We start from the raw sequence: 72,089 nt of genomic DNA on the forward strand, positions 1-72,089 counted from the left end.
TGACAGTTTTTTCTACTTAACTAACTGATTTTGCATGTCTAGAATGAATAATTGACCGGCTTCAATAGGCACAGGATGCTTGCTCATTTAAAGGCACAGTGCGAGGAGATATGAAATAATAATGACTTCCAAACTTACCGGCGGCATCTAATTTCTGTAATTGTGTGCTGGCTGAATCGGGTTTATTCCTTTTTAGTGAACCATATGAGGTTGTTTTTATAGTAAAAGCATTATCGAGAGCATCTTCATACTGTATAACCATGTGCAACCCTGATTTATGTCTCTTTGCCTGTCTGTACTGCTATACTAATATTTATAGCTGCATATATGCATGCATCATTATAGATACAGGGGCTGATAAATTAGTTTTCTGATGACTGTTTTATATCACAAATCATCAGAACATTACAGCCTGCTAATGCAAATCCTCTCTCTCGCTCTCTCTCACCAGCGGTGTGCCGGAGCAGGACCACAGCATTTTAATAATGGTCATTTGTGCGATTATTCCGAAGCATCCGCTGCACGGAGGAAAGGGGATTTCTCATCGCCTCCTGCCCGCTCATCTGTGGCATTACTCAGTGTGAGCTATTGCAGGAGAGCTCATTGCTCTCAAAAATCAAAGTTAAATGGGTCATCTATCATCTGAATTTGTGTCTGGCTGACTTGTCTGAACATCACAGTGATTTATGGCTTGAATTGGAGAAGTCAACCATGCATGTTTCTTAGTTTATCGTTTTATGCTGCCTTCAATTAAACCTCTATAAACAGGATGATGGCTTTACAACGCTGTCCGGCAATAAGGGCGATGAAGGTTTTGCATAAGGGCATGTAGCTTTCAGCCTTCTAATATCCCGTTGAATTTTCCGGTTGGGTATGGAATGAATTTTTATTAACTAAATCCTTTAATTTTATTATTTTGTGATTCTTATGACACTTGAATGTCATTAAAGTATGATCTTGATTATTCCCTGCTTGCATCAACAAGCAAATGCCACCTTAATGATCTGCTGTTTGCTTATTGTATTCTGCTTATTATTTCCCATTTCTCATTATTGCCGTCATTTTTCTAGATAAAAGTGCATGCAGAAATTAAATTTTCTGAGCCTGGAATCCAGGGGCGATAACATGTTTGCTGATTAGAACCTGAATATATGGAATTTAGCATGGCCGTTGAAGAGAACAGTAAATGGTGTTTGTGCGAGTTTTTGTGTGTGTATCTCACTCTACCAGCACAGTCGCCTGCTTATGTTTCTCCAGGGAATCATCACAGTTCTGGTGCTCATTTTGTTGCCTATACATATCTAGACTTGTCCTAAAAATGCAGCAATATTGACACTGTATTCTTTGTGCTTCTCTTTAATACAGGCGGTTTGTAAGAGCTTTATTTATATCTTTATCATTCACAGCGATGGTGTAACTGGCATGTTCATTGATGAAGGTATACCCAGGGAGATACCATATTGAAAGGCCAATTACCTGTGTTCATCATTACAGGTTTCAGGCTGTGGAAAACAAGCTTTGATTCTTTGTTTAGAATGTATTATTTCTGACAAGACAGTTGGAAAATATGTTTAAATAAATTCCTCTCTTTGTTGTTTCGGTGTAGTTAACCTTAAAAACAAGTTTACTAACCAATATAGGCCACGAATAGCATTTTATGTAGGGGTTTTTTTTATCTGAGAACTTAAGAAGGATTTTTGCTCTTTGGGACCACGTCACATAGGAAAAAAATGGCACATGGTTATTGAAAAATGTAAAGGAGGAACTGATTTAATTTTCACCCTTAGCACAATTAACGAGGGAAAGTATAAGGACCTTGGCATTGGCTGAAATTAATCAGCATGCTATCTCTAGTGAGCGGCAGTTAATCACAGGCCTCAGCATTTTATTAACAAAATGATATATTTGCTTCAAATGTCCATATCAGGAAAACTTCCTCCCCCACCCCATGCATCTCACAGTTTGTCACTTGAAATGGAAACTTGATTAACAACATTTTTAGTCAGCGTTGTGTGTGAGTGAGAGAGAAAGTGTGATGCAAATGAAAGGGAAAATAATAATAAATATTACACATATTGTGTCTGGGCCTATTGTTATGCCTCCAGATATAAAAATTGTATTTGTCCTATCAAGCAGCACTACTGTGAAACCAAAAAGGGTCCACTGGTCGAAGGGGCGGAGTGTGCACCGGGAATTTAGATTTTTGTTAACACTACCAAACAGCTGAATGCCACAATTGGTATATTACATTACAACTTTTTATAAAAATAAACATATTCAGGTAATCCAAGAACAAACTGGATAAGCATTTGGAAAAAAAATAACTTATTGTCAGTAAAGACAGAGTTTGCTGTCATTAACGCTTTTTTGAGAATTGTTTGGAATAAACTGAACATTATTTAAATCTCTTAATTACTTCTTAAAAGATCAACAAAGATTCATATTTAATCTCTTAATAATAAAATATAAATTTATTAATATTAGTCTAGTGACGGGCCAGACTAAGAACAGTTCACAAACCCATTATGTTAACATACACATCAAGGACCGAGACGTGGCACAGCATGGCATGGCCAGGGCCCCACCCTGGAGCCAGGCCCGAGGTTGGGGCTCATATGCAAGCGCCTGGTGGCCGGGCCTTCCCCCACGGGGTCCGGCCGGGCTCAGCCTGAAGGATTGACGTGGGGCCGCACTCCTGTAGGCTAACCACCTGCAGGAGGGAGCGTAAGGGGCCGGTGCATAGTTGATCGGGCGACAGTCGAAGGCGAGACCCCGACGACCCGATATCTGGACAAGGAATATGGCTTAAGGGACATGGAATGTCACCTTGTTGGCAGGGAAGGAGCCTGAGCTTGTGCGGGAGGTCGAGAGGTACCGACTAGAGATAGTCGGGTTCACCTCCATGCACAGCTTGGGCTCTGGAACCACACTTCTTGAGAGAGGCTGGACTCTCTACCACTCTGGAGTTGCCCATGGTGAGAGGAGGAGGGCTGGAGTGCGTTTGCTTATAGCCCCCCCAGCTCAGCTGCCATGTGCTGGAGTTCACCCCGGTGAACGAGAGGGTCGCTTCCCTGTGCCTTCGAGTTGGGGATAGGTCTCTCACTGTCGTTTGTGCCTATGGGCCGAATGGCAGTGCGGACTACCCGGCCCTCTTGGAGTCTCTGGGAGGGGTGCTGGAAAGTGCTCCAACTGGAGACTCCGTCGTTCTACTGGGGGACTTCAACGCTCACATGGGCGTGATTGGGAGGAACGGCCCCCCTGACCTGAACCCGAGTGGTGTTCTGTTATTGGATTTCTGTGCTAACCACGGCTTGTCCATAATGAACACCATGTTCAAGCATACGGGTGTTCATCAGTGCACGTGGCACCAGGACACCCTAGGCCGGAGGTCGATGATTGACTTTGTGGTCGTGTCATCAGACCTTCAGCCATATGTCTTGGACACTTGGGTGAAGAGAGGGGCGGAGCTGTCAACTGATCACCACCTGGTGGTAAGTTGGATCCGATGGCGGGGGAGGAAGCTGGACAGACTCGGCAGACCCAAACGTACTGTGAGGGTCTGTTGGGAACGTTTGGCCGAGCCCACTGTCAGAGAGTTCTTTAACTCCCACCTCCGGCAGAGCTTCGACCGGATCCCGAGGGAGTCCGAGGGAGATATTGAGTCCAAGTGGACAGTGTTCTCCACCTCCATTGTCGCTGCGGCTGCCCGGAGCTGTGGCCATAAAGTCTCCGGTGCCTGTCGAGGTGGCAATCCCTGAACCCAGTGGTGGACACCGGAAGTAAGGGATGCCGTCAAGCTGAAGAAGGAGTCCTATCGGGCCTGGATGGCTTGTGGGACTCCAGAGGCAGCTGACAGGTACCGGCAGGCCAAGCTGACTGCAGCCCGGGTAGTCATGGAGGCAATGAAGGTGAGGACATGGAGAAAGACTATCGGTTGGCCTTGAAGAGATTCTGACAGGTACCGGCAGGCCAAGCTGACTGCAGCCCGGGTAGTCATGGAGGCAATGAAGGTGAGGCCATGGAGAAAGACTATCGGTTGGCCTTGAAGAGATTCTGACAAATTGTTCGACGCCTCAGGAGGGGGAAGCAGTGCCCTACCAACACTGTTTACAGTGGAGATGGGCACCTGTTGACCTCAACTGGGGATATCGACGGGCGGTGGAAGGAATACTTTGTGGATCTCCTCAATCCTACCGACTTGTGTTCCGTTGAGGAAGCAGTGGCTGGGGACTCGGAGGAGGACTTGTCCATCCCCTGGGCTGAAGTGGAACCTCGGATTCAGGAGGAACAGTGTGGTTTTCGTCCCGGTCGTGGAACACTGGACCAGCTCTATACCCTTTACAGGGTGCTGGAGGGTTCATGGGAGTTTGCCCAACCAGTCCACATGTGTTTTGTGGATTTGAAGAAGGCATTCAACCATGTTCCTCGCGACATCCTGTGGATGGTGCTCTGGGAGTATGGGGTCGGCAGCCCCCTGCTTAGGGCTGTTCGGTCCCTGTACGACCGGAGCAAGAGCTTGGTTCACATTGCCGGCAGTAAGACAGACCTATTCCTGGTGCATGTTGGACTCTGGCAGGGCTGCCCTTTTTCACCGGTTCTGTTCATAATTTTATGGACAGAATTTCTAGGCGCAGCCAAGGGCCGGAGAGTGTCCGGTTTGGGGACTTTTTGTGGATGATGTTGTCGTGTTGGCCTCCTCAGACCAGGACCTTCAGTGTGCACTGGGACGCTTTGCAGCCGAGTGTGAAGCGGCTGGGATGAGAATCAGCACCTCCAAGTCCGAGGCCATGGTTCTCAGTAGGAAAAGGGTGGATTGCCCACTTCAGGTTGGTGGAGAGTTCCTGACTCAAGTGGAGGAGTTCATATGTCTTGGGGTCTTGTTCACGAGTGAGGGAAGGATGGAACGTGAGATTGACAGACGGATCGGTGCAGCTTCTTCAGTAATGTGGTCGCTGTAGCGGTCTGTCGTGATGAAGAATGAGCTGAGCTGTAAGGCAAAGCTCTCGACTTACTGGTCAATCTACGTCCCCATACCCTAGTAATATGGTGAGAAGCTCGGTCACTCGAGAAGAGCTCAGAGTAAAGCCGTTGCTCCTCCACATTGAGAGGAGCCAGTTGATCTATTTTGGATGCCTCCTGGACGCCTTCCCAGGGAAGTGTTCCAGGCACATCTCGCCGGGAGGAGGCCCCGGGGAGGACCTAGGACACATTGGAGGGACTATGTCTCCCGGCTGGCCTGGGAATGCCTCGGAGTCCCTCCAGAAGAGCTGGAATAAGTGTCTAGGGAGAGGGAAGTCTGGGTGTCTCTGCTTAGACTGTTGCGACCTGGCCCCGGATAAGTGGAAGATGATGGATGGATGGATGGATGGATGGATAATAAAATAGTGACTAATATTTAATACTTTAATAGAACAATAGCAACTGTAATGTTGTGGTATGCAAGAAAAATAAATAAGTGTTTACAGTAAGCCTAATCCCAGCTACACTGAGGGAAAAGCTTTTCTTTTTGTCTTAACGGTCACTCAAGGTGGTTATTTAGTGTTCAAAAGTGTGCATTTTTTCATCCATTCCCTTTCAGCGATTGGTTTCCATTCACATGCAAACACATAAAAGATGAACCCATTCTCCGTCCGTGAAAGTGATGTAATATACCGCTTATTTTTAACTTAGATTTACTAGCTGCATCACTGCCAAGAGACAGACCCCCTCCGTTTGCCCCAATACACTCATCCTGCTCATTTTCACCACATTTAGCCCAACTGTTCCCGCACTCAGGACCCTGCCATGCCTCGGAGTATGCTGGGATGGAGGTCATGAAGAAAAGGGGTGTTTGAAGATCCTTTGCATGATACATTTTTTTTTGACCAGAAAAGGCAGATTCCAGTGAATGTGTTTGTAGTTGGAAGAAGTGAGCTGTGGCCGTAAGTCCAGATGTGCGTTCATTCTCATGGGGAGGCAGCAGGAAAGAGAATCTGAAGAATCATCAGCCCTTAAATTTCATGCATCATAATTCATGTGTCTGTGAACATTGTATGTGATACTGAGCTGGCCATTACTAGATAAATAAATCGCAGATGGTGTACAGATCATAGGGAATGGTTGTTGTATGGGTATTATGCTTCCATTTCCCATCCCGCCTCCTGCCTCTATAAACTTTCAGTATTGTTTTTTTTTTTCATCCTCTACAGTTATAGCATATATTTGACATTTCCACCCAGGGTTGGTGCAAGAATGTAATGATTCTAGAGTTGCAGCTACTGTTTTACTGCATCTTATTGTTTGTAAGACATAACACACTACTTGGGTGGTTTTAACTGGCTGTTGAGCTAAACACCAGCTTTCCAAAGCAAGAAGACCATCTTAAACTAGGTAAAACCAGAAAATCAGTAGACCATTTTTCAGCATGGTGTGCCCTATTCATACAGTAGGACCCAAAAGTACACTACATTGAAAATCATTGAGAGTTTATTTAAACATGGAATCTGGGGATACATCTAATGATTATTTTCATAGTAGAATAATCAGATGAAAAAAAAATATTCATAAAACAATATGTATACTGTATATTAAAATTATTCTTATTCCTATTCTTTTCAATTTAAAATTATGATTTAAAACATCTTATGGCCTCCACTGTATGCATGCCTCTATACATTTATCATTTAGATCTCAGACATCAGACATCTGTGTTTGTTTGACATCCAAGCACTCTAAGAAGCCAGATTAGAATGAAAGGGAGCACAAACTGTTTTAAATGGAGTGGATCCTGCAGACACACATGTGGTAGACTCATCCCATACTTTCTCTAAAGGAGGCAAATGCCTCTCCTCCTCGTGCACAGGACCTTTGATCAGTGCCTGATTTTGCCAGCGTCGGTAGTACCAGCCAGAAATGAGAGCAGCACTAGTTCGTTATAATAGGGTCATGGATGCCATGCTTGTATCACACCCCTTACTGACGTCATCCAGTAATGTGTGATTTATTTTATTTGCTCAATTTCTGTAGTTGCATGTGGAGGTTGTACTTTCAAGGCAAGAAAGGCCTTTGAGGAAGCTTTTCACCTCAAATGTCACAGTGCTCCCCATGCACAAGTGCTTATTGCACATGCACTCAGATGCATGCTCGATTTACATATGAGTGGGGTTTTTGGTGGCATGCCAGGGCTTCACTGAAAAAGACATCAGACATGAAACCAAGTGTTTTTTTTCCCACCTGGAGCTAGCACTGATTAGCCCCAGAGCAGAGAGGGGAGGAGGCCGACATGAGCAGCTGTGAAATTACAACTTGCTTAATTTAATTACCCGTGCTAATTAATTCATATCTACAGCCAAAGGAAAAGGACTTGAGTAAAGAAGTCATTAGCCTAATTACTTAATTAATTGTCTGTGAGCTGCGTCTTCATTATCTGATGTTTGGCCTTGGCACCAGTTTAGTATGTTTGATGAAATCTGGTCCCAGTGATAATTTCTCCCTGTCACGCTCCCGTAATGAGAGGTGTGGAGGCTCCATATGGCAGTGTTTGTGCTCGAATACCCGTTGAGAATGTCACTTGCTGATACTAAATCACCCAGCTTGAGAGTGTTTGTGAGTGTTGCGAGAGGGATCCTGAGTTTAATTTTTATTTCTATTATACGTGTGTGTGTGTGTGTGTGTTTGCTAGATCTGCTCCAGTGATGTGATGTTTCTTTTTGGTGTATGTAATGCCAAAAATACACATGTGTGTGTATGTTGGCATTAGCATCCATCAATGAGCCTTTCTCTCTCCATTTTTTTATTTTTAATTTTTTCTATTTCTTTTCATATTCAATCTTGGCTCGTTAGAAATATGTACCTCTACCTACATTCCACAAATATATAATTGTATGCATAAAAATTTGCACAGCTTTAGTACTAAATGTACAGTACTAAAGTACTGGGAAGATTTTGCGCAAACTATTTCCCAGTACCATTTAAAGGGTTGCATTCGCACCAGCTGTGTGTACTAGGACGAGGCGTAATCTGTTGTGTTTTTGTTATGTCTTGCAGGTTTCACAATAATGGACATGAATGGTCGACATATGCATAAAGCGATTGAAAGGACGTAAATTTCTCAAATGACAACTGGCAGTGCAAAATTTGCTACAAGTGCCTGCACTTCATTGCTGTATATTTATCGCTGTTCATCATACTTGCGAAATAAGTTGACACAATGTTTACAGTAAGTTACACCGTGTTTTAAATCATGGCGGATGAGGGCGTTTTTGAACACGTCTAGCCAGTCAGTGTCTACTTGCATCACTGTTAGTACGAGTTGTGCTGGTTAGACCCTGCTCCAGAGTAGTAACTAATTTGGTTCTCATAAAAGGCAGTCCAGTACTAAAATTGCACCCAGTTCTTGCGACGTGAAAATGCCCTAAAGTGGGTAGTTCCACAATTAGTTCTGGTACTATGAAAAGGTTCCTGTGGTGCAAAAGGGCCTTATGTACAACAACCAACATAATAAAACTTTGCAGCTAGATTCGTGTTCATCTGTTTTGGATAAAACAGAACATGCTTTTAGCATAACTTGCCAAACATTTCACTTTGAAAGTGTCGTAAAACATGTGAAAAGCAACAGAATATCATTCTTCAGAAATGTCATCACAGGCACGATTTTCCAATGAGTCTGTTTTTTTTTTTTTTTTTCTATCTTAAATCAATCACCCTTCATCTGTCCCACAGTCAACTTTCTTTCTCTCCCAATAGTTCATCAGGCCATGCCACTTTGGCATCTCTCTGCCATGTCCTGCCTGCTGCCAGCTTGCCAAGACATCGACCTTAATGACCTGTGACTATTCAAATGCCATTTCTTTTACAGTCACAAAGCTGTTATTAATTCCTGGGTGTGTGATTTGACATTGGTTATTTGATGATAGACCCACCCAATTGGTTGAGTCAATGCCTTCTGCTTGAAATTGTTCAACCGACAATTACAGATATAGTAGCTTTCCCAAGATACTGTATCAGTATGAATGTACTGGTGCTATATTGGGTAAAGTAAAAAAAAAAAAAAAAGATATATATATATATAGCATGGATGAATGTGTCAATAAATTCTAATAAAATAAACATGCATTTAGAAAATACATTTCAGATAATTTCTTCCCAACTTTAACAGCTGATATTTAATTTAATTGTTGTAAACATCCAGCCTTCCTTGTTTTTCTTAATGTTTAAATCGTGACAGTGGGATGATATGTTTCCATTTAGCCATATCCTACATGGCAAGAAAATAGCATAATGTCACTTTATACATGGGGAAGATATGCCTATATCTTATGCATTTAATCTATTTGCAGTGTTCTCCAGGAATAATTTTCCCCCGTGCCTCTGCAGAGAATAACCCCACCGCACTCTCATTTAGGACGTTAGCATACAATATTGAATTGGGTATATTATTATCCCGAGAACATTTGGCTAACGGCACTTTTACGACCCCTGTGTTGGGTTCTCGAATGAAAACGGGAGTGGCGAGGGATGTTTTACGCTGCTGTGGTGACTTAAGCAATTGGATAGAAATTGATTGAGAGCATTTGTCCGTAGAAGGCCTGGTTCGGGAAAAGCTAGATATAGGGCTTAATAACAGAGGCTTTGGTTCCAGTGTCAGCTCAGATTATATTATATATTCAAGTGATACCTAGTGTTTGTGCTGAAAGCTAAAAAGCTTTCCCCCCTGTTCTAACACCATTGGCTATGGTTTCTGGGAAAGCATTATGTTCGTCATTTATAGACTCCACAGATGTGACTTGAATAATCCTCATTTTATCCTCCCGCACGTATGGAGCTAATGGATCGTCAATGTGATAAACTGAAATATGTCTATTGATAGACAGACCCATATGTGTGAAAAAAAAACACTCTCAAATTAGATGCACATCAGGATCTCTTTATCACTCTCTGAGGAATTTTAAGAAAGAAATGTATAAATTGAATGCATGTTGTGTATAAAACTTCCCTTTCCTGTCTTTTTTCCATCATACACAATAAATCATGATAGTGTGTCCATGGAGTCCATTTCATAATATGAGACAAATCACGTGCTTTCCACATACACATGGCTCACCTGAGCTAGCATGAGGGGAGATTGATTACTCTCCCTTGATGGAATCATGCAATAAATCCACTTCATTCACAACTATGAAACTTTTCTAAGAATTCTGAGGGATTCAGGAGAGGCGCTGTTTTTCATAATAGGCTTGTGTGTTGGTTTTTCATTTTGCAAGAGCTCTGTGTGTTTCTTTAGCAGTTTCTGTATGTGAAATGGAATTTTGACCTTGATGACCTCTTGGCCTCCGTAAGCCCAGGTGCATGATGGGCTTTATAGAAGCTGCTATTGTCACCTTACTATTTACTCAAAGGGCTGTGAAGAGGATAAACATAGACACATCAATGATTTAATTATTTTGAAGGCTGAAGCTTTATGCTATCGTGAATCAGGAAGGTTATTATTAATAATAAGCCGTGACAAAGATGAATTGTATTTACCTCTATACTGAATCTTTACATTGTGCCAGACACTACATTGGACAGGCCATGCAGACAATAAACTGCAAAGGTTGTTCCTCCAAAAGTCTCTCTTTTCAAGTTTTTAATCTGTTACAGAGATTCAAAATCACACACCTTTTTCTGTCATTTTAAACTCTCAGCTTGCCGTTGAAATGCCTTTGGTAAATCGTTTTATTTCATAAAGCCCAGATGGTTTTGAACAAAGTATAACTAGCACATTGTCCATTTTCTATCTCGTTAAAATCTGGAGTGTAGGAAGAGCTTTGGCCAATCAGGGATTAATGCGGGCGGGTTTCGCAGTCAGGAGATTCAATACTGGACTGAATGGGACATACAGGCCCAGCAAAAATCTCCTGGGGGACTTTGATTGGCAAAATAATTAGCTTATTACGTCCTTTCCAGATAGGTGCTTTACTCTAGCCAAAGCCCTCTGAAATAATATTTAGGTTTAAGCCCTCATTTCACATTTAGCAATTTGATATTCTATTTGGAGCGCTTCCGTTCAGCGGGGGTCAATTGAGACCTCAAAAATTATAAAATGAAGTTTTCATCATCTGAAGACTACGGTTCTCGCAGTCATGCATTGTGCAGAATTAGGGTCCTAAATTTAAAAGTGGTTATCAAAAGCATGACATTTACTGTTCATTCCATTAGATGATTTTAACAGACTTTTCTTCTGTCTTAGAGATTTTAATTATTTATTTAATATTATTAGAATATTATTTTCAGTATTGACAGTACAGTGTGGTACCTGTTATATTATACAAAAATTGTTTTACTATTTTAATGTATTTTATTAAATGTGTTTTTTACTATATATTTAGTAAATAGATATTAAATAGATTACTTGTTTGCAGAAAGTGATACTGTATGGAAGACTGAGAGATTCGCTGGCCTAGGCAGTAGGCAGGTGGACAATAGATGATTACAAGCCTCCAAGCCAAAACCATCAGCTTACAATGTGAACAAAACATTTTAACCGCTGAGGTTTGTTTCTCCACATCTTCCCTTCTGTTCTCCCCGGCAACACTCCCACACTCTTTTTACTGCATCTCTTTCTGACCCCCATTCACCGGCACACTCAACTTTACACAATGCACTGTGACCTTCCTCTACACAAATAAGACTCACAGAGAACAAACTCTGCAGCCTCAGAGCTCAGCTATGAGAGAATGAGCTGAGCGGAGAACAGGCCATGCAGAAAGCAGTGTTGAACCCCTCAAATCTGTCACAGAAACACATAGTGTCTACTACTCCCAGAATTAGGAGTTTCAGAAAAAAGACTCCAGTGGAGGGTGTTGGGGTAGAGGAAGCAATCTCAAAAGTGACATTAGCACTTTTTTATCCATCCAGTCACAAGACTTGTTTATGAAACGGGGAAAAAAGGGGCTTTTTCATTTGAAGCTCTTTCAAGGATGGCCCTAATTGCCTGGAATGAGATGTCTAATTGGCGTATGCTTGTGTTTTAGCTTGAAATACTTTTTTGTTTTTGTACTTTTAAATGTGTACAGTATGTAACACATAGGGTGACTTCAAAAATCCATAATTTACATGATATAGATATATCATATATCATATTAGAATGCTATATTCTATTCCAGAGCCTTTAATATTTCATATTCATTTTGTCATCCTTTTTTTTGTATTGAATCAAAGGTTGCACTTTATTTTACAGTACGTGTACTATCATGTACTTATAGTGCACTTACAGTGTATTTATCTAAGAAAGTTCTGGTTATACAAGGTAACTACATGGGGTAGGGTTAGGTTTAGGGGTAGGTTCAGGGTTAGTACCTAGTTATTAAATAGTTATTGTAATTACTATAATAAGTACATAGTATGTACATGAGGAACAGGACTGTAAAATAAAGTGCTACCGAATCAAATCTGTATTTTTTATTTGCCATAAAACTATCCTAAAACAAGATAAACCGACATACATTTACATGAGAGCTATATATATATATATATATATATATATATATATATATATATATGTGTGTGTGTGTGTGTGTGTGTGTGCATATATATATATATATATATATATATATATATATATATATATACAAACATAAATCAAACGAAATGTAGTTACACTGTAGGCTAAAAAAAATAGTGATGTTCAAAAATTTACCATAAAGTGAATGTTCCTTCCTTGATTAAATAAACAAGACATTTTTGAAGGGATTTTTTTTTTTTCTTACAGTGTGGCCATCGGCTGTCATTTGTGTCTCTGTGAGGGGATTTTCCCTGCCTCAACTGTCCTCTATTCTCACAGCGCTAGTGAACCCGGCATACCCTTCCATCTGCACTGACTAGACCCATTCAGCATTTATGTCTGTGTGTGTGTGCGTGTTATAAGCGAACATTAAAAACTCCCTCACACATCCCACAATGCCCCAGAATGTTCTCTGGAGTCCCCGCAGTCACGGAGTAACTGTGGAACCTCCTGAGGCCATGAACGCTCTAGTCACCGCGCACATCTGCTTTGTCTGACAAATCTTCCTTTCCTCTCTGTTGTGGGTGCATTTGCACAAAACTCTTTTGCCTGTGACATGACAGGGCAAAATGACACCGTTTTAATGCACCCTCGACTGAAACACAAAGATGTGAAGGAGATTTGTTTGCCAAGATTTCATCATTTTGTGGATCAACAACACTCTGAACTGTAATATTTAGCAAAACTGGGTCATTCCTACGTTGTCATCTTGATATATTGGGTAAAATGCTTAACTCATCTTTAAAGATTGAAATCATATTAGTTTTCATTTGTTACAAATGAACAATTAGATGACTCATTTTAGTTTGAGTGCTGCATTTGTTTTTGTACAGCTTGTATTCAGAGCTGCTTCTTATTCTACTATAGTACTTCTACTTCTTTTAATTTTTCTTTTTTCTTTTGGGAGTATTGTTTTAATGGGGAAATGGGAATGTACAGTATTCACACACACACATATTTATGTATGTGCATATATATTTTTATGTATTTTATTATTATTATTATTATTGTAAAAATGAAAAGGTATGCTAACAGGAATGACCCAGGTTTGTTCATGTCATTTGATATTTATGTAATGTTCTCTAAAGATGCACAAACAGAAACACACACACATTATAAAGAGTGTACGAAGGGCCTGGTTTCTCTTTGATAACCATCACATTCAATCTCCTCTCTTCAGCATAATGAAACGGCAGCCATCTTGCCCTCTCTCTGTTGTGACGGAGTGATGGCTGTATGCTTTTTGACAGCGTTTTAAAAGGCAGCTTTTGTTGCAAATACAAATCCTGAACCATGTATTAGTAATAGAGTTTTTTCTAACACGTTCCCACAAGTGTTGTTTCTAATGGACAGAGTGAGCCGCGAAGCTTTAATCTCACATTCAACACAGATGCGGTTGTCATTGTAGCAGACTCAAGCGAGCACTCACCAACTTAAAAGAGCCAGGTGTTCAAAATCATTCATTGTTGTCAAAGACGGTTTGGGGCTTTAGCTATCGGAAGAAGCCGTTCTCTGAGTTGAAGGCATTTGAAAGCTGGAATTTCTCTGTAAACTCTCTTTCCCCCAGAATTCCCAGTCTGCGTGCTATCTTTAAAAAACATTCTGCCTTTGTGTTTTCTCGGTGCGGCTACAGACCTGACAGTGATGTGGAGTTTACTCGTGGGTGATTTGTCAATATGTTCTACATGTGTAAACTAGAAGGAGGTTTCCTTAATCTGAGTCATAAAGCTTCTCAAAACTTTGTCCCTGTCTGTTCTGGAAATGGTTTACTACATTACATTTTCATATTTATTACATTTTCTGACAAACTTCCTCTTATATCTGTCTGAAATGTTGAAGAATGGCATTTTTCATTCTCAAATTTTAACCCTAACTAATTCTAGCACTGGTCTAATATGTAACAGTTAGATTAAGATTCTACTAATTGCTTTATAAAATAGGAACTCTAACAAAACTATCTGAGATGCATTTATTTGTACAGTAAATCTGAAAAGAACAGTGACCAATGTCATTTTAAAGAAAAAAAAAAGAAAAGAAAAAAGTTTCACATTTATCCATTGTAAAAAAATATGATTATTTTTGTAATAAAACAAGTTATTTTGGATGCAACCAAATGAAATAATAATAATAATAATAATAATAACAAAAAAATAAAAGTTCCACCAAGGTATTTTGTTTTCACATTCATCAGAAAAAAAAATAAAAAAAAAAAATAAAAAAAATAAAAATATATATATATATATATATATATATATATATATATATATATATAATTATTTTTGTAATAAAGCAAGTTATTTTGGATGCAACCAAATAAAATATTAATAATAATAATAATAAATAAAAATAAAAGTTCCACCAAGGTATTTTGTTTTCACATTCATCAGAAGAAGAAAAAAAAGGAAAAAATAATAGCTTGACATTTTTGCTTTTTAATATTTCATCCCACTGGTTTCCATTGGAAAGATATTACTATAAATTTGCCTTCCCCCCCCCCCCTCCTTTTTTTTTTTTTTGGACTGTAAAATGCCCATACGTCTTTTTTTTTATACCTTAAAGATCTACTTCTATCTGATTTCACTCTCGTTGGATTCATTTTAGTCCAAATTAACCCAGTGAATTAGATTTAGATGAGTTTGCATTGATTGCAGGATACTCATTAAATAATTACAGGATTGATCAAACATGATTACAGATTTAGCATTTCTGGGTGACCTATTCCTCTAAGGTGAAAATTAGCTTATAGTCTGTTCATTAATAGCTCAGTTTGGGTACACACAAGAGACGCTGGCTCTTTATTGCTCAGTTTTCCATGTGTTGTTGAACAAGTTGTCACGTTCCAGCAGTTTGCTCATCCAGTGTTGTGCCAACATGCAGCACACGCTCCAAAACCCAGCAATGCCATTTATTTTCCTATAAAGATTATCACAGCCAGTACTAAGAGCTGCCTGCCTCCGCAGAGGGTTTGTGCAGAGCAAATGAAGGACTTTTGCTTTATTTGAATGTCGGAGATGTGAAATAGTGAATTTAACATTTTATGACTTACATTGAATAATAAATGAGAACATTAAGGAAGCATACTAATGATGAATATAATTGGCTTTGGGTTTTTCCTTTAAGCACTTTTTGCTGATTTTTCCTCCACCGGTGCATGATGGGATAACTCATTTAGAGTGTCCAAACATTTTGCCCTTGAGAAAAAAGTCATTGGATTTTAGCAGCTGCTCTCTGACCATTAAAGTTTCCTCAACACACCTGATCAGATTTCATATTCCACTCATTATCTATTCAACTTCTCGGTGGGGTCTTTGTTTGAATATTAATGTATTATGTACGCTAATGTAAGATCAGAAAGCAGTCCCAGTCACTAGATCTAGTCAATAAATGATGATGATCTTTAATACTTAATCACTGTCAGAAAGGATAAATATCAAGATGAACAATGGGTAATTTGCAATGTAGTATTATCAGATCAATATGAATGTGTTTTGCTCTGTTATTGAATTCTGTTTTTCTGCTCTCCATGTAAACCTCAGTGTATGATCTTTATTTGCCCAGTCTATGTGGACATGCTGTTTATCGATAAAGAGCTGTTACTCGGTCTAAAGTAGAAATCTATATGTCGCTCTTTGTTCTTGGGGTTACAGGATTTTATGTGACCTTCTTATGTTAAAATAGTTTTGTTTCGTTTTTGTTAAGCTCTCTACTTTTCCACCCCTGCAGAAAACTTAAAAGGATGGTCACGTTGATTTTAAGGGCATTTCATTTCTTTCCCGTTTCTCTCTTTTAGTTGCAGGCCAGCGAGGAGAAAGTTAATAGCCCGGGCTTAGACGTCAGCCTGCTCAAGTCCAAATTACAGGAAAAGACAGAACAATCTCAACAGCTGCGAGATCAAATTCTCAAACAGCGGGAGGCTCTATGTAGGGCAAGCCAAACTCTCAAAGACCCCAGGAAAGCAGCTGGCAATAAGGTAAAAAGAGCCTCTCTCTCTTTCTCGCTCGCTCTCTCGCCCCACCTTCCAAAAACAAAAATAAAAAAAATTGTTTCTGAACTTCTCTCCTCCCCTGTGATGCTGAATTCCCATGATATGTTGTTTAGAAGAAAACCTGAGTCTATTACACAAATTTTACAGTGTCTTATCTAAATTTCACCATTCAGAGACAGCTTGTATTTATGTTGGCGTTCACTGAAACGCGTACGTTACCGTATTTTTGTAATCACAGAGGACTAACGTTATGTAGAAAGAAAACAGCACGGCTGTGTCAAATCCAAACTGGCAAAGGATTCAGTATTTTAAGTGTTTTCTCAGCAGAGCAAAGCTGCCTTCGTATTTTTGCTTTAAATGAATATCAGATGAAGAGGGGTGGAAACGTCCAAATGTGAAGCTTCAGATGGGTTAACCTAATTTTCCCTGAGACAAAGTAGGTGTTTGGCGATATAGATTTAATTCCTCCACTGCACAAACAACCATCCATTTAACCTCTCGACCCCGTGAATAAATATATGCATAGGCGAACATAAGTGTCTGGCAATGGGTTTCAATTAATCTCTGGGACTTTTATCTTCTTAGGCAAACCAAACAAACGTTAAGTTCTGCATGGGTCCCGTTACCGTTTCCACATCTGGTTCTGTTTCGCTGCGAAAACCTTCTCTCTGATCTCATATGTTGAACTACTGTAACTTTGCCACTGTCTGTTTCCTGTTGGAAAAAAGGGAGAGGAGGAGGAAAAATGCGTTGAACAATAATATCTTTTGTTCCAGAGAAGTTCATCCGTTAGCGCAGCTGAACAAATAGCCTTAATAGTTTGGTTTGAAAGAACTCTCCCATCGCCGGTGTCTGATATTTATGCTTTCAACAGCGCTGGACCAAGCCCTTCGTTTTCATTTCTCAGGCTGCATTTCTCCGGATTTGTTTGAACAGATCATCCTTTCCACGCAGAAAAACAAGGTATGCATAGGGGTTTGTTTCTTTACCCCTTTCAAAATGCTATTAAATTAATAAAACGTCAAAGACAACAAAACCCAGTGTTTTACTTGCTCGACCCTGGCCTCCATTAGCGAGGAGACATGAGGGAAGATAATTTGTTCCTCTGAAGTTAGTGCACATCACAGGAGAGAGACAATAACAAAGGGGGCCATGATACATTTCATTCATCCTCACATTGCCCATGAGCCCCTGTTGCTGACTCGCCAGAGTGATTTTATTTTAATTTTTAATTATTAATTTTTTTTTTTTTTTTTTTTTTATTATTTTAATTTTTTTTTTTTACATTTAATTTAATTTAATTTATTATTTTTTTAAAAAATTTCCTCACATGATCCTTCGAAAATCATTCTTATACTGTATGTTGATTTGGACTTTGCATATTACATTTTATATTTAAAGTGGTCAAAACTGACTCTCAAAATTGGCCGTCAGAATGACTTTGCAGTTCTCCTTTAATGTCAGTCCCAACTCTCCTCACAGAAGAACTCTTGTCAACTCTTTCTGTTCACAAAGTCTTAATAAACCCGCTTCTCCATGAATATTGGATGTGAGTGTCACTCACTCTGTTTGTTTATTTGCTTGTTTGTTGGTTGGCTATATCACACTTATTCCCAGATCTCGCTCTGTTCTCTGTATAGGATGTCTAAACGTCAGGTGGGATTCTCTTTTTGTCAGTATTTGAAGCCGGGGAGTGTGTGCAGGGAGGGGCCATGGAGATACAAGATGTAGTGATTGATTTAAAAATACCTCCTCCTTCTTGATTTCAGGGGCTTCCTGTCCATAATGCACGTCTTTTAGCGTAAAGTTCTCTTCTAAAAGTTGTGAGTGATTGACCCAGTTGGTGGTGGGTTGTGCTAAGCGCTAGCTGCTTGTGACATGTTTCGCTTTGCTAAATAATCAACAAAGGCTTGCGGCTGTCACAAAGTGGCAGCAGCGTTACTTATCAAGAGTGCAGTTTATAGTCGTACTTCACATTATTTTTGTAATACTTCTTATGCGTCTTGTCTAATGCACCGTAATGCGATTCCATATGTCGTTGACCTTTATATTGGGGTCAGCTTACTACTTCTAAGATGCGCCTCGATTTTATTACTTTTGCTCTGTAACAAAGAACATCTGTTCTACTCTGCAGAAAATTCAGTTTAGTCTTAAAATGATTTATCTGATGGTCTAAATGAGCTTCTGTAGTTTGACATTTAATTTGAGTTTGGAATAACAAAAAGGTACGATGGAAACAAAGTGTATAATAACAACAAATCCAGCATTGTTTTGCTACCTCCATTCCTGCATTTCTAATGTGCTATAAAAGCTGATTTGCTTTTAATGTTTCATGAGAAGGTTACATCCTTCTTTTAGGAGCGATGCATTCACACTTTGCTTTTTGTCTTGTTTTTTTTTTTTTTTATGCTTTCAGATGCGGTTATTGTCAGTCGCTGTGCACTGGAGCACATCAGATGTCAGGCCTATGCAATTGTGCTACAATGAGCCTGTTTAATGTGCTTTGGAAGGGTGTAACGCAATATATTATGCATGCATGAAATGTACAAACACAATGAAATTATGCACTACAGATATGATACAGTTCTCTCAAGTCTTGCAGAGGCACTCTGTGATTCATTTTAAATGCAATTTTTTTGTGGCCACCGGCAAAATGATGCTGCTGTCTAATGGTGCATTCATGGCCATTGAAGAACTCGCTTACACGTACACACATGCACTGTTTCTCACACACTCATTTTGTTGTGCATGCTTCAGATGGCCTGTGAGCTTTTTGAATACTTAGAATTATTTATTATTTTGTATTAAACTGTGCATGTGAGTGTTTGTGGCCTTTATATTTTAATATTTTTATTAAAATTAACAGATTTCATCTTTTTTTTTTCTTTTTTTTTGTGAAATAAAGGTCACATTTAAATTTTTTACCATGCCGTCATAATTAAATTTTTCACATTTCTAAAAGCCTTTTTTGTATGTGTTTAACAGTTTTAATATTATACCAGAACAAGAGCCATTATAAAAAATATGAATTATTAAAATGTTTAAACAATGATAATTTAACAAAGTCTGAACTCATCATAAACCATTGAAATGTTTATTTCGCAAAAATGATTTACCAGTCATTACACAAATAACTATGGTTATGTTGTTGTATCACTGTCTTAAAAAAAATCTGCCTATTTTATTTTATTTTATTTTATTTTAAGGTGCCAAGTTAAATATGATGAAATGGCAAAAATATCACAACAAAATGTGTTTATTGTGCTTGAATTTCAGTCAAGCTGTAATATTTGTCAATTAACAAAAGTGAACAAAAAAATAATTTATTTTTTTATTTGTGTGTATTTATGATAAATGAATGTGTACTTATCCTTCACAACACAAATTAGACTATCATTTAAAGTTTATTGTAATTTTTATACAATATCATGGAATGTTGACTACATAATTTAAAATTATTTATATTTTTGGAAATGATTTCTGCGTGACAAATAGTGCAAGTAAAATAAAAAGTATTTTAAGGGAGTTCAAGTTCTAAAAGTCCTTAAACACCCATTCACACTTTATTCAATACTGTTTTTTCCTACTTTTTCTATTGTATTTTAGTTTCAAATCTCACTCGAGGTTGCTGTTTTGAGTGTATTTAGAGGTCCTGAACTCCGACCAGACCTTTTCTTCAAGTAAAATATCAGCTTCTCTCTGAGCCGGACTGTTTGCCCTTGCTCTGAGCTACAATGCCTTTGCTACTTCGTTTCAGAGTTGAAGGCATCAGCCACAGACAGATGGCCAATACAAAATTATTTAAGATCTGTTTCGATTGATCCTGCCTATGTTTGCATAGGCCACACAAGCAATTATTCTCTGAATGTAGCTTTGAGAGGACAGCCAAAAGGAAACAGAAATGCAGGAATTAGTGCAAATTGGAGACATTGGCGAGTAGGATTGGATGACAGGTTAACCCTTAATGAAGGGGAAACTGCGGTAATTGAATCTCAGGCTGCATTCGTGTGGCTCTGCGCCGTCCTGCCACTGGAAAGGCACACAGGGAAAAAGTGGTGAAAAAACATTTCAGTTTAAAGTTGCTCCGATGCGCCGTCATTTGAGACTGTTCTTTGTGAGTGCAGGGTGAAGGTCAAGGAGCTATCTTAACTCCATCAATCCTGTGGACAGTTACAAACGACCTTTCACCTCCCATAAGTTGCTCTATATGCCGAATTGGGGGCGATACATATTTCTGTGTTTAGGTGACGGGGACGAGCTGTGTAGGAGACGTGCTCTGCGAGGAGCAATGAGCGTGTCGAGATCGGTTCATTCACCCCCGCACGATGATTGAAGCTAATATCTCATTTAAAGAAACATACTAGTGTTACAAAGATTGAAGATGTTGTTGAACGCACAGATGGACTCTCAGAATATAAAGAGACTTATTAGTCCATGCAATCAAACTCAAAGACAAAAGCAAATGCGATCAGTGAGAATACAGTGCAGTATTGTTTTTCTCAAGACAACATGCAGCTCTTATTAAGTGTTATTGCTATTATATTGAAGTAATAGATTTAGGAGAAATAGTGGCATGCTACAAAACAGTGAAAAAGAGAATGCACCTAATTCTCTGTTTAAAAAATAAATAAAAAATCTTAGGATGAAACAATTAACCGAAAATTAACATTTTGGTTGTCTGTGATTTGTTATTTGCAGATTTACTAGAGGCAAAAATACTGTAGCTGCCTCAAAGGAATTACAGAAGACTATAAAAAAAACTATTGGATTTTGAAAAGGAGGCAAGTCTTTGAACAATTCTTTTTCTTTGTTTACAGATGTAGATGTAGACATCACACACACACACACACACAAAATAAATACAATCGAAATAAAATAAAGCCTCCAGTCTGACAGCATCCTTTTGTGTTTCACGCCACATTGTCTGTAATTGTAATAAGATGTTTTGGGAGTGTTTCATATCTGTGCTGTGTTCAGTGGCATCCACTGGCAGGTGGAGAGACAGACATGGTGGAACCACAGGCGGAGGGTGAACCAGCTGCAGGGTAAAACTATGAAGTCTACTAGGTTTGGAGTGTTTCTCCTTATACCCTGTAGAGATTATTATTATTTTTCTTTAAAAACACTTTTAAAATAGACTTCCAGCCATCTGGAGCCATATATTCCAAACAAAAGATTTTGAAGGTACAGGACGGACTACCTGTGCAATGTTTACAGCCCATAGATACAACACTCTACATTTTAAATTTAAATTAATTTTATTTCATCATATTTAATTTAATATTTATTTTATTTTTTATTTTATATTATTTAATTAATATTTTTTATTGTAAGGCTACAATTATATATGGGATAAAATGCATTGAAATGTTTCACTTGACAAAGTGAGAATCAAATGAAAATTCTAAATATGAGATAGAATATGGTGGAACATTAATTGTTTTAATCACTTTTAAGTATAATCTCATTATTCATATTTTATTTATTTTATTTGTAGTGTATTTTCATTTTATTTTATCAATTATTATTACGACAGGGTATGATTTTATATACATTTTAAATGTAGGTTAGGACAGCATACAGTATAGTGGAAAATTCATTTATTTAAAAATTATTTTATGTGTAATTGTTTTATATAGATTTCATTTTTATCTTTATTTAAATATTATTATTTTTTATTTTATTTGATAAATTATGGTGTCATTTAAGGGGAATGAACTCATTTAATGCTATCAGAATTGATCGTAAGTTGCTTTTTGACATTGTTTGATGGCCGTTTTAGGTGTGAATGCGGTTCTGCAAGATTGAAGAGATTGAAGAAGAATTCCCAGGAAGCACAAGAGGAGGAAAAATTAAACCTCTAGGAAACCTCTTGAGTTCTCAAACAATGAAAATAAACTTTAAGTCTATAAACAGAGAAGCCCTGCAGGAAGAATTGTGACTTTTTTTTCTTTTTTGTTTTTACACTTCATTGACTTCTTTTAGGTGTTTAAATGAGAACTCGGGAAGCACTAAAATTTGCCTAACAGAAAAAGGTGAGTCATGTTTTCTGTGTGTGTTTGTGTGCTTTTATTTGCCAAAACCGATGTTGTTTTAAGGATGGATATTAGAGATAAATGTATATTAGAGAGGCATAGATAAGAGACTGTATTTGTTTAGATGCAGTTTTTTATTCACAGCAAGATGCTCAGCCTTTTTCTATATGTATCTCTCTCTCTCTCTCTGTGTGTGTGTGTGTGTGTTTGTGTGTGTGTTTAGAGTAGAAGGTGTGTGTCTTCCCTGACCCCTCCCACATCTTTACCACCACCCATCTGTTTACTGACTCATGAAAAATTCATGAGTATATGTTTGGGAGCATTGGAATAATTTTCAATATTTAGCCAGGCTATGAATACAGATGATGCTGAACTTTGGTGTATTGCGGCAGCGGACGTGAAGGTGCGTGTAGCTGGTGTCGTGGCAGGCTGAAGTCAGTGAGCTTAATGAGGGGGTGAGGAAGTGGCAGATCCACACTGATGTGCTGAGTGAGATGCGTGACTGGACAGGAGAGAGGGGACAGAGTGTAGATCCAAAGCCAACTGCAACTAATGTAGCAGCAGGTTTGCAGCAGCTGTCAATCAAATACAATCAATAGTGATAACCATATACAATTCATGTAAAGTGACAACTGAACGAATGAGAAAACAAGCCAATGACAAAATGCTGCATCATTTTATTGCATCTGGTTACTGTAAACAAATATTTTAATTGTTCATTTTGTAGCTGAATTAGAACAGTTGGGGAAATAATTATATATACCCTAATTTTCCACTTTTTTATTGATTTAATTAATTTGTTGTTCTAACAATAATAAAAGATTTTGCATAAAGTTACCTTTAGAGTATTATCGGCATCACACACAAACATGAGGTAGGATCTGGAGTAACTTTACCTCTCACAATGTGCATGAAAACAACTGGATACAAGAATATGAGGAAAGATTCCAGCACTGCTTGTGATGAGATTTGTATTATTACACATTTTGGCTTAAACTGCTCACACACACACACACACACACACACACACACACACATGTGTGTGTATGTGTCTTTGTATGTATATGTATATGTATATGTACTGTATATTATACATTTACATAAAATTACATATTGTATATACATATAGATTTTAATATATAAATATGTCTGAATATATAGATACAAAAATGAAAATATGTATCGAAATATATCTGAATGTCGTTATATATCTGAATATATAAAAGCAAATCCAAAAAATACAGTTGTAAGTCTGATTATATGTTCAATGTGAATATATCATTATAATTCTGACTATATCATTGTATTATATATTATATAGTATTTATTTATGTATATTTATAAATATTAAGCGTATAAAGTTACAATTCGGAATATATAAATGTGGATATACAGTTATAAATTACATAAATATATTATAATATCAGTTCGTCACCTTTTTTTGTTATTTAAACCATATCAAACAATATTTATTTATTTAAATATCTAAACAAATAAATAAATAAGGCCCATTCACAAACTCAGCACACATCTCTTTTGTGAAGATACTGTAATGCATCTAAACTACAGCACAGGTGTGCTGCGAGATTAATTAGGTTTCTCTCGCAGTGAAATAGTCCAGAAATGGACCACTATTGTTCATTTCTTTATTTATTGCTTTGTATTTTTAATAAATGTCGTATTTTCTTTGCAGATATTATTCTGCAGGTGCTACAGTATGTTTGGAGTGTTTGGCAACTTTTGTGACATTTTCATATGGACTAAAACTCAGTGCTTAATAGTATTTATATATATATATATATATATATATATATATACAGCTGCAGTGTTTTAGCCTACTTTGTTTTAAGGTAACACAGACTGCTCTGTTTGTGAAGCACTGGCCCTGAACCCATCATCAGGAGAGTTTGTAAAACAGGAGTTTGAGAGCAGTGAGAAGTGCTTAATTGATTTTTTAAGATTTCAAGGCTTGTCCTAATATAACAAGAAAACAACATTGCTTAGCATTAAAGTATTTTCACTTGTGTGCACCACACAACGGCATGTGATAGACACATATAGCAAAAGATTACTGTAAATAAGCCAGCAAATTTAATGTAACGACTTCAGTGTCACTTGGAACGTGGATCCATCTTTAACAAGCCTTTAGAAATGACCGTTATGGTCATAAGTTTTTTTTAAGTGCAGCATATCAAAGGCATTATGCACTGTTAATGTCATTTATCAAAGAAAATGAAAGACAAGCAAAAGAAAAGCTCTTTAAGGTTACAAAACTCTTTCTATAAAAATACCATAATCTCATTAAAATCTGAAGTCACCAAACAGGACATTCATACAGAGTATTTGGAACATGAATTCATCAAAACAAAATTAGTAAGCTAATAAGGTTCCGGAGTATTTGATAACGATGATTAGCTTAGACATAAATATGCTTTAATTGCACTCAAGTCTACAAGGGCTTTCAGGATTCATTTGATAGCGCAATGAAAACTTGATGACATTCCAAATAAAAACTTGACTTTGACCACTCAGTGTAGTGTTGAGGTCATTTCTCTCTATGGTTCAGGGTCTAAATGCCCCACAGATATGTTATTACATGGACCCTCTCATCCTCACCCAGAAGTTGTTCTCTGTGTTCTTTAGCCAGAATAACTTTGGCTGTTTGCTGTGACAATACATTATATTCCCTCCGTTTCCATTCCATTAGTATTCAGACATAGATCTGCAGATGTCTGGTGTTCTCATTTGAAACAGGCTGCACACATTTTCAATATAACATTTTGCACGTGTCTCTTTACTTACCTTAAAAACGTAATGTCTCTTTTGTCATGTTGAAATTAGTCATATTCACTGATTTCTGGAACAAAAACCTCTTGATCTTTCTTGACTTGTAGGTTCAGGCCAGGATCCATGTGAAAGTCATTTTGAATGATGAATGAAGGTTTGCGTCATTAGTCTCATATCATTATTGCATTGTTCAGATGGCATGTTAGCTCTTGATCCTCTCAAGCTAACTACATTATGGGGGTCGATTTAAGTGCATGGTCATATTTTACAACTTTTAGGGTCCCCGCCTCAGATTAAGCTGAGTTTTGGGCAAATTTAAGATTGTTCTTGCATGCTAACGCACTGTTTCCAACAAAATACCATAGTTACTGCACTTATTGATGCTACAGTAAAACCAGTAAATTTTCATTAAGGACCTGGCTATCTTGACACTACAAACCACCGGCATCAGAAGGAGGAAATTAAACAAAATGATTTACAGAAAAGGAATCTGAAAGTGAAGTTATTAAAAATGGTCTCAAGGAAATTCCCTGTGAAAAATGACTACGGGTTTTACTCTGGTTTATAACCTTTGTAAGTATGATTTTTTGGTGGAAATATGGTTATCATGCAGTAGTGCTGTAGTTCATTGCTTTTTGTTCTTATTGTACAAATTATGTGATCATGTCTTCAGTGTTTTCTTTTTGCTTTTTGTTTTTTGTTCTAAAGGCCCAGGCAGAGGTCTGAATTTTAAAAGCAGAAATCTCCAGCCTGAAGACTCGCTATGTCCAGAAAGTAATTTGTATGGAACACCCCGAAAGAGGCAATGGACCAGCTAACAGAAGAACCCCAAGCTGGACAATCTGAAGAGCCAGACGGGGAAAATACACCAGTGTGATGAAGAAATCGAGAGATTAAGAGAGAAAATGGCATCAGTGCTTCTAAGAATAAAAAAATAAATTAATAAAATACACTGAAAAAAATAATTTCCTCAGTGTGTTTATATGTATATATTTATATTGTATGATGGCTTGGATCTAAAGAAAATATATTGATTCAATATATGAATGTTTTGTTATACATATTTTTGGTTAATATTAAATCAATAAATATAATTTGAGAAAAAAAATACATTTGAAAGTATCTTCTTTCTTTTTTCAATTTGAGAAAAAAAAATTACATTTGAAAGTATCTTCTTTCTTTTTTCAGTGTAACGCCGTAAGATTAGTTTTTTTTAATCTTTTTTTTTTTAGTGTATTCTGTGACCTTTTTTTTCTCAGGTTTTTTTTTTTTTTTTTTGCAGTCAGTGCAAATCAGGTTTTAGATATTCAGACATTTCTATGCTTTATTTTTCTTTCACGGTGATATGTGCATTTGTTTGGTCTCATATTTCACTGTTTAAAGAAAACTCAGTTTATTTGGAGCATACACAGAATGTACTAATAATCCCAGCATTATCCTTGCCAAGCAATTTTGTGCTTGCGTCAGGATTCATTAATATTGGTTAGCCACTGCAGTTGGCCTGTTTGGGGCATCTTTGGGTGACAAATGAATCAAGCACCCCTGATGTCACTTTGGTTTTGGGTCTTTTTGAAGACATTTACAATGCCTGGCAACAAATGAATCATTTTTATTGCAGAACAATTTAATTTGTATGAGCTAAACTGCAGCCTACAAGGTCAGACTGGCAGAATATAATTTTAATCAAATCAAATTTAATTTGTGCTTTATAAAAGAGTTACCGATTTGAAGAATGACTGTATTTTATACTTTGTTACATTCAGTAATAAGACTGATACGGTTCTGTTGTTGAGGGATAAATCTGTGAGCAGTGAAGTACAGTGGCTAGTCTTGGACTACTCCTGCTTTGTTTTATTTATCTTACATCTGAAAAAAAGTTTTCTCTTCTGAAGAGTTAATGCATCTGGGATTCAAAATCATATTTAATCCTGGAATTAAACAGGTTTTTGAACAATTGAAAGCAAATAAATGTTCGACACAGAATAAATAAGAACTATTTATGAGTCATTAATCAAATGATCAGTTTTGTGACCAGTTGAACCATGTGAACTTTGTACAGATGGTCAGACGTTCTTGTTTCCATTAAAACATGGGATGCTCTTTGGATCATTCTCAAATTATGCTGAAGAACATGATCATCAGGTTGCACACAGGCTCTCAATGCATGTTTTTATGTGAGCGGATATCAGACAGATATAATTCTGAGAGAGAAAACATGTTTTTAGTTTTGTTATGAGACTCAGAATATTTAACCCATCATTTTGTGTCTGAATCTTATGTGATTCTTAGTACAGGTGCTGACAGGCTCCGTCTTTCACAGAGCATATAGAGACCCTAATATCAGTGGTCCGGCTGCACAGGAAGTTCCCAGAAGGGCCAAGTCTGGATCTCACCGTTTAGTCCTTGTTCCGTGATGATGGCCACAGCCCAACCAAATGGACCTTAAGCAACTAGAGAAGCGTTTCCAAGCCAGGACGTTTAATGTCACAGGAGATCAGGCGAGAGAAGTGAATTTGTAGGAGTGCAAACTATTTCTGGGGAAGTACTCCTGTTGCTTCTTTATAATTACCAGCTTATTTTATACACTTAGGGGGAGGCATTTTTTTTCCTTCTTTTTCTTTTTGCTATTGCACAAATATTGGTTTCCTCTCAACATTTCAGAAAGCTCAGTGTGTACAAGTTTAGTTCAGATAGAAAACTTTAGTATCACAGAGAAAGGCTGGATCATGTCAGGTAACCAATAATATACTTACCGTCTCTTTTCGCTCCTGCAAATTGCCTTGTGGTGTGTTTTATCCTTTAGCAAGTCGGTCTCCTCATCGGCTGAGCGTTCCTGGTATCTGTCAATTATCCTCTCTCTCCGGCATCCACGTAGCCTCTCTGTCTCCAATCACAGCTCATCGACGGTGTTCTCGGTGAGCGCTCCAGTCAAATGTTTGTTATGTTTGCGGCGCTCGCCAACACTCCCAGTCACCCCCTTAAAACCTCATTCATTTGTCCTGTCTGACTCTGAGCTCTACTACAGCTATGCTGCGCAAATAATTAAAGGCTTTAGTTAAATGCATAGTTGGGGTATTTGGAGACTAGGGGACCTGTAATAACATTTGCCATTATTCACTCAGGCTTTGATTGCCTGACAGAAACAAATTAGACCCCAGGATTAATTTCCCCCAAAATGTGCCAAGTGAATGCAATTGACTCCAATTAAAGCATGAAAGGACACTAAATATTCAAATCAGCGGAGCCGGTGATGGCGGGCCGATAAAGAATGGCGTGGAAATGTGCCAAGGGAGAAAACCAGCCATTCACGGGCACCTGAGGGAAAATAACAGGCTCTCATTCAATAAAGAGTAGCTGGGGCAACAGACATGTGTTTTTGCTGCAGAACATGCCCCCGCTGGCATGTTGTTGTTGTCGGGTCACATCAGCGGCTATTCTCAAGCGCTCAATGTTTTGAGCTGATTTGAATATCAAGGCCACATTAAGACACCTGCTTATGTATTATACATGCTAAGTGCTTGTTCAAGTTTATGCAGGGACACGTTTTGTAACAGGCAGCATTGTCACATACATGAGCATAATTAGAGTGATTAAATAATAATGTCCCAGAATGCACATTTCAAACTGGTGGTGGCATCTGCAAACATAGCGTGTGCACTGTGTAGTTATGTGGGATTAGTAATGGATTAATTAAGTCATTTCGGAAATTGCGTATACATTTAAAGGGGATTTTTATGGGATAAAAGAGCTTGATGTACTATGAAAAAAAAAGAACAAATCAAACTTTTTCTTTCCTGTTTCCTGTTTCTTTCTAGTCCAAAGAGAGCATTTATGGAAATGTCTTGTTTTGACACCGAAATACATCAACATGTGTTTGTCCAATGATGGCTAATGGGTGATGAGAAAATTGGTGGAGAAAGCTGGATAAATGCTATTATTTTTTGAACATCAGAAGAACTACTAATAATATGTGGGGATGTTCACCAAACATTGTGTTGTTCCTGGTTGTGTGTAGCACTGCTCAGAATATCCTTCTGAAGAACATTTTTAAAAACTAGCAGGTGAATTTTATTTTTTTTCAGAAAATGTCTGGTCACTCAAGTTTAAGAGTTGTTGGAAACTTTGGGTGTTAAGGGTGAGAGATTTTAAATGCTTTTGGACACAACAAACCTGCATGAAAAGGAGGCATTTGTTTGGCATAGCAGAAAACAATAATAAAATAAAATTGAACTGTTTAAAAGCAGAAAATGGCCAAGAAAATCTTACATTAAAAGTACTGTAGACCTTAGGGAAATATTTTCAGTTCTCAGGGTAAAATTAGTCCAGTTTTGTCTTAGACCTCAATTAGCATTAGTTTTGACTTGAGCCTGGTCTACATCAGCCGGTTCCTCTATGTTCCAGTGTCTAGGATCTGCACAGGACTGAAAGGTCCATGTTGAAGTTGAGCAGGTGTACATGATGTTAACCCTTTAGAAGGGAAGAAGTGTCTGTGAATGTAAGAATGATCAAAAGGCAGAAAGAGTCCTCAAACATGTGGTTAAAAAAAGGCTTTGAGGAGCCCATCTGAGCTCAAATCCTTGAAAAAAAACCTAAAAAGCTATTTTTTGCATTTACTGTAAGCCTTAATGTGACAAAATCTTTGGTCTTAGCGAATAGAATAAGAATTAACAGTGCACTGCAGCTTTTGTAAAAGATGTTGGCTGTTTGCAGTTATTGTCCATGTACAAATTTACATGTAATTTTATTGTAATTGTATTATTATTAACAGTATTTTTGTTATACAATTTATTTTATGAAATAGGTGCCTTTTCCATTTTTAAAAGTCAGTTTTTGATTATTTATATTTAATATTAATTAATATAAAAAAACACACACACACACACACACACACACACACACACACACACTTATATATATACATATACATGACTCTTTGCAATGTGTGATTAAAAATAGTCTCATGGTGGCCAAATAAATGCTGTTTTTCATGTTTTTTTCTTCTGGTTTTTGAGATGGTTATGACCTATTACCGCCCCTCACGTTTTCAAACTCGAAATGGACTTGAAATGGACTGGTTTACAAGAGAGACAAGCCTCACACATACACAAACACACAAAAGAAGGAAGTACAACTCACCTTAATGATGGGCTATAGCCTGCATGTGTGTGTGTGTGTGTGTGGTAATGATGCGATGCTAGCTGGGCGTCTGTAGAGAACTCCTCATTTGCAGTCTGGGAGGTCTTTTTTGTTTTGTGCAGACAGTGTTGTTACGCATGCAGGAATGTCTCATTAAGAATTAACGTGGGCATCCTTAGTAGCGACAGAAGAGAGCGAGAGATAGATCAATCCCCACCCCAAAGCCAGCCGGCCCTCCAGCCCAAGCGCCTTGATTATCAGGAGTCATTTGAAACCTCCCCATTTGTCCACAGCATGCTGGTTATGATCTCACTCTGAAGCATGCAGTGCAGACTATCTCTCTCAGTAGAACATCAGCAACCATCCTCACTCGCTCATTACACCGCCGCTACCGATAAACACCCCGTTGCTTATTTTTGCTCCACTACAAACAGATATGTCCGTGCTGGCGTTTTTGATGCTCCTTGAGGCATGTAAAATAATTGTTATGTATTCTGCCGGATTTGTCCTTTTCTCCTTAGATCTTACAGTGGAGCCTATAATTTTGTGTCAGACAGTAATGTCTCATTTGAGTGCTTTTGAGCCTGCTCAGGTTGCTGGGGATGGCAGTGTCTTGTCCATGCATAAGATCAGTTCATCGTTTTATCCCCTTGTCTGTGTTCATTCCTGGGTGTCAAAGCAACAGTTTCAGTTGATGAGATGAGCGTAGATGCTCTATAACTTCAAAACCTCCTGGAGAGCGGCACGCTGTATCGATTTCCCTAGTGTTTAAAATGTAAAACGTAAAGATTTCAGTGCAGTTTGATTGGAATTGGTGTTGAGCGGCCATAAGTGATGGATTGCATTTGAAAATCTCCTTCCTGTGGCTCAACGAGGGGAAAAATCAGAGGGAAAGGAGGAAGTGCCAATGACCATGAGAGTTCAAGTGGGTGATTGAACTGTTTGAAGACAGCTGGACCAAATCAAACCAGGAGAAGAGTGCACCATCGAGGAATCTTTCCAGACTTCAACAGCATAGGTGAAGAGAACGGCCCTGCCCCCTTTCCACTTCACAAGAATGCCACAAAGCCCTTGGCATGGATGGATCGCTTTCTCCTGCATTTTTTGTGTGACCCATACATGCACTCCAATTCACGAGTGCACCATTGTACCAATGATCGATCGAGTGCATTCCTGTTCAGTGCATTTTTAACAATAAACAGTCCTTACTTTTTTTTTTTTTTTTTTTTTTTTTTGGCGAATGCAAGGTAAATACAGTAATGTTGCTCTAACATCATTATGTGTGTGTTTTGTCACTCTTAACACAATCTTATCCTTGAATCTATTGCCTGTGCCATTTATTGTTGTGCGCTCGCCTTTGCTTTACATGAGTTTTCTGACCTCAGTGGTTTGAAGCTGTTTGCTGGAGGTGTTTCTGCTGTAGCATTAAGGCCGCCTGGGCGTTAAAATAAGCTGAGGAATAATACATTACATGCAGGAATATAACTTTATGCCGCAGCCTGCGCCTATCCAGCAGAAACGGCAGCCTCTGATTGGCTGGCAGTGACATGATTTATGATCCTGTTTTGCGCATCAGCGGCACGGGGTAGCCGTGGCGAGGGCCTGCTGGAAATGATACATGGCATTCTAATTGAAGAAATCCTCGGCGCATCCTTCCTACAGTAGGAATGTTTTAATGCGAATGGTGTTAATTCAGGAAAGGTGAAAAATCGCTGCTTAATGGTGTGAATGATGGAGGTTGAGCAGCCTGCTGTAGGCAGCGTTCATGATGCATATACAAAAATGACTATATGAGAGCAGAACTCGCTCTCTGGGCTGTATTAATGCTTTGCAGACCTCTCTTTAAATGGCAAGATTTAGAAAGCTGGATTAGAATGAAAAATAAGGTGAACAAAATGCATTTGATCAATGATCATTTTTAAATAACCAAATGTAACTGTTGACCGTACAGCGTATTAACCACCTTATGATTTGTAACATTATAACATTATTATTATACATTTTTTATTTATTTAAATATAGAAATTCTCACAAATTTAACATTATACATATTGAATTTTTTTAAAATAAAGATTGGTGTAGAAAACAATTTCAAAAATGTTTACAAAAGAAAAGGCCAGTAACCCTCCGAATTAGACATGAAATATTAAAGTAGAAAGACAAAAATAGTATTTTCATGTAAAACATACTTGAATAATCGGTATTATTTAGTACAAAAAACATTTTATACGGTATACAGTAATATAGTATATACATATATATATATATATATATATATATATATATATATATATATATATATATATATATATGTATATGTATACAGTGATACAGTATTTATATATGTATATGTATGTCATTCTAATATTTCCATTTAATAAATATTAATATTATATATATATATATATATATATATATATATATATATATATATATATATATATATATATATATATATATATATATATATATATATATATATATATGCTTCTATAGTTCCAATAATTTTTTAAATATGTAACTTCATGGGATCATAGAATTTGCACACCCATTGTTTCGAGGTTTGCAAGAAGTGTGATTCTGTCCATTTCCCTGCAAGTGATAAATTTTAAATATGATGGAATTATCAGTTAGCTGTTCAGACTGAATCCCCGGAGTGGGCTGCTGCAAAACACTTTTCCAATACAACCAGATTACTGCAGATAATTGTGTTACATAGAGTATTGATTGAAAAATTGTTGTACTCCGGAAACATCTAAACACACAATTTCACTGCTCTCTTTATTGCTCTCTGTCTTACAATGGCCCCTTTATTCTGAAAAGCACCTCTCAGCGATGAGAAAAAAAAAAAATGAATTATATATGTATTGTAATAAAAGAAAATCTAAAGTTGAAACATCAGAGAAATTACTTCTTCACAAGAATCTATTGATCACTTTATATCAAAGGGGGATGTTTGACATAAGATTACCTGCCAGTTTGAACATTAGGTACACTGTGTTATAGCCCGGGGCCGTTGTACGTCTGCCAAAGGGACTGTAAATAAGGCAAAAGCTGTAAGTACCTCTGGCTTGAAATCAACACTAGCCCAAACCAAAAGCAAAGGTAAACCTTTATTTGATGCATTTTTTTTAACCTCCACCTGTTCTCATCCAAGCGCACATCTGAGATTGAATTTAAAAGCCCCCAAGATGACTGAAGCTGGCTCTGAGGTTCAGGATGATGACACCTATAGGGGTCGTTTCCTTTAGTACCCCTCCCGGCCCCGTCCAGCTTAAATCCACACAGATGTGAGGTGGAAACAAGTGTCCGATGTTAAAACATGGGAACAGGCGAAAGCTCCACATTCATTTGTATGGCCTCTTCACTAAGCCAGGCAGAATTAAAAGCATGTTTATCCCCCTCAGTGTGCCAGCGGAGCACCCTGGCGCTCTTAACAGACACATTTCAGAGGTGGGGCTCAGTGAAAAGCAGTATCCCGTTTATGTACTTCCAGCACTCTTGACCTCTACCTGTGCTGGCTGGTAAGAGGAGCAGAACAGACTATACACAATTCATTTGCTCTTCCCTGTTCACTTGTAGGATACACCGAAGGCTCGAAGGTTTACACTAAAACTGATTCCCCACCCCACTATAAAACCAAAAGCTGAGTTTTAATCAATCTTTTCTTTCACCACATCTATCTCTACCTATATGTATCGATTAAGCAGATTTTTAACAAGATTTTACCTTGAGGTTCTCAAATCTAGTCGCTGTGTTTGTGTTTATTAAATATTTAGAGGTTTTATTTGGCTCTTCAATTTCCTGTGGCTCTTGTTTAAACAGTTCGGACCCTGCAAAGCTATAAATTAATCATTTGTGGCAATGGATTTTAGTATTTGGATTTTAGCTGCCCCTCTTTGAAACCTCCCCCAAGCCATGGCATCTGATGTCCTTTTATAATGCCGCAGACATCCTCAAAAAACCTCCAAGCCGTGATACACTATATATTCATTGCCACTCACTAAGCCTCAGACAAAAATCATCGCCCTTGTAATAAATGCACCTGTACATTTGAGCATGCAGTGTTTTTATTTGACCACAATAGTGCTGAGATGCATCCAGCATTAAACCAGATGTAGAAATTCAATACCGTTTTGAATATACATCTAGAGTGATATGTTTTGTATGCACACTTGATATTGATACATTAAATGTATTAAGTGCAGAGCAGTGTTTTGTTTCTTGTCTTGCTAGTGCATGTGTGTCGGGCACAAAGCAAAGAGTGCCATCTATTGATAAAGACAGGAATTTATTTTTTGGTGAACAAAAGATTGGTTCTCTGGACGGTCTGCTGTGTTTTGTTGGGAAATTATTGATGATATATATATATATATATATATATATATATATATATATATATATATATATATATATATATATATATATATATATATATATATATATATTTTTTTTTTTTTAAATAAAATAATTAACTGACTTTGAATCAGTGCTTTGGGTCAAATATAAAATACTCTTAAAAAATATACTATGATCAAGGATTTTTTGTAGCACATTTTGAATATTGATTTGTCTATAATCAAATGAAATCAAGTGGGGCTCTCTCTTCTTCTTCTCTTTCTTTCTGTGTGTGTGTAGTGGTGTCAGAGGACTGGGCAGTGTATGAAAGCATTATGAAAGACCAGACCAGAGCCTCAGGCAGTTCTGCACCAACCAGCTCTAGCTCACATTGTACAGTAAGATATATTAGATGCTTGTCATTTAGCTGATGCTTTTATTAGCCAAAGATTGTAAACTCTGCCTCACTATAACAAAACAGAGCTAAAAAAAAAAAACAAACAAAAAAAAAGATTGTTTTCACACAGGTTTCCTGAACATGCCTTGAGCGCTTAAATGGATAATGCCACCTCAAACTCACACCATTGGTTGAATCGATGTTGCTGCGCTGGTTTGTGCTTTTGAAACCACCACAACACCACAGTGTTTCAGGTTGAGCCAGCCTAGAAATTACTTAGTTATGTCTGCTTATATTAAGCTGTTATGCTAAATAAAATGTAAATATTTTAATATTGAGAAATTGCTAAAAAGTTTTTTTTTTTCTGTTCACTGATTGCACATCATTTAATTTACTGTATGCTCACACCACCACAGGTAATATACAGCTCATTATTATTATTTCAGTACATTTAAAGAAATGTTCTCGGTTCAGTACAAGTTAGGTTCAGTCAACATGTTACAGAGATATTGACTCATTTTGACTCATTTGATTATATTTAAAGAGCATCTTGTGTTACAGTAAGGTATTTCCCATAGAAGTAAATGGGGCTCAATCACATTGCTTATTGCCATAAAATGTATTATATTTAAAATTGCTTAATTATCTCATTTAAATTAAACTTTGAATGATGTCCATGCAAGGATACCAAGACGCTAAAGCTCAAAAGGTACATTTTTAATGTGTGAATATTTACACTGTATTTTAAACACATTATATGTACACTGCTGTTCAAAAGATTGGGGTCTGTAAGATTTTGTAATGTTTTTGAATTAAATCTCATATGCTCTCAAAAGCTGCATTTCTTTGAGCAAAAATCCCTCCCAAAAAACGAATATTGTGAAACTAATATATGTTATATTATAATACATTTTGTAATGTAATTTATTGCTGTGATGACAGCTGAATTTCCAGAAGTTATTACTCCAGTCTTCAGTGTCACACAGTCCTTCTAATGAAATTCTTCTTATATGCTGATTTGGTGCTCAATAATATATTTTTTTTATTATTGTCAGTGTTTAAAAGAGTTTTGCATGTATTTTTTTCATAACTTTACTTATATGGAACCCATTTCTTTAAAGGGTACTCTTCACTCTTCCTATAAACTCTGTGTGATTCCACCCGTCTCATCTTACCGAAACTGCTTTTGCTGTTTTCTGCTGTTGTGTGTGTGTTTTGAGTCAGTGTAAGTTCACAGCATCTGGGTGTAATCTGCAGATACGTCAGTTTCAGAGCAGCATGTGCTCCTGTAACAAATGCTTTGCCCTTTGCAGTATTTAGTTTGATCTATGTTTGCCGGGTGAGTAATCAGTCTAATTTAGGGTTTCTTAAATTTTTGGTGAACTTTTTTTTTTTTTTTTTTTTTTTGCAAGTTGTTAACATGCACGCTCGCTGCTTGCAGACTGGATCTCATGTTTGGCTTAGTACAGAAATGTTAATTACTAAGCCAAAAGCATGGTGCCAAATGTGTTTCAGCTGTTTCTGGGAACTCCCTGGGTCCTCTTGTTGTTCTCATGCTCTCTTTGGCTGGGTCCCGAAAGAGGAAAATGCTGCTTTCACTTACTGTATTCAGCAACAGGGAACATCCAAACCTATCATGTCCACATAACACCTTCACGAGGTCGGATTTTGAAAGCAGCATAAACGTATCCCTCACTGCATATGATATCTTAAGATTCTGTGTTTGTAATTGGGTGGTTAGAAAATTATTTATGATGGAGCGGTGTGTGTGTGTGTGTTTTATTGGCTAAAAAAATAAGCATTGTAGTCACCAGATATTTTCTTGGCTGTCTTGAATTGAATTGTTTTTGAATTTGTAATTATGATATCTCAACAGGGTTACAATAGTTAAGTAAAACTAAAACTGCAAAAAGAATAGTTTTTACTTGAAACAACATAACGCTAACCGATTAAAAATAAAATATCAAAACTTTATGTTTCAGCTAGTTGCCAAAGCAAAATTATATTCTAGCTTGATATACTAAAATAACTAAAACTAAAATAAATAAAAAAACTACTGTTCAAAGGTTTACGGTTGGTATATATTTTTTATAATATCTTAATATTTTTGGTAGAAACCATCATGTATTTTTAGGTAAAAAATAAAAAAACCTTATTCGAAATACATTTACGTTTAGTCATTTAGCAGGCACTTTTATCTAAAGCAACAGAAACAAATCTTTTGTACTTTACTGTCACTTTGATCGATTTAATGCATCCTTGCTGAATAAAAGTATTAATTTCTTTAAAAAAAAATTTAACTTACACCTAACTTTTGAATGGTAGTGTATATTTATACATGCTTTGTTATCTTTTAAACTCACATACATTTATTTTAGGCCATTTGACGTACAGTTGTGGTTGAAACCTGTCTGAAATCAGTTTCCATGAATTCACACAAAATGCTGCTTATTTAGTCATTGATTGAGGCAGACCCTTTTTTCCCCTGTTCTTCACCCTCCCATTTCCCTTTTATCACAATCACAGTTCTAAATGTGAGAGTGGTCTAACATGGCCCAATCTGAAACATTACTAAAAGTTCTGTTTTTAAATCGCCGCATACTCTCATACAGCATTCCTGAACACGTGTGTCACTCTCTCCCATGGCCAAAGTCAAATCCATCCTGACATATTGTTTTGAATCACTACTTTCCTCTCGGTGGTCCCCGCAGCGAGTGGACTCATGGTCCAAACCCTTTATTAAAGCCATTTCTGCACAACAACCTAGATGCACTGCAATTATTCATAAACCATCATTCAAACCGCCAGCAATCTTTTGAGCTCCATCATATAAGCTGACTGATTGTGGCTGAATAGGCATTTGTGAGGTGTGTGTTTAAGTCTATTTTATCTCTTACCCCCTGCCATTTGACTGCACTAATGCAGAGGAGGGGTGACCGCACACGCATTCGGGCCCCATGGAATGTCCAGTGGAGGTTGTGGAAATTGTAATAATTTGTTGTATTGATCCCTTCTGCCACGGCAGCCGGTTCCCATTGTGGCCGAGCAGAAATAGACACTTCATCGATTCCCTCTTTATAGCCAGACTTCCAGGCTTGGGAACGAGGCTCCCTGCTGCCACGGGTCCCATTGTCTCCAATGCAGAGAAATTTGAATGACCTCTGATAAAACCATCTTTACGCCGGCCCCCTTGGCGTGAAGGAAAGCTCTGCCTTAATCCAACTTCAGGACCGCTGCCGCATTCTCCGATTTAAGATTAGTGCCCGCTACCTGGTGGGCTTGCGAGGGGTGTCATTACGGCTGATTTAAGATGCCACAGTTACTGTGGGACCAAAGATGGATGTCAGAAAGCTTTGTGTGAATGACAGCATTTGAAACCGCTCTCAAGTTTCATGCTAATGTCGCTGAATGAGAGTCATTATGCGTAACTGTGAGAATGGAGATTTGCTCTGGATCAGAATAACAGACCTTAGAGCACAAGAACTTTCTGGGAAAAGAGTTATGAGTCATTCTGCACATTCAGATGTGCTGATGATTTGGCCATGTGTTGGTGTAAGGTTTTTAAACTTGAAAGGAGATATTGTAGTTCGGTGATGTGGTGCAGTGGTTTATGTTGAGATTTGCTGCTCTCGTGAGGATGGATGTTTGAATGTGGCTTGTGTAATTTGTTTTAATCCAATTTCCTGCCTTTTATACCGATACTTTCCTTTTATTTCTACACTGAAAATTGGCATAGAAACAATTTCACAAACAATTACACAAAATTAACAGGTAACGCATGAAATTAAAAGTTACATTTCACGATAGAAAAACATTTGATTGTATAAAACAATATTTGTAATCCAATGTAGCGTATCAGACCCGAACCAGACTAATTAAAGAGTCGATCGGGACCATGGATGAAACATGAGCCAAATTCCTCAGAAAGGCAACTGGATGTCGTAAATCATTCCTACTGCCACAAGTCAGAAGCAAGATAACCAACCAACTCTTTCACAGAACAGCTTTCAACATTAACACCATTAGAACAATTATTGACAATTTCAATTCGGAGAAGAGATTGTCAAATTTGGGGCAAGTAATCAAAGTGATGGACAAACTTTACATCTGTTTTTTTATTTTAGTTTATTGTATTTTCTGTTTGTGGGTTTCATGTTCGAAGTTAAGTTTTGTAACGCTGTGTCTCTGAGTCTGACCTTGAGTGCCCGTTCAACTTCACCCAGCCCACACAACTTCCGCATCATCACGTGCTTCCCGTCACCTCAGCGACTACTGAACTTCCAGCCAATCAGCGACATCGGGAAACCCCCTTTCAATGACAACAAAGGGAACCCCATAAGGTGACGCAAGTAACTACCTCCAAACTCACATTATACTGGTGTATCTAATATAATTTTAACCTCATTGAGGAACTCAATGCGAGGGTTAATCAAGTGATTGATGGTTGTTCATGTCTATGCAATTTCACATATTGCTGTAAACTTGGAATTCCACATTTCCATTCTCTTAAACTCATTCTTCCCTAACGTTCGATCTTCCTGCAACTTTTGTGAATGTGTGAGTGTGTGTGTTTATGTGTTAGATTAGTTTATATGTCTTAGATTTATCTAAAAAAGCCTTATTCGTATTGAAAAGAGAAGTATCTTGTGTTTTGTGCTTACAAGTTAATGTCTTAAACTGCCAATCTTGTTACTGTGCTAATTAATAGTGTTTTCACTATGGTTTGGATATTAATATCCTGCACAGATTTGATGTTAAACGTCTCATTCAGTGAATCGCAGGCCCTCTCAGTGATCAGCCGTGAAACAGTGATTCTGTTCAAATTCCCTTTAAAATCTAAAATGATTCCCTTTGAGCTAAATTGACATGTTTCCCTTACACCAATAATCTTTTATTTTTTTTATTAGTATTATTACTACAAAAGAGTATTAGGAATATTTATTATAATTATTATCATTATCATTATTATTATTATTATTATTATTAGTTGTTGTTGTATGTGTTTATGTGTTCAAATGTGAAATTAACATTATTTATTTTCTTCTTATTATTATTATTTATTTTCACAACTTTTTGCTCTCAAAATAAAACAAAGGCCCCATGACTTTTCCAGTTGTTTGTGATTTAGTGAATAAGAATTAAAAAAAGGATTAAGAAAATATTTTTCACTCATATATTTTTTTGAGTGTATTTTTAATAATAATAATAATAAAAATAATAAATGAAGAGCTTGGCATAAGAATGAAGTGTAAAGTTTTGCCCAGTGAGTTTTACAATTTGAATTATTTAAATTACCAGTAATAGAAATCACCAAACTTTATACTATGTTATAATTCCAGGTTTTTCAAGACAGAGGGAAACCTGGTTCTTAATAAATACATAAAAACATTTTTAAAAAATAGGTGTTCAGGGGTGAATTGAAAAAAAAATCTTAATTTTTGCAATGTTTTACCTTAATTTCATGCTTGTTTTGTTTTATTTTAAACCCATTTAAGTAATTTTGAGGCCCCCTTGAAAGCTTTCTGAGGCCTCCTTTTGGACCTCGGCCCTCAATCCATTTTTAATATTCAAAATATTATCATTTTAAACTAGCATCTTATTTCACAAATATTTCATATTTATCATTCAGATGCCTTGCAGTACATTGAAACTGTTAAATAAGTGTTGATATTGCATTTGTGAGGGGCTGTTAGTGAGTTTAGCTGAATCCGACTTTCTTTTCCCCGCTCCAGGTAAAAGGGTCCAACTCCACTCCCCTCACTGCAGAAACCGCTAGCAGAAAGAGACGAGGCCAAAGAGCAGGTGAGAACAACACACACACATACACACACAGCCTTGGTCCTCCGTACACTCTCCAAGTGTGACACTCCAAACATCCATAAAGGCCAGCGGAGTCTGTTCCTACACTTCTCACTCACAGCCTTAAAGGTCAGCTATGTCCAAGTCCCAGCGTTTACGGATCACAAACACACAAAGCGACATACACCCATAAGCATGTTCGCCATAGGGCTGTGACCGTGGCTTGTTTGTTTATTTATTCATGCACTTGAAGCCCCTGCCAGCACGCCGGTTCTCCTCAGCAGGAAGTGAACTAGAGGATTTGCAGTGTTCTCGGCTCTGATTAGCAAGGAATGTCACGTGACAGCACAAGGATTATCTTGTTCTGGAATGAGAGGACTAAATGTGGAAAGGTACTTTAGAGCATTAATTCCAGCATGTAATATTTCATAATGTCGTACATGTGGGTCTCAGATTGGATAACTGTTGTCAGGTAGGCGCTTCACAAAGCCTGAGACTTCATTAATCCAGGTCTCTGCAAGTTCCTTTGAAATCTTTTCAATTCCCTTCAACCCCTTCTGTCTTTTTCATGGATAGAAACTTCCAGTGATAAATAATTAATGCTCCTCTCTTTCTTTTTCGCCCTCTCTTTCTTTTCTTTGGGGTGTGAGGTAAGCTAAATACACTGGTGGGTTCACAAAGGTAAGGCTTGAGGTGGCTTAACCGTGACTGGGGGAGATCAGGATCATTTTTAAGTGTCGTTTGATCAGTGATGGACCCTGCATAGGCTCGCTAATTACAGCGGGCTGAGACAGTGTCATATCGACCACCCGGCACTCTCATCACCTCCGTAAGAGAGAGACAGCGAGTGAGAAATGAGAGAGAGTAATAATCAGCTACCTCACACCTTCCCTTCACACATCTCACACAGCAACACTCTCTCATTTGGGAAAAATCAAGTATTTATTTACCCCATTGGCTTAAAAGGAAATTGTTCTGTGCACTAAGCATACTAAGGACTGTTTCACAACACACACATAGGCAAGCAATGCACTTTTATTTTGGCTCCCATATTAACAGATAACAGAATGCATAGCATATATTCAGTTCAACAGAATGCTCTTGAAAGCTATGAACAATATCTGTCACCATGTAGTAGGAGTAAGTTAAATAACGGAGCAAACTATTCGTCCATATAAAAGGGTCAGTTCACCTTAAAAATAACAAGTCTGTCATTTTCTGTTCCTCATGCAGTTCCAAAACTTTTCTTTCTTTAGTTAAAGAGGATATTTACAAAGAGTTTTTCTCCCAAAGCATGTGTTTCTTTGTTGTATTTATTTGTCTGATTAACAGAGCCTATACTAGGGAATGTAGCAGTTGAAGTGGTGAGTGTGATTTCACCAAGTACAACATGTCCCCAGATCAACATCTTCGTTAATCCTGGAACAACATTCCAATGAACCAGTCAGAATTGAGATACAAAATTTCAGGAAATATTTTTTTTAAGGCTTACAATCAGGGTTAGGTGCTTCTACACCCTTGTTTATCAGCTATTATTTCCCACTGACTTTAAGAATAAATTATGGGTAGGGCTAGGTTTAGGGGTAGGGATTGGGTTAAGTCTATATTTTTGGACAATAATGTTGATCCAGGATCATCAGAATATGTTGATCCAGGAATAGTCTTACTTGGCAAAACCACGCCGACCCAGTTGAAGCACTGAGCTTCTTTTTAAGTAGCATTTAGAATGCTCTGAAAAACTATTTATAACACTAAAGCTAGCTGGTTAGCTGGCCTTAACAGGTTTAGGCTGGAAATAGCTGGTTTAAGCTGGTCTCCCAGCCTGGCCAAGCTGGTTTTATCTTGTTGGTCAGTTGGTCTTCTAGTCTGACCAGCTGAAGAAGTGATCAAAACCCTAGTCTGCAAACCAGCTATGGAAAACCAGCTAAAATTTGTCAACCAAACCAAAAAAACAAAGGCAAATCATTTAACCAGTTCATACTGTGCAATCCTATTTGAGTCTGTACTGTGTACCTCAATAACTGTCTGGTTTGGTTCAGCAACAAAATCAGACATCAGAAGACTACAGAGATCTGTTCGAACTGCTGAAAGGATTATTGGTGCTCCCCTGCCCACCCTTCAAGAACTGTATACATCCAGAGTGAGGAAAAGGGCTCAGAAAATCACTCTGGATCCCTCACATCCAAGTCACCCCATCTTTGAACTATTGCCATCTGGCCGGCGCCTCAGAGCCGCAAATACCAGAACAGCAAGGCACAAGAACAGTTTCTTCCCCCAGGCAATCTACCTCACGAACAGTTAAATGTTCCCTACTTATGCTTATAAACGTGCAATAACCCTCCATCCTAGAACACTCCTGCATCTCATTCAATCCCATTCCATTATCATTTATAGCACAATTGTTTATACACTTATTTATTTGCCAATTTGTAAATCTCTTTTTGTTTTTTTGTTTTTTTGTCTGTGTCTTGTGTCTCTGTGTACTGGAAGCTTATTTTACTAAAACAAATTCCTTGTATGCGTAAGCATACTTGGCAATTAAGCTATTTCTGATTCTGATTTCTAAAGAAAACATAACTATTTTATTAGGTGGTGATATTGTATGAAATCTTAAAGTGTGATTTTTATGGAAATGTGTGAATTTTAGAAAAAAAGTTAAATAAGCATCTAATTACCAGAGGAGCATAAGCAGAATAAATTGTAGGTATACTGTGTGAGACTGTACAAATCAACTACATATGAGAACATTCAAATTCATACAATTCAAATAAATAAATAAATAAATAAATAGTTATGAATTGCCAGACTGTACTATTTTGTGTGTGTGTGTGTGTGTGTTTGGTTCAGTTCCATGGAAAATAATTACCAGTGAATGTAAATGTGATGAACATTTGATTTCACAATTATCAAGTTTGTAATATTAAAGGAAATAATACATCTAGTAACCCAGAAATCTTTTTATTGTCATTATAGAGCCACAGACGCACCTGCTGTTGCTTTTACACTGCTTACACACTCCTTATGTGTGTGTGGTGTGAAACAGGCTCAGTTGCTGTCAAAAGTAAGGTTTTAAATATTCATCATTAATGCTAAAGCAGCTCTGGATTAAGTGCTTGTAGATTTAGCACCACTAGTGATGCCCACCGCAGACAGGCCTGTTGAATTCAATCCATTTGCTTCCTCTTTTATTTTACGCAATCCATAGCTGTGTTTATTTTAGGTAAAATTGCCACCTACATTACAAATGAACCATGCCACCCAATCCTTAAAAGAGATGAAGCATCTCCGGTTATCCGATCACAGCTTTTAAATAGTAAAAACAGCAGCTGGCTTTGTCGGCAGCCCGGATAAATCTATATTACAAATTGCTTTTGTGAGAACTGGATGAGCAGCCGATTTTTTTGTATTGAACTTTTGTCCTGTTCAGTGACCACAGTGGGAAAAGGATACTGATCCGCTTGCAGGATCAATACAGACCTGGAACGCTCTCCAGCTCTCATTCTTCAGCACACACACACACACACACACACACACGTTTTGCAGGAATACTTTAAACACACAGAAGTGCGTGATGGGCAGGTGGTTCACCAGACAGTGTCGAGTGCCCTCTCTCACTCTTATTGTGCTCGTACGTGTGCATTTATTTATTTTTTTGTCCCGTTCATCTGTCATGCAAGCGGACGGCAGGATAATGCACATCATTTTAAACACAATCACCTCCATTTGTGTTGCGGTTCACGTGTGTCGTCTCATTACATGTAATGGAGTGATGAGATGTGTGTATGGATTCATAACATTAAAATGTCAAAATAATTTAAAAAAAGAGTCCATTTCTCGCCCTCTTTCGCTTCTGTGTGAAATGAAGCAGTCTGTGTATCTCTCTCTCTCTCTCTCTCTCTCTCTCTCTGTTGCTCTGATGGCATCATTACTCCTAAGTGCCCACCCTGGCGCATCAGCTGTCAAATTAGCAATGCTGCGTTTTAATGATTCACCTCATCTGGCAAATAAAGCACACCCATTCGCTCATTATTGATCTTCATTTACCCTGATTGGTCCCACTCGCTGGAATGACACCGATTAAAAATCCTTTGGAAACACACAGTCGGCTGAGTGATGATGGGTGAAAGCTGGCACAAAGGGGGATAGGCGAGGTGCCGGATAAATGCAAACATGATTGGCATGTTCCCGGTTGGTGTGCCGGCATCACAGGTCATGGTGCCGTGTTTCCGTGTCCTTCAGGCCTCTATTACTGAGCCGAATGCAGCAGGCTTATGGCCATCATAAAACTACAGTCCCTCACCATAATGGCCATTGAGAGCCATTATACACACTCACAGCAAAGTCACTGCCAGACAACAGCAACTGGCGAACTGGATAATTTGACTAATTTAAAAGCTTTTAAAAGAGGCTTACTGTCCACTTGAAGTTTTAATTGACTAATCACATTATTTAGATGTGCTTTCCACCTATTTATGTTTTAATTGATATAGTTTTTGAAGTGCACTTGTATGTATTTGTTAAAAAAAGCATGGGCTTGCTTTGTAATAATCCTGATTTAATGCCGCTTGTGCTAAACGCAACCTCAGCAGACTGATGTGTTTCTAATGACAGTAAGACGAGACACACTTCTCTGCTTTCTTCAGACACTTTAATTAGCAGCTCCCATTAAAAGTAATGCACATTTATTGCACATTTATAAGTGATTGCATTCCTCTTCACCATCAGATGCTTTCCTAATGAGGTTCTGGAGGAAGAAAAGAAAAGGAGAGATAGGGGAAGGTGGAGATCTGTAATCGCAAGCATGAAGTTTGAAAATAATATTCTCGTTCTCTATTTTCCCCAATGTGTTTTCTAAATTCATTTATATTAATGTCACAAATCTCCTAAGATGATGGCAGATGTTCTCCCACCCACGCTGCACCTGTGGGACTGGTGTTTTAATTTAGCCTGACTTCAGTGCAATAAACTTTTATATCATTCTTTTATTAGCTGTTAATATTAGACTACCTCTCAGCCTGCTACAGCTTTATCCAAAGACTTTAATAAGCACTACAGGCTTTTTTGGAGAAGCAAAGAGTAAAACTTACATTTCTACATGTATGCTAACTTCCTTTAGCTCTTGGTGTTTAACTGGCAGATGGGTTTAATACGGATTGTCTATCCTGGATTGATGTTACAATAACTTAGTGGAGAACATTTGGCTTTCATCTTTAGGTTTTTATTTTTGTACTCTGTTACTAGGATTTATCTATTATGATCTAATAAATTATAATTATTATATATATATATATATATATATATATATATATATATATATATATATATATATATATATATATATATATATATATATATATATATATATATATATATATAATTTTTTTTTATATATATATATATATATTTTTTATGTATTCAATAATATAAAATTGTATTCCTGTAACATTTTCTATTGTTATCATTTAAAAAACTGTTGTGCTGCTTAATATTTTTGTGTTTCTCTGGACCATTTGATGAGTAGAACATTCAAACGAACAGCATTAAAATGAAATGTACCGTTTTGAGACATTATAAATGTCTATTTTGTAACTTATGAGATCTTTAAGAACAGCAGGATGGTGTAGCTGTGGGATATATAAAAAAGGAAGCTATTTGGATCAAATCTTTCCCCTTTTGGATGCATCAAAGTTTTCAGAACCTCATTCCTTCAAGCACAGACGGAGACATTTATGATGGTTAATCTGTGATAAGGGTCTGTATTCTCTCCCGAGTAGGCTTTATATGAATAAACAAAAAATACTTGCTTTCACCCATTTTATGATACGAAAACAGGAAGCAATTTTCAGCCTGAAGTAATAATATAGTGCTGTACGTGCTACATTTTTGACTGTTCTTCATTTTTAGTTTTATATGTTATAATTCATTTATCATCAACATATTCCAAAGGCAACCTCTATCCTCGGTCTATACCACACATTGTCCTGGCAGTGCAGACTATAAATGGGCTGTAGATAATTGCAGGGGGTTTTTCTAATAGCGGTCAGGGTCCTGTCTGATGTAGGCACACTGCCTGGTTCATGAGTTCTCTTTGTTCCTGTGTGAGTGTTTTTCTATGGGGCATTAAACTTGTCTGTCCCCCAGCCTGGGAATATGAAGCCAGCCTGCCAGAGGATTATTATGGCTGGAGAAATGGTCGAGCTTGATGAATCCAATGGAAATTGGCTTTGAAACAGTCTCATCTGCTTGGGTCAAAGCCATTACTTGCTATATCTTCTAAGTGGCTTTTGAGTGTTGCAGAATCAGTTCAGAATTACCTTCACTGGACAGACATTCTGCTGCCTGCTTTTGTGAAGCCACAGCAAAACGATGGCCATTTGTCAGTAATTGCAGAAGTGATATTTTAATCATCCAGACACTCTTTCATACATATTTTCAGTGGTCTTCTCTATGTCAGTGTGTCACTGTGTTGTTGACTGCCTGAACACTATCTGGAAGGAGATTCATTTTTCTCTCTGTAGTGCTGATGATAGGCCTGTTCATCACAGTGTTTATTGTTTACTAGCGATTTCTGAGTAAAAATTGTTTCTACAACTTTTTTTCCCTCCATTGTACTGGTGTCCACAAAGAAATGACAGTAGACCATAATGTTTTATATCGTTGTATTTTGTATTTTATATGATATTATATGATATTATGTAATCACAAAAAGAATCTGACATATTTCTTTGATAAGAAAATAATGATATATATATATATATATATACAATATTCTATATTCAAGTATATATAGTATTATATATCATTATATATCATTATATAGATAGCTATTATTTTATGAAATATTTTGCTATATATATAAAATTGCTGCCTGCTGCTGTTACTGGGCAAATTTTCAGTCATTCCTACCGTGAGTTTGGGCCAGATATTAATTTTGAAATTATATTCAGTTTAATGAACCGCACTCATCATTTTAATATGTCATTGCATTGAGGATTTTATGTGAGTGAAGTTTTCTGTATCAGCTTTAAAACTGGATAACAGAGTGTGATTTGTCCCCTGTACCTTGCTGCATCCCATCTGTGGCTCCCTGCTGTTCCTGCAACACCGACCAATGCATACACACACCTCATTATCTTTGAGAACCCTCAGCAGGCAGGAAGAACTATTGCTTATGTTCTTTATTGTTGTTGGTGTTGTGTTGCATAAGCTCCTGCACTTGCATACTGAACTCTGTGTCTGTAGCTAAATTAGCAGAAGTTTACCATGGCCAGCATGTCAGCTGAGCAGGCAGAGCTGCAGAACATGCTAAGAGGTCTGTGGCAGGAGGATATATTTAGTTTTGATTATAAAGATGACGTCTGGTTTTAAGTTTCTATTTGAGAAAGCAGCTTAATTAAGACACATTTACCTCATCAGAAGGCATATCCATTGACTTAGAGCAACAGAGAATGACTTTCCAGACGAATGTTTGGAGATGACAGAAGCAATGAAATGATAATGGTAGATGAGTAGCTGGTGCAGTTTAGTTCAGATGTAAGCAGATGAGGGTCAGCTAAGGGATGGGTTCATTTCTACCTTGTACCATTTGTTGTCATCTGCTTAATCACTTCTGACTCCTTTTCATTGATTTTCAGGCCTCTTACATCACACTTCCCTTCCAGATTTAAGATTCTGTTTCTCAGCTTTTAAATGCTATTTTACTTTTATAACCACATTTAACTTGTGCTGTCAGCTTATGTGGAGACCAATTCCTGTGCTCTTTTAATTTTTATTTTAAAATATGAACAGTTTATTCAGCAAGCAACATTAAATTGATCTAAAGTGACAATAAAATTGATTATTATTATTTAGCTTTAACATAAAGATAATGTAAAATAAAAATTATATAAAAATAAAAATGTAGTTTTAATCATATTTTACAATATTAATGTTATTAACTGATCAAGTACATGCAGCCTTGAGCATAAGATAATAATAATAATAAAAACTACAAATCCCAAACTTTTCAACGGCAATGTACAGGTTTATTTAATATGTTTTAGGCAAAATTATAATATAAAACATATAAAAATTGTATAAAATATGCAATAAAAACCATAAGAAATAAAAATTCAAGTGGAAGTGTAACTTATAACAGAAGAATTAATAATAAGAGAATGAACTAACATTTTTTTATTTTTATTTTTATTTTTTTTTCCCAGAATGCAATTGTGCTTGGAATGCTTGCTGGATTTGCTTGTTTAGAGAAAGCAAGGTCATGGCTGAGAGGAGAAGTCCTAAACTGCACTAAACACCTGGAGAACTCAAATCTACATTCACCTTCGATCACATCTCTTCGCCATGCCAAGGTGCAAGTGCCCTTCATCTGTCGTTGTCTTCCTCCTCAACTTTCGCATACAGGCAGACACTTCATTCAAAGGTTTCAAGGTCAACTAACTGTTGTCTTCTTCCTAAGTTATTCTAAGTTCTTCCAGCACACACTTTTTTTCTGCTTTGGTTGGGTCTGGGTGTGTGTATATTTCTAACGGTAAGAAATAAACACATTTTGAGTCAAGTCCCTCCAGAAAAGACAGTAGAGAGGTGCATACAGCTGACATAAAAGCCCTGACGAACACTTGGGCCATGCACAACAGTCGTGAAGGCCGAGTGCATGCTTTCACCCCATTGTAGTGTGACACAGAACGGGTTTGGGTGGACCTCTTCCCCCTTCCTTTTGCAATCACGCATCAGCTTTTACTGAAGTCTATTTACCATCCGCTCCTGATTGAAAACACTCATCCTCTCTGATTGAAAAAGGCCACACATATCAAGACGGAAGGACATGCCATCCCTGAGAGCTGATTGGCTGTGAGGAAGAGAGCCCTAGAGCATGCTCTCGTGAAGGGCATTTTGGACTTGTCGTATAGGGACTCTCTTAATTACTTTAGCCAGCCCTGTTTTAAAGTATCTCTTGTTCTGTGTCTCCATCCTGCCAATTATTCATTACTGAAGTGCCGTTACTTAGGCATTAGGTGGTCGCCATGAAAATTGTTGCTTGTACCGGAGCAATTAATGAATCCATTAGTGCTATCTGTAAGGAATCGCACACTCTTTGCCCACTCTTGTTTTTTTTTTTTTTTAAATGTATCTGTGCCAGTGCCTAGAGGACATGTGTATATGCTTGTACGTTGGGGCACGTCTTTTTCCATCACGTTTCCTGCTTGTCAGACTTGTATGTTTAATTTAGCAGTGTGCCATTATTAATATACATATTTAACTAATTCATCATCCACAGAGCCTTTTAATTAGTGGAATAGATCAATGTTTAATGCTGTCTTTAACAATACATGGCTGCAATATTTTAATTCAAGTAGTAACTATGTTGATGATGCCTCCCCGAGCATACTGGAGCCCGAGGCCTCTTATTTCAGCTTTTTTTTTTTTATGTGATTAAATATTTAATTGCTGAACATAAGCAGATGTAATAGTTTATGTTAACATGTGATTTTTTTTTCTTTATTAGTAGAGAATCGCACGCACAGTTGAATACTTTGTCTGACCCCTTACCACTTTGTATTAAATTTTAATGCACATCTTTTCATAGTAGTTTTTCAAACCTGTAGATGGTCATTTGACATCAGTTGACTGGGATCATAAACCTACTACTTTAAGTCAAGGGACACACTTTCTTAAGTGTTCTACAATGTAAAAAAAAAAAAAAAAAAAAAAAAAACAGGAAAATCCTGGATCACAACACAATGCAATGTGTTTTTTTTTAAATAATGGGTAAAACACCTGTCAAAAATCACTACATAGCATTTCTTTATACATTTTTTTGTGGAGTTTTTTTAAGAGATTAAAGAGTTGATTATTTAGAGTTTATAGAGTTTTACAATTATTATTATTTTTATTTAAATAATTGGTATATTGAAAAAAAAGTTTACAAATCTGATAAAGGATTTTAATATTTACTTTTATTTAAGAAAAATGCAATAGTACAAATTATTGTTGTTGTTTTTGTTGTTGTTGTCAGTCAGACATTTACTCTAATCTTCAACCAAATTAAATTATGTAAAATGCAAATACATTTATGTATAGCAATACGAAAAGTGTTAACAGCATTAATTACTTGTGACTTTGCATTGTAATTATTTTTCTGTATAACTTATTATAATTATCTCATAAGTGTAATACATTCCATCGACTTGTGCCTGTAAGCATCTACCTAGCAACTGCATAACAACATACAAACAACCCCTCACAAAACCTGATGTCCTGGCAACCATCATTAATGCCCTGTTTTGCACAGCCAAGCACCACTCACATTTTCTTCAGAAATGTGAAAAGCTTGATATTGCTAATAATTCTAGTAAATCATGCTTTCCATGAACACTCTAGCCATCTGTTGATACATCTTCGGTTAAGATTCCAGGAAATGATCAGTCACATGGGGACGTCCAGTGTCTTCACACATGCATGCATTCATCTCTTGCCTGTCTCCCTTTTTTCTTTCTCCACTCTTTCCGTCTCTATCTGAATGCTTTGGATTAGAATAATTCTTTAACCCGTATCTCTGGTGAATGTGGAAGCACATTCCCGTTTTCAAGCTTGTGGTGTCAATAGCTGCTGTTTAATCCCTGATCCCCCGAGCACCAGAGGTTGACACATGATACAACAGAATTGTCTTTATTTCAGTGGCAGAGTGACATCCCTTCCATTCTATTTGCCGCTCTCTAATCCATGCAGATGTGAGACCATTCAGTCTGAAGTAAAGAAAATTGACACAAATCACTTTTGGATCCGTGTGTGTGTATGTGTGTGTGTGTGTCGCATGGGGAAAGCAAGAGTGTGATATACAAGACAGCTTGCATATGAATTGTTGCCACTGCTTTTTTTTCACTGCAAAAAAGGGGTTCAGTATGCAAAAAGGCAGCATGTAAGTGTGTATGAGTGAGAGAGAGAGAGAGAGAGAGAGAGAGTGTTCTTACAGCAAAAAAGGTACTTAACTCAACAAAGCTCTACAACACTATTCAACATCTATTCACTGACACTGCCAAGATTAAAAACCTGCATGTTCAGAGTCGTGTCATCCTATAGATCCTCATCTGCTTTGTAAGTCAATCATAAACTACCATTTGAATGTTTATAGAATGTTCACATGTTCAGCTTTGCAGTAATTGAACTCATATCTTGTCCTTATGCTTTAAAAGGTCTCTTCAGATGAAAGAAAAAAAAACATGATTGGTTGTTTATAAAATTGCTAGTTGGTATAATGAAAGTGCTGTAAATGAATCATGTTTAGCTGTGACTACTACAAAAAGAAATACATCCATTCTGTGGGTGGAAAGGCAATGTAAATTCAGTTAAGGCAGCTTACAGACACTTTTATGTAAATACATGTGCATATAGTCATAACAAGCTGCCCAGCAACATTTTAAGGCACTTTTGCCATCAAATCTGTTTCAAAAGTTTGAATAGTTTAAACTATTTTAAACCAACAACTCATTTATTCTTCACAGATAAGGCAGTCCCATAGTGCACTGCGACAAACGTAAAAAATAACTCAAAGATGGCGGTGCAGGTGAGAGATATCTTAATTATATTGCATTCAGTGCTGAAAAATGATACAAACAATTTATTTTACCCAATATTTGTGTGTTCAATGTGTTTATGCATATTAGAGTGTTATATTTTTAACTTAGCAACATGCTATAACAATTATGTCTCCTATGCAGAGTGCTTTTTCTGTGACATGAAGAGTGTTCAAAATCAGTTACTTATGAGGTTCAGTGATGTTTAGGATGCTGCCTTTGAAGGAAACTGGCTGTGTAGTGAGACAGCTCACTAGGTTTTGGGAAAGATATGGGCTGCATCTGAAATATGCAAACTCATTGAGCAGGTACTACTTTTGAATAAGTAATTTGTGACTGTTGCTCTATATAGTATGAATGTAATTCAGATATGTGCATGAGCTTGAGCTTGGGTTAACCACATACTTTATTTTTAGACATTTAACCCATTCAAGAAAACACTGACTTCGGGACACTGGAACCGGAAATCCTAAACCTACAAAAATATGTCACCCCTACTGCTCTCTATTGAATGTGCACTTCAGAATATCACCTGGATCAGCCAGGCACTGTAGTTGCCTACTTTTTTATGAATGATATGAACTCGGATATATTTCTCTTTTCACATTATGTTTGTTCTTTTTTTCTTTTTTTTTTCTTGTTTTTTTGCCTACTGTATACAGTAGTAGGGACGTATGCATATCCAGATGCAGCTCCATTATATGTGTTGCCTGAGAACTGTACACATGATGTTGCTATAGCAGTTAAAATATAGGAGCACTGTAACTGATAAAAACCCTTTGGTTCAATGGTTTGGGATTATTTTATTAACTATACTGTTGTGACTTTTCTTATTTTTATGAACATTAATTGTTTACAGCATTCATTCAGTGTTTTGTGAAAGAAAAATGTATGCTATCCAGGCTTCCCACTGTCCACAAAACCAGCGTTTTACTTCCTTCTGGAGCTTGTGATGATGTGTGCATGAATTTATGTGACCACTTGTGCCATTTAGATCGATAGACCTATAGATTTTCTTGACTTCACACTTGTGAAATCTCATTAGACTGTTGCTATAGAATAATTTCCGTGGCTTTGAGCGTTTGCAGGCAGCCATCTGAATACATTGGGAGGGGATGCCTCACATCTCAGAGCGTGAATGTGCGTGTGTTGAAAACAGTGGTGAAAAATATGGGATATATTAACAAAAGAGCTGAGCCTGCCTTTAACATACATTAGACAAGGTCCTCTAAAGCACTCTGAAGTGCAGCAGTAATTGACACACTATAGCGAACGCTGTGTGTGTTTCCTTCTCTCTTAATCGTCTTTCTTTAATCTCTCTTCTTGGTTTGATTCTTGCTGTCTCTCTCTTTCTCCGTCTCTCTCTCTCTCTCTCTCTCTCTCTCTCTCTCTCTTCTCCGTCTCTTTCTGCAGTTGTGCATGCAGAAAGCCACTTATTGGTGATTACCCAGGAGTAGATTTAGCTTCTCTCTTTTTTCCTTTAAAAAAAGTGATTTTGCTGTGTTGGCTTTGAGGAGGCAGACTGAAATGTCAAACATATGGGGGCAGGTGACAACGTGAGCCAAGGCAGAGAAAATCGTAGCAGATTAGCACTCCCATATTTATTAACCATCAGTAAGGGAGAGTAAGAAACAGACAGGCTGGGAGGAGATATCACTTTTCATCTAAGAAGACAGAAATAGTCTTATCAGTTTATTTAAGGCTCCAAAGTGAACATTTGGATTCAGTGCATGTTTTCAGCATATTTACATGTTTTCCTGATTCAACATTATTTGTTACTGAAATCTTTGTTAACATCATACATGTATATATATATATATATATATATTTAGTTGGCCTATAACCATGCTGACACTAGATGCAAAATTATCCAAACTGAACCTGTTTCACCCACATTTGTTTGGGAAAAGTCAACTACAAAGAATGAGATTTTATAATGTAATCGCATAATGTCATAATATAATGATCTTATAAATATAATGTTATAATATTACCTCTGTGCTGTGGCAGCCGCAATCAGATCTCACTTTAGAGGACAACATTGTCTTCTCTTTCTTTTTATTGTACACAAAGCTGCTACCCAGAATTCTGTACAGCCACACACACACACACACACACACACGCACATATCTTGCACACCCCCCATTAGGAGAAACAATCTAAATGTTAAACAGGTTCCCTCCTGAAGTGGTCCGCATTCCCCCTCCTTTGAGATATTTGGCCTGTGGTGTTTTTGTCAAGTTGCCATTGTTCTGTCCGACACACATGGAAACAAAAGAACGATGTGCAATTTGGACCTAATCATAACATCTGTACTTCACTGCTATTTACATTTTCTCTATCAAGGCGGAGAAGAAATGTTAATTTTAGATGGGTCTTTTTATGAGCGGTAATTACTGTCATTAAGAACGCTCGAGAGACTCCGGGGGAGCCGGGACTGGGATATAGTTTGACGTGTTGTATAATTAATACTGAATTAATGTCTTACTTTATGTACTGTTGAAGAAAAGCCCTTAACAGCTTTGAGAGGTGGCTTGTGCCGTTGTCGCTGCACTGTATCCAAGAGAACACACACATACTTACTGTTTGTGCACTGTAAATGAAGGTAGTCCGGTCTCATCTTTTTGTTTGTGTTGATGGGTTTGTCACAGCGAGGGCTCAATGGCTGGCTATATGTATATGCTTTCATGCTTCACCATTTTAATCATGCTTTTTGGCCACACTGGTTCATTTTAGATGGTCTTGTGGTGTGACAATTTAAATTTTGATATACATATTCTGATACCATCACATTACCACAGTAACACCACAGTACAGTTTTGTGATTTACTGCTCTGGAAAAAAAAAACAATAAAACTGATCTGTTACTGCATAAGTTCTGAACAAGGAAATCTTGTGTGTGTGTGTGTGTGTGTGTGTGTGTGTGTGTGCTCTTGTTTTTGTGACATATCAGAACACAACTCTGTATAACGACATGGGTATGACACAGGTATTACAAGGAGAGGGTGACTTATGAGACATAACACATGTCCCCATTGCCCCAAAATGCTTATAAACTATACAGAATTAGTTTTTTTTTTTTTTTTGAGAAAGTAAAAATGCAGAAAGTTTCCTGTGAGGGTTAGGGTTAAGTGTAGGGTTGGTGTAGGGCCATACAGTTTGTAAAGTATAAAAACCATTACGCCTATGGGATGTCCCCACTTTTCACAAAAACAACCGTGTGTGTGTGTGTGTGTGTGTGTGTGTGTGTCCTTTAGGTAAGTGCAGCAGTGCTCCGAGCTTATAGCTACAGCTGATGCAGCTTCAGAAAGCCTGATGGAGCAGCATCCAGAGAGCGAGAACTGGGACCTACTGTTGGAGGAATTTGACTTCAGGACACAGGAGGTCACAGGTCAGAGAAGTACTCTTTGTTTCTGCCCATACTTTTAGATGTTGCACTCACAAACACAACCAATGGTCTGGGACTTTGTACACCCATGTGTGGGCTGCCCTCCAAACCACAAGCACAACTAAAACACTGACACTTCTGATGATTCTGGAGGTAGTACATCCTTACATGCTAATGACATATGCTCAGAGACACCAAACACTGCAGCCAGTGTTACACAAAATTATATTCTAATTTTTTGTGACATGTATGCACTATTCCCCAACAATTTCTCATTACCATAATGCATCTGGCCATTTTTTTTATTGCAGTTCCCATGAATTGTCATTATTCTCAATGGAGATGCTCATTATTATTATTACTACTACTACTACAATTATTATTATTATTATTATTATTTTATCACAATCAAATACTGGGTACTATAGTAACTGGGTATTATAGTTTTAATTATATTTTGAATTTGTTATATTTATTTTATTATATTATATACAATTTTAGATCAATATTTAGCAATTGTTTTATGTGTTTTGGGCATTTTTACTGATTTTTAATTACTATTCAGATTTCATTCATTATTATTTTATTGCCAAGCTGCCAAGAAGACGTTCCAAATTGTTGCTATTTTTTTCATCATATAATATTTGTTTTACTTTAGATTTATATGCATTAAAAAAAACTTTTTAATAGTTTTAGGTAATAATATTAACCCTGACAGTAAATGTAATTTATGAATATACATCTCTTTTTACTTAATCTGCTGGCTGCAAATTCAGAATATAGTCAGCTCACAACCTCATAATACAGATCATTGAACACTTTATTCAAAGGTATACCTGGAAAACCTTTTAGCAACCATTTTTTTTGGCAACATATTAGAATATGAGATCATATGCAGGCACCCGTACCGTTCTGTAACAGCATTTCTTTGAGGATGACTGAGACATATCTACAGGAGGCGAGATAACTGACAAACCGAATCCACACGCTGATAACTAAAATTGCTTAATCTCCATTTTAATCCTCATGAGCTGCCACCTCTAGGTCTCCAGTTTCTCTTTCTGTCTATCTGTTTCTCCTTTTCTGCCCCCCACCCTTCCCATTTGCTCTTTCTCTTTCTCTTTCTCTATCTATATAATCAGCACATGGTGTGCTGGATGTAGCATATATTCACACAGTGCAGCCATGCATAGAACTGCCCCCATTAACTTAATATGCACGAGGTCCGGTGTTCATACAGCCTCTAGCCATTAGACTGAAAATCATGTAAAAACATTTGACATGGAGCTTGAGAATAGCCACATTATGGAAAAAAGAATGGAAAGAAGACAGAAGAATGAATCGCTGATTGAATTGAGTCATCATTTGAAATTCCCCTCTCTCTTTGTGAGTGTTTTGAACTGTGTAGTTCTGACAAGTGGTGTCTAGACAGAGTATGTAGGGACTGTCTCGGAGTCCTAACAGTTTCTGGAGAAATATTAGGAGTCATGAATCACTTCGGCACACAGCAGTGCTTTATATGCACAGCATATGGCTCACAGAACATTCAGAGGGGATTCTATCTTCCTCTCCCACTTCCTCTTTCACTCTCTCTCTCTATCCCTCAATTTCACTGTTTTATTTTTTTTCTCTCTCTGCCTCTCTGAAGCTGTCCCCTGCTAAAAAAGACCAGCATTTGTTAGGTTTTGGTTACTGGTGTTTGGTATGGGATTGTTGTTTTGCTGTTGTGCCCATCAGTCTTTTTAAATAGATAATTAAAGCAAAAACAATCTGTTATCGTCTATTTACTTTTACTGTAAAGAGCAAAAAAGTTGTTTAGTATAATGTTCAGGCTGCTATTTTGTATATAATAATAATAATAATCATCATCATAAAAAAAGTTCCGATATTAAATCAATTCTGTTCTTGTGGATTTGCGAGAAAACTGTTAATTATGGATTATGGATGGAGCACCAAATCAAAATACTGTATATTAATATGATTCCTTAACGATCATATGGCACTGAATATAATTCAGATTTGTCATCACAGGAATAAATGTAAATATAATTTAAAAAATATGCTAAAATAGAAAGTAGTTATTTTTAAGGTGTAATAATATTTCACATTGTTAATGTTTTTACTGTATTTTTATCAAATAAATGCAGCCGTAAAGAGTGTAAGAGACTTAAAAAAGAAAAAAAAAAAGAAAATTAAGAACAATAAATCTTACAGATTCCAATTTTTTTGAACAGTACTCTACAAGTTCATGTTATGTGTCATGTTATGCAAAATAATAATCCAAGAAATAAACAATTCACAACTGGATTCAATCAGCACCTTTATATATACATACACACACACACACACATGCACACATATACATATATAGGTGTACGTATACATAAATACGTATTTTGATTGAATCCAGTTGTGGATTCAAATGTTTAATACATACATGCCTTCTACGACAGAAAGAGAGAGAGAAATAACCCCAAAAGAAAGAAGTTTTAAGCTGACACCCATGTACGATCTCAACAGGACTTCTTGAGCACTTGGAGCCCAGTAGAAATTCAGGATCAGGAGCTCTGCAATTTAATTCACCTCATTAGAATTCCACCCCCCGAGAGTGCGGGACTCTCATGTATGGTTAGCATAATAAACAAGAAAATCTGAGACATGGGAACTCAGGAACCACTTCTTCCAAGCATACTGAATCAATTAATAGCATGTAGAAGGAAACCCTGATTATGTGAGCAGAAAGCCGGGCCAGTGAGAGAGGAGACTGGATTCTGAGCCAAGGTGCTTAATATTAGTGATGGAGAGAGTGTGTGTTCATATAGTGTGTTTTTGGGTGTGCTTTGATCCTGTCTCTCCCTCGCGCAGCTGCAGCGGTTAAGCTGGGCCCTGGAGGAATCCCACATAGACACCGTTACCCTCTGCCAGGAGTGCACACCGCTGTTCAGCAACCTCAGTCGCTGGATCAAAGAGCAGAAGTATGTAGAGCTACCTCAACATGGACACGCTTAAATACACACACACCGTGTCCAGAAGTTTTCCATTCACATTCCAAAGTTCCCAGAATTCTCATGCCCCTCTTATGTGTGACATGGATATGAGTTAGAAAAATCTCAATATTTTTCAGGCTTTGAAATGTATTGGCTCTGAAATGATCATTTTGCTCAAACAGTCTTTATAGTTATAGGGATGGTTCAGCTAATAATGAAAATTGTCGGCATTTACTCACTCTCAAGTTCCAATCCTGTTTCTTTCTTCTGTTAAACACCAAAGAATATATTCTGAATAATGTTGGTAAGTAAACAGGTGACGGAAGCCATTGACTTGCATTGCATTTTTTTTTGTCATGGCTACTGTCAACTGTTTGGTTACCAACATTCTTCAGAATATCTTCTTTTGTGCTCAACAGAAGAGAGAAACATAGGTTTGGAAGAACTTGAGGGTAAGTAAATGATGACAGAATTTTTGGTTTCAGTTCTGTGTGCAATTAGTTCATATTGCTAGTCACATGTAGTTTTTCTCTTCTCCATCCAGCAAAAATAAATTTCTAGTCCCTTAAAATTTTTAAATCATTGTGCATTTCAATGTTTTTAACATATAGCCCAACTGCCACGTAATAAATATGCCTTACTCTCTTTCTCTAATGCTGTCTAGTTAACTTGTTTGTTCATTTTTTCTTTATTCCTTCTACCCATTTCCCATGTTTTTTCCCAATTCCTTCATTTCTCTCAGCCCTCCCTGGTTACTATTACCGTACATATTAAACACGTTTGCCCTCCAAGCACATCGTCAAGACCTCATTGCAAATGAGCTTCATAAAACTCAGCCCATATTTCATATCACTTTTAAATGGTGAACAATGGCTTTTTATAGTGATGTCTGAGGTAATGCTCATTGAAGGGTTATTGCCTAATGATGTGCGGCCCGGTGGCATGACTGTAACGACAGATAAAAGAGGAGGAAGCAATTGCAGGCAATCAGATGTTGTTTATTGATAAAGAGTGTCCAGAGTGTTGGCAATGGCAAGGAAGGTCTACGGTGGCGTGAGAAGAGCGGGATGGTGAAGTCAGCGGTGCAGGTGAAGGTGGTCAATGGTTGGAACCAGGAACAGACCGGAACACTGACACGCGGACGACAACACGAATCCAAACCAGCACACAAACACGGAGGACGGTAATCCAGCTAGTGCATGGAGACATAAGAGAGGATCTGACAACAGAGAGAGAGCGAGGTGAGTATAAGTAGCAGAGGTATGATGACGATCAGCTGGAGCGAGACAATCAACACCCAGGTGATGACAATCAACTAAACAAGCACATGGAGACAACGTAAGTACAAAAACAATAACAAAACATGACACGGAGGAAACACTGGATTTCCTACCGTGACAGTACCCTCTCCCCTAGGACGTCACCTGACGTTCCCAGCCTGCTTTACCTGTAGATTGTAATCATCTATAAGGTGGTGATCCAATATGTCCCGAGCAGGAACCCAGCTCCTCTCCTCCGGACCGTAACCTTCCCAATCCACCAAGTACTGAAAACCGCGTCCCCTCCGTCTAGAGTCCAGAATACGATTAACCAAATAGGTGGTTTCCCCATTAACGAGACGAGGCGGGGGGGGAACCGGAGCAGGCGGATTAAGACGGGAAGAAATCACCGATTTAATTTTGGAGACGTGGAACACGGGATGAATCCTCCTGTACGCCGGAGGAAGGCTAAGACGCACGGTTACCGGATTAATAATCTTGGTAATAGAAAACGGGCCAATAAATTTGGGAGCAAGTTTGTTAGAAACGGACCGCATAGGAATATTCTGGGTAGAAAGCCACACTCTTTGACCGACGACGTAACGGGGAGGCTTCGACCGGTGGCGATCGGCCTTAGCCTTGGTGCGCGACCTAGCCTGGAGCAGAGCTCTGCGAGCTCTGGTCCAGGTGCGGTGACACCTCTGGACTAATGCGTGTGCGGAGGGGACCGAAACCTCGGATTCCGTACTGACAAAATTAGGTGGTTGGTACCCTAAACTACACTTAAATGGAGACATGCCCGTAGATGACACTGGCAAAGAATTGTGTGCGTACTCCACAACTGAGAGTTGCTGACACCAGGACGAAGGATTATTGGAAACCAAACATCGCAAAACCCTCTCGACATCCTGATTGGCTCGTTCGGTTTGACCATTGCTCTGGGGATGGAACCCGGAAGAAAGACTAACAGTCGCTCCTAACAATTTACAAAATTCTCGCCAAAATTTGGACACAAATTGGGGACCCCTGTCAGAAACCACGTCTGTCGGGAGGCCATGTATGCGGAAGACGTGGTCAATGACAGCTACCGCTGTTTCCTTGGCTGAAGGTAATTTGGGCAAGGGAATAAAATGAGTCGCCTTCGAGAACCGGTCCACTACGGTTAAAATCACCGTATTGCCTTTAGAGGGCGGGAGGGCGGTGATAAAATCTAGCGAAATGTGGGACCAGGGTCTTGAAGGGACAGACAGCGGTAAGAGTAACCCATCTGGAGGTCGATTGGAAGTCTTACCAATAGCGCAAACTGAACAAGCCAAGACGAAATCGTGGACGTCACAAGCCATACCAGGCCACCAAAATCGTTGCTTGACCAGAAATCTAGTTCTACTAACCCCTGGGTGACAAGCAACACTGGAACAATGACCCCACTGGAGAACGTCTGACCGTAACCTCTCCGGCACAAACAATCGGTTCGGTGGGCAACGAGCCGGGGGCGTTACCCCTTCTAAGGCGGTCAACACCTTCGATTCGACCTCCCACCTGAGCGCGGAGATAATGATGGTCCCCGGTAAAATGGGCTCGGGAGTAGCAGTACGATCGGAACGCTCAAAAAGACGGGATAAAGCATCGGGTTTGATGTTTTTGGAACCCGGCCGGTAAGAAAGTGTAAAATCGAAACGACCGAAAAACAATGCCCACCGAGCCTGCCTGGAGTTAAGTCTTTTGGCGGTTCTAATGTATTCGAGATTCTTATGGTCCGTCCATACAATGAAAGGTACACCCGACCCCTCAAGCCAGTGACGCCATTCTTCCAGTGCAAGTTTGACTGCCAACAACTCTCGATTGCCAATGTCATAATTAACTTCTGCAGGAGATAAACGGTGAGAATAATACGCGCACGGATGCACCTTTCCGTCTGAGGATGCGCGTTGGGATAACACTGCTCCTACCCCCACCTCTGACGCGTCGACCTCCACTATGAATTGACGTGAGCGATCAGGGGTGACGAGAATGGGAGCTGAAACAAAGCAGCTTTTCAGTTTGGCAAACGCAGCCTCAGCTGCGTCTGACCACCTGAACGTCAAACTAGGGGAGGTCAAGGCGGTCAGAGGAGCGGCTAGTTGGCTGAAATTGCGAATGAAACGCCGGTAAAAATTGGCGAACCCCAGAAATCTCTGCAGGGCCTTGCGAGACTCTGGGGATGGCCAATTTACCACAGCCTTAACCTTCTCAGGATCCATGCGAACACCCTCAGTCGAAATGATGTGTCCTAGAAAAGAAACAGACTGTGCATGAAAAACGCATTTCTCCGCCTTGACAAACAATCCATTCTCTAGCAACCGCAGAAGCACTCGTCGTACGTGTTGCACGTGTTCCTGGAGAGACGAAGAAAAAATCAATATGTCATCCAGGTAAACATATATGAACAGATCGACCATGTCTCGCAACACGTCATTAACGAGTGCTTGAAAGACTGCCGGCGAGTTGGTTAGCCCGAACGGCATAACGCAGTACTCAAAATGGCCTCTAGGGGTGTTAAAGGCAGTCTTCCACTCATCCCCCTCCCTGATGCGGACCAAATGATAAGCATTACGTAAGTCCAATTTAGTGAAAACGGACGCTCCCTGCTGAAGACATAAGCGGCAAAGGATAGGTATTCTTTACCGTTATGTTGTTCAGCCCTCGGTAGTCAATGCAAGGTCGCAAGGATCCGTCCTTCTTTCCCACAAAAAAGAACCCCGCCCCCGCTGGAGAAGAGGAAGGGCGGATAAACCCCGTTGCTAGAGAACTGGATATATATTTCTCCATGGCCGCCGTCTCTGGAACAGACAAAGAATATAACTTGCCCTTAGGCGGAGAAGTACCTGGCAATAACTCTATCGCACAGTCATAGGGACGATGAGGAGGAAGAGAATCAGCACGAGACTTACTGAACACCTCCTTCAGGTCGTGGTACTCCGCGGGCACGCTAGCCAAATCCACTGCTTCCCCCTGAAACACAGACTCAGAAACATTAACACCAGCAGACAAAAGACAAGACAAATGACATTCCTCGCTCCAGCTAACCACAGATCCAAGGCGCCAATTGATGCTGGGGTTGTGTTTCTGAAGCCAGGTGTGACCGAGAACGATGGGGGATTGAGGTGAGTCCGTAATGTAAAATGATATCTCCTCAGTATGATTGCCAGATGTGGTGAGGGAAACAGGTAAGGTGGTCTGAGTGATGACTGGTAGTCTGTGTCCATTGAGAGCAAAGGGTGCAATGGGGTGTTTGAGGGAGGTGAGAGGAATGTTAAGCTTACTAGCGAACTGGAAGTCCATGAAATTACCCTCTGCCCCAGAATCCAACAAGGCGTGATGCTCGAGTGCGTGGGTGGACCACCGTAGACTCACCGGAAGGAGTGTCGATGTAGATGAGGTCTTTCTGGCAGAGATCCCACCCGATAGTAGCCTCCGTCTTACTATCGGGCTTGGTCTTTTACCGGACAACGCTGGATGTGATGTTCTTGACTGCCGCAGTATAAACATAGTCCCAGGGATCTCCGCCTGATCCTCTCCTCCCGGGAGAGCCGAGCTCGCCCCACCTGCATGGGTTCAAGATCTCCCGGTGGGCTGACCGCAACATCTGAGCGCTGATACTGAGCCTCCGGTCTGTTCGCGAGAACTGCTCTCCCCCTCCGTCTGGTGGCTTGATCGAGTCGATTCTCCACTCTGATGGTTAGGTCAATCAGACTGTTGAGAGAAGTGGGGAGCTCGACGGCGCGGATCTCCTGTTGGATGCGGTCAGCCAACCCATGCAGGAAGTGATCCCACTGCGCCTCCTCGTTCCACTTACACTCCGCCGCCAGGGTGCGGAACTCAATCGAATAATCGGAAACGGACCTTTCCCCCTGACGTAGGTCCGTGAGAAGCCAAGCCGCTTCCCTCCCGGCGGCGGAGCGGTCGAAGACCCGTCTCATCTCTTCCGAAAGTGCGTGGAACGAGGCACAGCAGCTGTCTTGGTTCTCCCACACCGCCGTCCCCCAGAGGGCAGCCCTTCCCGTAAGTAGAGATAAGACGAATGCCACCTTCATTTCCTCGGTGTAGAACGTGCGGGGCTGCAGGGCGAAGTGCAGAGAACAATGAGACAGAAATGATCGACAGAACTCTGGCTCACCCGCATATTTCTCCGGGATGGGGAGGCGTGGTTCGGGCTGGGAAATCCCCCCGGAGACGATCGGCGGTGTGGGTGGCGTGGGAGGCGCAGCGGGTGACGATTGTTGTTGTTGTTGCGTCTGGAGAACGAGCTCGGACACCTTCGTCACCATTGCTTGGAAGGCTCGACCCATCTCATCTATCGCCTTGTCTTGGCGATCCATACGACCCACAGCTCGTTGCAGAAATTCTTCGAGATGAGATGGGGAGCGATCGCCTGCTGCTTCCATGATGGTCAGATCCTACTGTAACGACAGATAAAAGAGGAGGAAGCAATTGCAGGCAATCAGATGTTGTTTATTGATAAAGAGTGTCCAGAGTGTTGGCAATGGCAAGGAAGGTCTACGGTGGCGTGAGAAGAGCGGGATGGTGAAGTCAGCGGTGCAGGTGAAGGTGGTCAATGGTTGGAACCAGGAACAGACCGGAACACTGACACGCGGACGACAACACGAATCCAAACCAGCACACAAACACGGAGGACGGTAATCCAGCTAGTGCATGGAGACATAAGAGAGGATCTGACAACAGAGAGAGAGCGAGGTGAGTATAAGTAGCAGAGGTATGATGACGATCAGCTGGAGCGAGACAATCAACACCCAGGTGATGACAATCAACTAAACGAGCACATGGAGACAACGTAAGTACAAAAACAATAACAAAACATGACACGGAGGAAACACTGGATTTCCTACCGTGACAATGACAACCTTCCTGGACCACCCACATTTTGTGGTTTGGTTAAATAATAAAGCATTATATTAATTTGGTTAGTTAATTAAGAAATGTCAAAAGAAAAATACCAAAGCCCCCATGAATCCACATGCAGCCTTTTTGAAGAGCAGGGCAGGCTATCTTTAGAGGTCAACCTTGCTTTTCCAAGTCTGTACTTGAAGAAGGCACACATTTACTATTCTTTGTTTCCCTTTGTATCGCTCTCTCTTGCTCTGATTACAACTACAGTGTTTGATTTGCAATTTAAGCCCAATCGTGATACAATCAGCTCTGATGAATGCCATTGAGTCTCGACTCATTGTTGTTACATGCTGTTTAGTAACGCTTTATCGCCCACTATTACCTTCCTGGGGTCTAAACTCCACAACATTCACGCACGCTTATTGAGTTCCATTTGAGCCGCCTGTTCAAAATCAAATGACTTTGACGATTCTGATGTTTAAAGCAAAAAAAAACTGCTTCATACTGTTGTTCTGCCTTTCACAGCCAACATGATCCACGATGACCTTGTCTTCCATGTTTGTCTTGGCGGTAAAGTGATTTAGAGCAGGAGAACATGAATACGGAGAAAGGCTCTTGTTGACCCCTCAATCTGAACTGCTGCACACAGAGAGTCAACAGAAGGTCATATCTAAGCATGGAATAAAGTTTCTGCATCTCTCTCTTCTGAATAAAAAGTGCATTGCTTATGTCTGAGAGTTTTTATAGTTTATGTTTTGGAGATTTGTTTACTTGTGAGTCTTTCGACACACTCACATCTTGTTTTGCTGAGTCCGCAGCGAAACTCGAGGTAGAAAGATTTAGACAGGTTAAAAATGTTTCAGATTGCAATTCATAATGACATTCTTTTATAAATTTTGTCTTCAGTGTGGCCACCAGGAAGACTATAGCAAGGTCAACTTCAGGTCAACTATGGTAATGACCAGTGTTGGGGGTAATTCATTACAAGTAACACGAGTTACGTAATCAGATTACTTTTTTTAAGTAACTAGTAAAGTAACACATTTTTTTTTTTTTTTTATTTACAAGAAAATATCTGAGTTTTTACATAGGCACAGGTACGTCTATTGCCCCGTTGAGTACACTGCATTTTTTAAAATTTAGCATGTATTTTTGTCTAATTTTAGTTTAAATATAAAAAAAATATATATAATAATTTAGGAGCAACACAGCATATAGATGAAGATTTCACATTGGATTACAGTTTGTTGGACTTTAATCATGAATTTGCTTAATTCATTATTAACAATGGTCGATGGTCCTTTTTTCTGCGAAATTTCATACGTTTCGCTAATGTAGCTGCCCCTTATGATTGCATTGAGCTTTTCAAGTATGAGTCATTTTGTCATACTAGTGATTCTATCACTTCTTTTAAGTAAAATACAGTTCTATTCATATCTAAATGTAATATCTTATTTAGCTTTTTTTTGCATGCAGACCTTTGAATTAAATGTATATTATAAGCATACAGAAGCTTTTGCATGCTATTCTGTGGCATGCATTATAAATGGACACTTTACAGTTTCAGCACTCATCTTTGCTATGTTGTGCTGTTCATAAGCTGAGTTTGTAAGAGGCTGGCTGGATGGATCAAAGAACGGAACAAGCTTTTGAACACCATCAGTGCTGACAAAGCAAACGTCTGTTTATCGGTTTCTTCTTCACTTATCCTAAACAGCTCTCAGCGCCATTTATTGTCTGAGGTTGTTTTAAGTTACCTTCACCTTCTGACACAAGATACACTTGAGCAGGAGACATAACATCCCTCTGTTTAGTTTACAGCTTCCAGTTAATGAACACAAGCAGTCATTCACTAGACAAGCTGAAGACTCTATAGAAGTTTGAGGTGCTCTCTGGTTAGCCAATGGTTTTCGTCAAGGGCTATTCATTCACTGCTTTCTTGGCCGTGCACCATCTTGTCAGTTTGGCCGAGGATTGTCTCCCGCTTTCAAACAAAATCAAAAGGCCTGCAAGCCAAGTGGTTTGTTAGCTGTATGTCGAAGCGATACTACTCTGCACCCCTCATTTAGATGGTCAAGGAATCTGACACAAAGCATACGCGAAACCCGTGTAAGCGTTAGAGCTTTACGGTTTGGCTCGCTCTCTGCACCCTTAGCTCTCTTCAGGCTGCTCCAAATGAATGGATGGCTCTGATGTGATCTGTGCTGTTAGCTGGGAAATGGGGATGCAGAATGGCCATTATAAGAGTGAAGAACTGTAGAAAGAAAAAAAGAAAGAAGAGAGAGATGAATCTAGTCTGCTTGCACTGGAAGATGAACGTATTATGAATAATGCCTCTATTTTTCCATCCAATTCCCGATTCCATCTCTCAGCCCATTGTCACGGTCGTCCCATTACTGCTTCAGTTTTCATCCCTGAATTTGATATTGGGGAATTGATCTCATATTTATTTAAAATAAGATTATGTCTTTTATTAAAACAGATTTCTTTTCTCCCGGATCCAATGAGATAAAATGAAATTATAGAGAAAGTCCAATGTGTTCATTCACAACCTCATTTGAGTCATAAAATAACACTTTTTACCCATAAAGTATTAGTCAGGATGTTTTCTTTTATTATTTGTGAGACGTTTGTGTTTCTAATTCTTGTCAGCATGTGTATGAATGTTTAGAAGTTGTGTATTCTGACAGATGTCATGTTCAGGGTTATTATATTTAGCTAAAACTATTTAAAATAAAATAAATGAATTGAACTGAATTACAGTGAAATATAAAAATATATATTATTTCAGCTAGTTGCCAGTTTTTGTTATATTAAAGGTCACGTTTTTTGTGTTTTTGAAGCTTGACGAGATGACGAGATGCGCATGAAAATCCCATTTGATTTTTTTCGCACAGCCCTACCATCTAGTTAACAAAGCTAAACTGCGTTGCCCTTTGTGTAATAAGTTACAGAAAGTGTTCAATGCACCAACTTAATAATAAAATACACTTACCTTTTGTGGTCCATAAAGAACGACTTCTCCAGACAAAGAGGGAACTGCTCCATCTTTCAAAAATAATCTTTGTGCGAATCCGGCATTAAACTGACTGAGATTGAGGAAGCTGTCCTCAGCAAAATGTGCTGCACATAGTTTTACATGTGGTTTATAATTTTCGGGAACCGAGTAACACATAAATCGTTACCATTGATCTCTAAGTACAGCATCCCTGGGAAGGCCAAAAAAAGGTGATTGGACTCCGAGATGAAAATAACAGCGTTTCGACGACATGGCGACAAACACAAATGCAGCTCTCCATCTTCTCCGTCGGAGTGCAAACAAAGACCACGCCCCCTTTTTTGTGTATTCATGTGGGCGGAGGTTAGTCAAAAAATGGTTCTAGTGACGTCATTACTGCAGGAAGCAGAGGGATGTAGTCCAAACTGGTCATTCGATGTAGGCGAATTCTGTTAAATTAAATATTTCTCTTGGGCATTGATCTTTGAGCTATAGAATTTTACAGATATTATTTAAACTCAACAACAACATTACACACTAACTACAGTTTGAAACATGGCATCACGCAGGGCCGGGTTTCCCGATAACGATGTATCTTAGCTCTTAAGAGCGTTTTCTACGTGCAAACTTACGAACGCTCGCAGCAATTCCACGAGCGTTTCCCAAAAATGCACTTAACATGAACGCGCTCTACGTGCTACTTAGGAGTCGCTGTCCATTCGCGAAGTGCTAAAATGTAACCTTATATGGAATCGTATTCTGAACGTTTAACCTAATAATTGTCATCTGTTTTGGATTACCAATCAATACAATCAAGTCTATATAAAGCACCTACATACAGGCGGAGACACTGACAAAATGGCTGAAAAAAAAAAAAAAAAAAAAGATACCTTTCAAAAGGATGAAATTAATGTCCTCTTAGAGGAGATAGAGAAAAACAAAGATGTGTTTTTTTTTCATCTTGTTTTCCCCTTTTTATTTATTTCATTTATAAATTCATGTAAACAATAAACGAGTACAATAAAGTATACAATAAAGTACTATCAAAATATTATTATATTACTGGCGTTGCAGTGTGTTAAATCTAGATAAAAGTGTAATCTGCCGGTTGTCCTGCAGGTGTCCTCATAAATCTGTCTTCTTACAATGCACTTGGGGATGTACGATTACTCCAGAGCACTCGTAGATCTACGAAGATTTTCAAGTGCTACTTAAGCTACGATGCTTTTGGGAAACAGACCGTAATATTAAGATCAATCGTACGATCGTTTTTACGATCAACTTAGGCTTACGATGCTTTTGGGAAACGCAGCCCAGAACGGGACCTTTAATATTTATTTTATTTTACTTATCTTCTCTTTCAGTTTTTTTTTGACATACCGCTTCTGTGTGCATCTTTTCATATAATTATGATAACCCATCTGCTGAAATATCTGATGACTCGTGACTGAGTTTAGATGGGTGATATGAAGTGCTACAAGATGGCTGATAGCACTGCAGCCATTTATCTCACTCTCATTTTAATTCTTGCTTATGTTTCATTCCCCCGTTTTTCTTTTCCCTGCTACTTTGCATGATGAAGAAATCCCAATGTGGCATAATGTTAGACATAATCACTTTATCTGGAGCTGGTTTCCGACAAGAACATGTCCACTTTCCTCTGCCATTTCAACAAGGACAGCTGGCACAGCTCCAAAAGATAATTTTACCCCAGAGAATAGAGGAGAGAGAGATGCATGTATGCATGCCCTGCCAATCAGTTCAGCTTCTCTTTTACATGCCAAAAAGAGCCGCCCATCAACACAGATTCCTACGCCAGCCATCTCTGTTCTTAATGGATGTGTTTGTGAGGAAATTAATAGCTCTTCTTTTCCATTAAGTGTATTGAAGGAATTAGTAGTTTGGGCATAACCACTGCAAACCATGTTATATAAAAGTTCCATCTCTAATGCATTTAACCGCCACTCCCCCCACCTCACCATCAGATGGTAATAATTTTTAACAGATGAGGCCTAAACTTCGGAGAAAGGCAGATGTCATGATTTCTGGAATTTACATTTCTGGTTCTAGTTCAACTGTCTGAAACTGGAGTCAACAGCCAAGTGAAGCACTCTCTCTCTCTCTCTCTCTCTCTCTCTCTCTCTCTCTCTCTCTCTCTCTCTTGTTTTTAGTACGTCTGAACAATTATACGATTCTTCTTTGTCCTCCAGATGGTTGATGGGTTTTTCATTGCCACTGAACTGTCTCAGCTTTGTTTAATGATAGCGCAGATGTTATTGCTCCATTCTGTAACTCATCTCTATTGTCTTGTTTTCTTCATTTTAGTGCTGTCATCGCTGTGTGCTAAAAACATAGTAGTCATCTCTGTAGTTAGAATTCACTGCCTCAATTTGAAGAGATGGTTTACTTACTTTATCATTTACTCACCCTCATGTCCTTACAAACCTGTAGGGCTTGCTGTAAAGCACAAAATAAGAAATGTTGAAGACTGCACTGGCCATTCTTTTACATAGTGTAAGCTCAATTCACGTGCTGATTATATAAATAAATAAATAAATAAATTTATAAAAATAAATATAGGGAAAACTATCTATCAAGCAAATCAGTTTAGGCAAAAAAACTGTTTAGGCAACAAGATTCTATGGTGTGAAAGATTCAGAAGTTGTACCTAATCTAACAAATCACTAACAGTTCAGATGCTGTCTTCAATTCCCCGCTTGTTTATCAAAAGTTACATGTTCTCTCCCAGTGCTACAAAAAAACTATGCTAATAGTTCTCCTTACAAACTGGGTCACCTTCATCCGTCAGTAAAGCGTACCTCTCAGTCACCAGCACACAACTGAGTGTGCAGGGCGGGACTGTCAGCGACATCTGACAGATGCAGCGTTTCGCCGTGCAGCTGCGACACGTCGCGTGGTTTTCTCTGTGTGATCAAAGCCACGTGATGAGTTCTGGTGTCAGGCCACAGCGTCCCATGGTCTCTACATTGAGACAGGAGGAGCGCAGGGAGTTTTTTATGCATCACATTTTGTCTGTCAGGCAGCAGCCCAACTGATGCTTCGGATTGATTCACTGTACGATGCGTTTGGCACTATTGATGTTTTATTGAGCTTGTCGGGAGTTTTAGGAAGCCCTGTTAAAGTGTGGGTGGAGATGCTGAGGAAAGTTGGTTCCCATTAGTGACTAAGACCACCATGAGACTGTCACATCAGATCATCAGCTAAAACAGCATCATGTCCCACCTCACTGTAGCAGCAGCCACAGTATCTAATGTGGAAGGCATTTGTCATTTGTAAGAATCAGACCGATGATGCCTACTGTAATTTATTTTATATAATTTTATATATATATATATATATATTTATTTATTTATTTTTATTTTATTTTTTCTGGAGAATTAAATCATGTGGATCATATGATTGATGAATATATATATTGAAATACAAAACAGTTATTTTAAAAATTTTATAATATTTTACATTATTATTGTTTTACTGTATTTCAATTAAATACATGTAGCATTTGTGAGCAAAAGATTGTCCAAAAACCTTACTGACCCCAATGGGATCAGAAAATATATTTGTAAATATTAAATACATTTATGTTGATTTTCACATATTAATATATTATAAATAGCATAAATAGTATTAATCCCAAATGTACATAAAAAAAGAAAAAAAGAAAATCATCAATACTTTGCAAATTTGGAGACAAAATTGTATGTCTTTTTGGCTACATTCAGACATGTCTTAATTAGAAAATTATTCATGCATATAGCAAATAATGTTTTGCAATTCTGAAAATGCTAAACGTTTTCTGTTACTCAATAGCAGCCTATTTTAATTTATATATAATTTATATCTTTATATAATTAGTGTTTGTGTATATTTATGTCTGCGTTTGGAAAGCTACACTAAGTATTGTGTGTGTGTTTTCTCTGTGATAGTTGTCTGCAGACAAGCTGAGATGCCTTGGAGGTGGCACCGAGGACCCTTAGAG

Source organism: Carassius gibelio, chromosome A24 (genome assembly GCF_023724105.1).
Source record: "Carassius gibelio isolate Cgi1373 ecotype wild population from Czech Republic chromosome A24, carGib1.2-hapl.c, whole genome shotgun sequence".
Lineage (NCBI taxonomy): Eukaryota > Metazoa > Chordata > Actinopteri > Cypriniformes > Cyprinidae > Carassius > Carassius gibelio.